Here is a 72089-nt window from a genome sequence, read left to right on the forward strand (position 1 = left end):
GAATTATTGAAATATTTAATATATTTTGTTTTTAAAAAACGGCAAACAAAGACATATAAAGTCATATGTAAGATAACATACATATGTAAGAAATATTTGTAACTTTACCTTAAGTTGTTTTTACGATTTAATTTAGTTATACCATGTCAATTGTAATTGGATCGAAAGCATGGCAGTATTTTTGTAAAGAAAAATCTAGCGAATCTGCAGTTTGCATGAAGTGCAAAGTATAGATAATTTGCAAAGTAATTTCGACAAGTGGGCTCCTTCGTCATTTAAAAAAAGCATATAAAGATTTGAATTTGAATTTGAGGCGTCTACATGAAGATACTGGTTCGGAAAATAAAGTTGTGCATATGAAAATCACATTGTTTGTTAAACAGCAGACTATCGAAGAAGTTGTGTCAAAGCTAGCAACGGTCAATGGCCTCTCAATAAATACCATAACAAAAAGTGAATTCATAAGAAAATCATTGTCTGAAAAAGGCATGTTATTACCAAAAAATCCATACCATATTATGAGTATGTTAAAAAAACAATATGATTTAGCTAAACAAACTGTGGTTTTAGAGATAACAAAAGAAATATCTAGCGGGTCGCGATTTTCTTTATTTTTAACTGAATATATGTTTTCAAAAAATCGACGTTATTTAAATGTAAATTTACACTTATTAACAAACTTTTGGAACTTGCTATTGACTTAATAGCTGGATCACTTCCTGCAGAAAAAATTGTTGATTAATTAAAAAGCACATCATAGCTAGTGTCACTGATGGATCCGTAATGAAAATATTTGGACGACTAAGTGGTATTGAACATCAGCTGTGTTATGCCCACAGACTTCATTTGGCAGTATGTGATGTTCTTTACAAAAAGTAAGACTCTTCAGCAAAATATATTGAACTTGAATTGCAGTTGCAAGATTCCGATGAAAGTTTGAGTGATTACGATGAGTTTGATGATGTATTTGACGGTAATGATGAGTCATACAGCTCAACAGGCGTTACGTTTATTGATGATTTACAAAATACGGTAAATATAGCCTTAACAATTCAGAAGGTTCGAAAAGTGGTTTGAATGTTCCGCAAATCACCTCTTAAAAATGACGTTTTACAAATCTACGTAAAATCTATGTTTCATAAAGAACCGAAGCTGATATTAGATGTCAAAACAAAGTAGAATAGTCTTGTTGAAATGCTAGAAAGATTCCTTAAAGTAAAAACATGTATACTAAAAACAATGATCGATTTAAAAATAGTTCTGAATATCTCCGAAGATGAATATGCGATTATGATCGCCATAACAATATCTCTGCAACCGATAAAAGTTTCCAACTTTTATCGGTTGCAGAGAACTACTTGGCAGTTCTACCATATTTTTACTTGGTAGCATTACTTCTACCAAGTAAAGACTTGGTAGAAGTAATGCTACTCTACTTGACGCAGAAGGTGTAATGATATTCATCTTAGACGATTTGGTGGAGAAAACAAATTTGATAGCTAATAAACTTCTTTAATCTGTGCGGCAGAGAATTGAAGAACGCAGAAATATTAATTTATTTGGACTACTAAAAATTTTAAACAACCCAATTAGTTATAATTAGGAATCAAAAATCAAATCCAAACTAGTCTTACTGTCCAAACATGCATTAAAAGCAACAGCAAAAAAACTTATACCAGGTTGTACATAGAGGATGCTAGCACTAGTTCATCAAATAATGAAATAGTTGTAGTGAGTCGTGATAATGAAAGCATGGATTCTGACCCGTCAATACCTCAACCTGTTGCTCCAAATTTATTAGGAAAAAGTATTTTGAAATTAGAGCAAAAATTGAATGCGACTATTTGTAATGTCAAACAAGTAGAAAAAGCAGCTCCAGAAGACATTAGCAATTTAAAAAACCTCACAAAAGAAATCAAACTTTTTGAGGCAACTGGAAAGCGTAGCGAAATTTCAAAAAAATATACTCCACATTAATGACCATCAAGTCGACATCAATTAAATCAGAAAGAGCTTTTTCTGCCACGGATCTATTTATTTAAAAATTCGTTCACGATTAAGTGACAAACCCATTGATTGTTTATGTTTTTAAAACGATATTTTATTTTAAATATTAATATATACCAGCATGCTAAGACAAATTTATGTCAGAAACCGCTTGTTGATGTATTAAAAATTATTCCGGGAAATCCCGGGATAAATAAGTTACTCACCGGGAATCCCAGGATGCTAAATTTACGGGAAATGAGAAACCCTAGCTGTAGCAAGTTCAATACCACCTTGTAACAAGTTCTATACAACGAGTTCTATTTTTTTATTCAAAAGGTAATAGTTATTTAATAAAGTTTACAATTAGTTGCGGTATTTTAATTCTTATTACTCGTTTAATAAATAGAAGGCATTAGTTATTGATATTTAAAAAAGAAGATTTTATAAATGTTTTCAAATTATTTATAAAAACATTATCAGAGGCGCAAAAATCGAAAAATGAGGAAGGGGGTGGCTACTTGTTTACGACCATGATAAATATAAATATATATATATATATATATATATATATATATATATATATATATATATATATATATATATATATATATATATATATATATATATTTATATATATTTATATATATAGACACATATATATATATAGACATATATATTGCTGTTGTCTGACTGCATGAAAACGAGAATAAAAAACGAAATATATATATTTCATTTTTTAACTGTTTATAATAAACTATTTAAAAACTCCACACTCAACAAAAGCGACTGTTTAGTTATTGCAAATATATTTATAAATAGTTATTTAAAAATAATTAGGGACCAAAAAACTTGTAGAAAGTAACGGTTAACTTGATAAAGTATTGGGATTAATGACTAACCTGATAAGCGAAGAAGTAAAATTTAACGGAAGAATAACTTCATCAGTGAAACTTTTCACTTGCTCCCAAATTGATGAAGATTCACTAGAAAACCAATTAATAAGATCGTCTTCTTCACTGATGTTACTTAAAAAGGGTTTATTTGACAGCTTAATAACTTCGACTATTTTTTGATAAGTTGTAAGACTATCATTGCTAGTTTTTACTTTTGCAGATTCTACGGTTATTGCAAGAATAAAAAATAATAGATTTGAAATTACTTCATTCATTTTTAAACACAATTACTTTTATTTTACAAGTGTATTATTGTTTGCAGCATTTTTTTATCTTTTATATAATTTGGATTATCCACGCTTGATTAGCTTGTGTAAAAACAAAAGTTTTACTATTTTCATTGTCGCCAAAGTTGTTCAACCAGAATACTAAAATTTGAAACTAAAGATTAGGAAATATGAAGAGTAGCACACCTTTTACTCGTATAAATAAAGATATGGCAATATCGGAACAATTCAAATAAATTAAGAGTGATTTAAATTTTTTCTGATATAATGTTACATTACTCATTAATTGATTAAGTTTGAATTGATTAAGGGTGAAGGGGGTAGCTTACTTATGATTTAAACTTAAGTGAAGTTTTGGCGACAGTAAAACGTTTACCAGTCTAAAAAAATATTTAGTTTACAGTCAAGTAATTCAAGCATAAACATGAAATAAAAACAAGAAAATATGTTTACAAATTATTAACAGTATTAAGTTTTACGATTTTTTTACAGATATTTACATTTTTGTGTTCACCTAAGTATACACAAAAATGTAAATATCTCTTTTTTTTTTTAATTATTACAACGACCGTTGTAGAATTTTCAAAATAAAATACCAGCGATAAACTTTAATATTATTTAATAATTATTTATCATTTTTTAACGTTTTACAAAAATAAATACGGGATACCCTTACTATACGTTAAGGTATCCCGTACTTTTCAAAAGACAACTTTTTTCCTAATCAACACTTGACGTTTGGTATTTTTTTGCAAGAAAGTACATAAATTAAAAATCTGTTAAAATAAAGCTGATTTTAAAAGTCTTTATTTGCAAAAATTGGTTTATTGGTATATTTTATTGACTTGAAAATTAACTTAAAAACGTAAATACATTTAATGCATAAGCAATAAAAAAGCAAAAAGCAATAAAAAAAACAAAGTTCTTGATAAAACTAAATTTTTCACATAAAACAGCTTTTTATGAAAAATTTTAACCTGTAAAATTTTAAAAGTTCGGTGTTTTTTTATATTGTATTTTTTATATTATGCTTTTATCTTTTTATTTATTTCAAGCCACCAATATTATTTAGTGTAATTAAAAGAGATAGCTTACAATGAGTCGTATAAAAACAAGAAAAAAGAATTAATTAATTAAGGCGGGTGAATAAAAACCCTTAGTAAAAGCAATTGTTTTTTTTATTCACCCAGCCTAATAGGTGTAAAAGATTTTTTTCTTGATTACAATCTTTATACAAATCTAAGTAAAATTAAAAAGTCATCGTACATTAATTTAAATTGATAACAAATAAAGATATCGTTAGAAAAAAAAAAAAAAATAGCAGAATTAAGAAACGGAAAACTCGCAGAAGACCATGGTCTCTTAAGAAATTGTCACCGAAAAACCGCTCAAGCTGACTGAAATAATTTTGTTGGTTTGATATATAGCTTTAATGTTTTCTTGTTTTGTTTTGTTTATTTAATGTTTTTTTTGTCTTTTTTTGTTTTATATCAACCAGTTTTATCAGTAATCCTTCGTTAAACTTGTAGAACTGATAAATTTTCTTGGTTTAGAAGGTTCACGAAGTTTACGTCGTTTGTAGCAATCAATCCAATAACTTTCCCAAAAAAGAGTTTGTTTTATTTACTTTTGTATTGTGAGCTTGGTTATTTATATCTTGGCTATTAAAAATATTATTATCCAATTTTTGAAAAAAACACATTTTAATATTTTATATAATATACTTTGATAACATTTTGCTCGTTTTAGGAAAACCATTATGCGATAAGTAGCTAAAATTAGAGTTATTCATACTCAAGAGTATACTTGGTGTCTCATAAATAATTATTTTCGTCTGTACTTTTTTTAACGACTTTAGAAGAATGCACGTCCTTCGAAAAATAAGCTGCTGATGAATATTTATAGACTACCAGCACATACACACCCATACTAGCGCATACACACAACATAATAACATCACATATACACCCATATACATAAAAACATTCAAACATAAATATATACATACACAGATACACACACATATATACATACATATATATATATACATATACATATATAAACACATGCATATACATACACTTATACATATATACATATACGTATATACATACCCATACACACATACATGTATACACATAAACACATACACACATAAACATACATACACACATACATACATACATACATACATACATACATACATACATACATACATACATACATACATACATACATACATACATACATACATACATACATACATACATACATACATACATACATACATACATACATACATACATACATACATACATACATATATACACACATGTACATACGCATACACAAAATGCATACACATACACATATACTTACACAACACACATACATACATATGTATATACATGCATATTTATGTATATATTATACATATTTTTTTTTTTTTTACGAAGCCGTGTTTTAAAAACCATAATTAATTTTTTTCAAACACTAAATAAAAAATAAAATAAACTTGACAAATTATACATACTAGCAATATACAATACAAAGCAATATACAATACGAACTCAAATAACAAATATTTATATATCCATCCATAACTATCAGTTTAAGTAATAAAAAAAAAGATATATCAGTACAATCTCGATGCAACTAAATATTTAGATAAACTCAGTTTTAACAATAGGTAGACAAACCCAAAATACTTTTAGTAGTATAGCAAAACGTTCTCCATAAAAAGAGTTAGATTCTTAAGCTTAGTTTTAAATACGGAGAACGAGGAAGACAGATCAAAATTTTGCAAAATCACTTTATTCCAAAGATTAGGTGCACGATAATCAATACAAAACTGATTAAACTTAGTTCAATATAAAAATTGATTCAGCAAATTATTATTTCTCAGTGCATACTTATTGTCCGGACTAAAAGTAAAAATATTTTTAAAAACGTCAGGAGACAAGTAATTTTTCCACATATATACAAAACATAGAACTAAACAAATTTACTTCATAAATATTAAGTATCCTCATTTCCTTAAATAATGGTTTTGAATGAGTAAAACGATCGGAGAAATTAGTAATACAAATTGCGTGTTTCTAACGAGAAAAAAGACGTTTCAACTTAGTCTTTCCATTACTTCCCCTAGTAATATTTGCATAATTTATATAATTATGGATAAACGAGTAATAGAGTTGGGACAAGCTTTTTTTATTTAGATAATCTCTAGGTTTTTATAAAATTCCAATACTTTTAGAAATCTTGGTACATAAGTAATCAATATGCTGTTTCCATGTAATGTGCTCATCAAGATAAACTCAAATTTTTTTTTTTCTTTTTTAATTTTTTTTTTATTTTGCTGTTTATATAAATTACAATTCCCTTTCACAAAAAATAAAAATAATTACTAATGTATAAATAATAAACAGACAAGGGCTCAAAGAAGGTATGGATGACGAGATACCAACCTAATCTTTTCATAGAGCCCCTACAGATCATAACAATAATAGTAATATATGTTTAATAAATCAAGTAGAAATTTTAGGAGGAAAAAAAAAAATAGTAAAAAGAAGATATAATATTTAAGAATAAAAATAGAGAAAAAAGAAGATGTATCAATTAAAAGTACAAACACCCTCAATTAGTCAAAAAAGAAGATATAATTTTGAAAAAGTGAAAATTTTTTATTTAATATATATATATATATATATATTTTGATACAAATAGTTAAGAAGAAGATATGATATTAATAGATACTAATAGTCACAAAAGGTCATAAAAAGAAGATATTTAAATACAAATTTCCAATTAAATATATGATACCATATTCAACATATAATATATAAAGATTACATTTAATATTTAAAAATACAAACAGTTAAATAATCAGATATAATGCTTAAAAAACAATTTTTTGTAAACAAAAATAAAAATTAATCCGTAAGATTTAAAACGTAAGTTTTTGTTTGACACATATTTAAATTACCTTTCAGAAAAGAGTTCCATAGCTTGGGACCTCTATAAGTTATACTATACTCTGTGTATTTGTTTACTTTTTTAGGTAATTTATTTGTGTTACTTTGATTTATTCTTAAGAAATACTTCTCATTTAGATTTTTATTAAATTTACTTATGAAGATTTCAGGTGTTAGATTATTGGTATATTTATACATAAAGATTAGGTGTTGGTAAATATTTATTTGATATATGTTTATCATTTTCATATCCATCATTAAAGGTTTAGTGTGGTCCCCCCTTTTTTTGTTGTATATAATTCTACAAGCATGTTTTTGTAAGGAGAGAATTTTTTTAAGTTTTGTTGGTTGACAACTTGCCCACGTAATATTTGCATAAGTAATGTAACAATGGATTAAGCTGAAGTATATGAGCTTTAGATTATGAGAACTTATGTATGGGCGAGCTCGATACATAATATTAATGATCCTACTAATTTTTGACTGTATATATTTTATATGTGGGAGCCATGATAAATGATCATTCACAATAACTCCTAAAAACTTTATAGTATCTTGTTTTTTAATTTGTTTATAATTTATAATAAGTTTTGGCAGTTTTAGAGGAAAGTTTTCTTCATGTGTTTTTTTATGAAACAAGGTATATTGTGTTTTTTCAACGTTAAGAGAAAGTTTATTTGACCTGAACCAATCATTTACTTTTTCTAATTCAATGTTCATGTCAGCATAAAGTTGATTAATATTGCAGTTAAATAAAAATAGATTTGTGTCGTCTGCAAACATGATAGTATTTAGTTGTACTGATGCATTATTAAAATCATTAACATAAATTAAAAATAAGAGCGGTCCTAGGGTTGATCCTTGAGGCACTCCACACAGAATATTCAGTATTCCGGATTACTTGTTTTGAACATATTGTTTTCTATTAGATAGATAACTTTTTATCCAATGATATAGTTTATTGCATACCCGTACCATTTTAGCTTTTCTAACAGAATAAAGTGATCAACAGTGTCGAATGCCTTGGATAAATCTATGAAAACTCCGAGAGTAAACTTATCATTTTTAAAACCATTAGTTATTTGGTCAACTAATTTAATGTTCTGATGAATATTTTTTTTTGAAATCCGAATTGTTTTGGATTAAAAAGATTATTTTTTTGTAAAATAATCAAATATTCTATTATAAACTACATGTTCGAAGATTTTTTGAGAAAACAGAAAGTACCGATAGTTTGATACGTCGGCGCGATCATTATTTTTATAAATTGGGTATACTCTTGCAAGCATAAGTATATCAAGAAATAATCCTTGATCTAAAGATAGGTTGACTATGTGGAACAAAGGTTTTGTAATGCATTTTTTGGTAGATATAAGGATATTACTGGGAATTTCATCAAATCCTGGAGATTTATTTTTTTTTAAAGAAAAATAAGCTGCGTCAAATTCAAGAAAAGTTTAAGCACTATCATACATTAATTCATCTGTTGATTTTTTTAGATACAACTTAAATGACGTAGAAATTGGTATAATTTTGTTTGCGAGACTAATCCCAACATTTGTAAAGTATTTATTAAACTCGTTAGATATTTTATAAGGACAAAATATATCTGATTTATTAATATTAATTCTTTGAGTTAATACTGAACTTTTTGTTTGACTTCGGCCAATTATGTCGTTAATTAATGACCATGTTTTTTTAACATCAAACTTTTATTAAATTAAAAACTAAATAAGTATGACGTATGTGGATTTGAAAATTAACAGCAGCTCAGCTGTTTGGAAATATTTTCTACTAGGAAAGAGGCGTGAATTTCCTTTCAAATGTTCAACCGCGGTGCTTTGTGATAAGAGCGTAAGGACTTTTTAGAGCACCTAAAAATAAATTAAAAAAAAAAAAAGCACATCTGATCACAAAAGCACAAAAGCTCATCACCACCAAAAAAGAAATATGAACCACTAAAAGAATACTTTTCAATTTATGAAAGAGAAGATAAAACACTTCATGCTACAATTGCTCGTCTAACGGCGTCTGACGGGCTTTCATTTAATGAGATTTGTTCTTCAACAGACTTGTAGCTCTTGTGATATTCAAAAACCTACGTCAGTAAACACAATTCGCAATCATGTAGTAGAGTACATCAAAAAAATAAGATTAGGTTTAGTTAATCAAATTAAAGCACGCAAGAAATCGGAATTTGGGGTTAGATAGCGAATTTCTTTGTCTTTTGACGAATGGACGTTACCTCGAAATCGTCGCTATATAAATATTAACGTTCGTGGAAAAAGTTCTCACTTTTGGAGTTTAGGTTTAGTGCTAATGAAAGTTTCAATGCCAGCAGAAAATTGCATTGAACTATTAGAAAAAACTTGAAGACCTTAGTCTTGATCTACACAGTAACATTGTGGCTGTAATGGCTGATTGAGCAATTGTTAAGAAAAAAGTTGAAAGGTTGCTCGCTGCTAATAAACAATTATGTTTTGCGCACGGCATATAATTTGCTTTAATTGATGTTCTTTATAAAAAGAGAGGATTCTATGCAAGTCAGTCAGAACTTGAAAATGAATACTTTAACAGTGATTCATCCGAAAATCCATCATGAAGGTATAAGACCTAAAATTAAACTAAATGAATTTCATTATGGGCAAGTCATAAAAAAAGTACGCAAATTGAAACTAATATTTAGACAATCACCTACCAAAAAGGACATCTTAACTGTCTTTAATAATAGACTTCAAGAACTGTCTTTAATAATGGACTTTAACAACTGTCTTTAATAATGGACTTCAAGAAACGGTGGAGTAGCCTTCTGTTACTGCATACACGATTTTAAAAAGTAAAAAATTGTATGCAAAAATCATTTATTGATATTTACCCAGTTCAAGATAATATAGTGCTGTCACATGGTGAAGTGTATCATTTGAAATTAATAATATTGACAAAAAATATTAATAGAACAATGCTATTATTATTATTATTATTATTATTATTATTATTATTATGCATTTTGCCATAAAGAAAATGTTCACAAAATTAGACTTAAATAAAATGTATATACACGGCTAGGGTAAGAAGAAGACAAATTTAGTCTTATCACCATGCCCCTTTAAAACAAGAGTATAAATAACAAAAAAAATCACAATGTAATATATGCATAAGGTACATATATAAATGCAAATATAATAGGACTTTCTAAACTCTTACTTATTAAGATTTCGAATTTAAATAAATTAAAATGCGATAAAACATGAACATTAAAGAGAGGTAAAGATTCCGATTAAAATCAAAGATAAATATGATCAAAAATAAAATAAATAACAAGTGACAAAAAAGTAATTAAAAGTTTCAGAAGATTTCCAGTTCGTTGTCAATTATCAAAAGTTTATTTTTTTATTTAATTTTTATATTGATAGTTTTGTAATTGATAGTTTTAAATTGAAGTTTTAGATGAAAATGTAACGTGGAAGGAGCACAAACGAATAATCTAAAATCAAATCTCGAAAAATATAGGCCTTTTATACAAAGCCAAACAGTTGTTAAAAATTATTTAAAATTCATTAACTTTTTGTTTTTTTATTGCTATCTAAATTACGCCAATGGTGTTACGCTTGGTACTTAGGCTTGGTACTTACGCTTGGTGCAGCACTTTATCTAAAAATAAAAAGCTTCAAAGTTAACAAAAAAACACTATAAGAATTATTAGAAAGGTGGATCGATTCTCACACACTAAAAAATCTTTTTAATAAATTCAAAATACTCAACGTATTTCAACTTAATCAATATCATATTCTTATATATATGTTCAAAGCAGATAATAAAATGGCACTCATTTTATTTAACTCGTTTTTTGAAAAAATAAATCATTTATACCCAACAAGAATTTCAATTGAATTGGCTAATGCTAAAAGGAAAGTAGTCAACAACACATTGTTTTGAGAAAACTTAATAAAACTGCAAATTATCTTAATTTTTATTCAAAAAAATGTAATTTTTAGTATATAAATTCTTTATTACCCCACACTCTAAGAAAAAATCCGTTATATACAACAAACTGCATCTGTCGCTATTGCACCGACGGATTTTTTGTTATGTTAACGAAATAAAATTTAAACGGATTGAAGTTCGTCGATATTAGTCAATTGAAATTGTGGATTTCAATTTAGTTCGTTAAAATAAAGGAATTATTAAACTAGGTGGCTTTTTTCTGTTTTGGTAAAATAAAGAATTTAATACGTCATTGTATTGAATAATTTATTATTACCTTTATAAGAAAGGAATTAGGTATAATAGAACCAAGTTTTCATTACAAAATAGTCCTTATTTTTAATATTTAGATTATTTTATTATGATATTCAACATCTGATACAAGCAGTACTTCTTATAAAAACTAATATGATTGGGAGAGATTTTCTAGCAAGCTTTAAAAACGCTTTAACTTTGAAATTGAAAACTAATTATTAATAATTTAATTCAATATAGAAACTTTCAAAAACAATAAAAACTAAAAAATTTAAATAAAAATATAAAAAAATTTTTAATTTATATTTTATTAATACAGTTATTAATTATATTCAAGGTCAAAATACATTTATATAAAAAACACAGATATGTATACAATTGTTACTATACTTATATAATTGTTTCAATTTTTATTACTGTTGCAAATTCGTGTGTGTGCACATTTTAATTCCAGCAACCTGTTGTCGATTATTTAAAGATAATAGATTGGCGGAAAAATTCTCGCGTATTGGTCTGTAACTTTTTTAATGACATATTTTTTTTTAATCATCTGATAGCCCTATTTCTTGCACATCTATTGATATATAATTTGCCTTTTGTTCTCTCGAGATGGAACTTAGTCGAAAAGAAAAACGTTTGCTGCTCAATTTTCAATTCAAGTTGAATTTGAACGCTTCTGAAGCCGCCCGAAATATTTGTGAGGCCTATGGAGACGGAACAATGCCAATTTGTACAGCACAATACTGGTTCAAGATATTCCGTGAAGAAGAAGACCGATTAACCGACATGCCGAGGTCTGGGGGTCGAAACGAAATCAATCGCCAAGCAGCCATCAACAGAGTTGAAGAAGATCCGTCAATGAGTTGCCGATTGTTGGCCAACGAGTTTGAATGTCATCACTCTACAATTGAAGACATTTTTCACAAGGCCGGAAGGAAATGCTTGAAGTCCAAGTGTGTTCCGTACGAGTTGACCGATGCTCAAAAGAAGAAACGCTTCGATGCTTGCAATCGAGTGTTTGAACGTTACAGCAATGACCAGCTGGACTTGGAACAAATTGTGACTTGTGATGAGAAATGGGTAGCCTTTGACAATCCACATCGGGGCAATGAATGGCGATCACTGGGTCAACCGTCTTCCTCCACCCAGTCAAAGATTTTTGAAAAGAGAAGCGAATGATGATCACTTTTTGGCATTGCCGAGGCATCGCTCACTGGGAGTTACTTGAGGTGGGGCAATCAATGACGGCCGCTCTCTATTGCCAGACCTTGGATCGAGTCAAGCAGAAGTTGCAAATCGTCGAATTCCGGTCTTTTTTTTGCACGACAACGCAAAGCCTCACACAGCACAGATCATAAAGAATTGATTGGAAGACGTCGGTTGGGAGGTTTTGGAGCACCTGCCGTACAGTCCGGACTTGGCACCGAATGACTATCACTTATTCCAATCAATGGAGCATTTTTTGAGAGGCAAGAAATTCCGAAATGTTGATAAAATTGAGGAAAATCTACAAAATTTCTTTGATTCGAAGCGCCGCGTGTTTTACCGTTATGGAATCTACATGTTGCCAGATATGTGGTTGAATTGCATCAATTTGGAAGGCGACTACTTCGACTACTAGTTGCTTTTTTTTTTTTTGTTTGAATAAATTTTATGCATAAATTAATAAGTTAGCCTTATGAAAAAAAATGCGCGAGAACTTTTCCGCCAACCTAAACAAACCTTAAAACACAATAAAGAAAATATTGAATATACTAAAACAAACCTTAAAACACAATAAAGAAAATATTGAATATACTAAAACAAACCTTAAAACACAAAAATACAATTAAACAAACCTTAAAACACAATAAAGAAAATATTGAATATACTAAAACAAACCTTAAAACACAAAAATACAATTAAACAAACCTTAAAACACAATAAAAAAAATATTGAATATAAATGTTATACTATAATATATAAATTAGAACTATATAAATTTTTACTAATAACCCTGTAAGAAATATTTGTTTTTAATTCTTTATTTCTAAATTGCTAATAAAAATTATTATTTTATTAGTTCTACATACCTCATGCCTGATTGCCACATGTCTAAAGTAGCAAATATACTATTTAATACAAATATAAACAAGCATTATATAAAATTAGTTGTAACTAACATAAAAATATTGCAAGTAAAAAAAAAAATAGTTTTAGATTTAATATAAACTTACAGTGTGATACAGCATGACGCAATTCTAAAATAGCAAACTATAAAAGCCTATACAAAGTTAAATATACAAATTATAACAATTTATATATAAACTTAGCTGTAACTAGCCTAAATAAATACCATTAAAAAAAAATGCAAATAAAGATTTTTCAACTGATTTATTTTACAACTGATGAAACTTACAGTGTGGTATTGCATGCTATATGCCTAAAATGGTCAATTATAAAAGCATACAAACAAGTTATATGTAAGTTATACTCATTAAAAGAATGCAAGTAAACATTTAAATTTGATACCTCATACCTGAATGCGAGATGTCTAAAGTAGCAAGTTCTATACAAATATAAACGAGCAATATATAAACTTAGTTGCAACAAATATAAAAAAATTGCAAGTAAAATAAAAAATAGTTTTACAGCTAATTTAAACTTACGGTGTGATATAGCATGATACGTCTCTAAAATAGCAAATTATAAAAGCATATACAGAATTAAATATACAAATTATGACAATCCATACATAAACTTAGCTGTACCTAGCCTAAATAAATACAGATAAAAAAAAATGCTTGTAAATATTTTACTATTGATTTTTTTTTCAACTGATGAAGCTTAGCTACAACTAACCTAAATAATGATACCCATCAAAAGAAATATTAACATTTTTACAACTGATTTAAATTTGTATCGTAAGTTACTACATGTCACATCTAAAATAGAAAATTATAGAAGAATATATACAAGTCATACAGTCTATAGTATAGAAATAGTTATTCAACTAAACCTTTGGTTTATCATATAAAAAAATTATATATATATTCAATGCTTTATAAAGAAAATTTAAAGTAAGTTTAATAACCTAGAATTACAAATAACAGAGTGTAATTTAAATTGTGTTAATTTGCCATTAACATGGCAAATTAAACTTACTGCAACAAACCTTTCATCTACGATTTTAATGTGGTTTAAGAAAAACATTAAGTCTGTCATTAGGAGGGAGTGGAAGTTTACAAGCAGGAGGTTCTGTAAACTCACATCCTGGAGCTGCAGTAAATCTTCAAGCAGAAAAAACAGTAAATCCATCAATAGGAGTAACATTAAATTCACAAACAGGAGGAGTTGTAAATTTACAAACAGAAGGCTCACAATCTGGAGGAACAATAAGTTTACCAGTTGGAGGAAAAGTAAATTCATCAATAGGATTAACGTTAAGTTCTTCAGTAGGAGGAGCAGTAAATTCACAAGCTGAAAAAGCAATAAATCTCCAAGCAGGAGAAACAGTAAATTCACAAACGGAAGGTTCAGTAAGTTTGCAATCTGGAGGAACAATTAATCTGCAGGCTGAGGGAAAAGTAAACCCATTGATAGTATTAACATTAGATTCATCAGCAGGAGGAATAGCAACTTCACAATCAGAAGGAGCAATAAATCTCCAAGCAGAAAAAACAGTAAACTCACAAACAGTAGGTTCGCAATCTGGCGGAGCAGTTAATCTGCAGGTTGAAGGAAAATTAAACCCATCAATAGGATTAAAGTTAAGTTCACCAACTGGAGAAGCAATAACTTCACAAGTTGGAGGAGCAATAAATGAACAAACAGGACAAGTCGTCTCTGACCAATTTTAAGATTTTTTTATGAGTTTCCTTCTCGGTACCATCTTCAAATAGGTCGTAAAAGGCTGGAGGACAGTCTCTAGTTTTTATTTGCTATTGTTTTGTTCTTTTAATTACATTTTAAATAAGCATTATAAATAAGCATATACATATATATATATACATATATATATATATACATACATATATATATATATATATATATATATATATATATATATATATATATATATATATATATATATATATATATATATATATATATATATATATATATATATATATACATACATGTATATATATATATATATATATATTATATATATATATATATATATATATATATATATATATATATATATATATATATATATATATATATATATATATATATATATATGATCGTTATTAAATAATAAAAAAACTTAGTTATAATAGAACGAACAAGTTCAGCTACATGCTTTTCTCTTCTATCTTTTACTGAGTCCAGTTTTAATTTAGCAAAGTGAAGCAATTTCGTAAGGAATTAACGAAATTTCGAAAAATCCGTAAATAATTAATTTTACTCTGTTAATTTTGTAATTTTTGATTACAAATTACTTCGTTAATTTATCGGAAAAAAGAAATCCGTCGCTTTTTTTAACGGATTGTTTTTAGAGTGCAGTTATCATGAAACAAACGCATAATTTGAAAAAAGACAGATAAATGTGTTTAAGAAATAATGTTATTTACTAAAAACACCAACAAATCAGTATTTACATAAACTTCTATATATAAAGAACTAATTTTAGAAGTATATACTATCTTCAAAGAAATCTTTTTAGTCTGAGATAAGCAATAAGACCAACGAAAACTTAGTTATCATTTTCAACTTTAACAACTTCTGCTACTGGCCACATAAATTTCAGCATAAAAGTCTCCAAACTCCACTCGAATGTAGAGTTATAGTTTTTTATGTTTGCTATATTTTTAATCTTTATTGGTACATTTTCTTCTGGGTAAGCTTCTTAACTTGGAAAACATAAGTTTGGACAATCAGTTGCTCTAAAGGAAAAGTTATGATTCATTATAAAATCGATGAAAGGTTGGCCAATAACCTTAGATGGAAATTTTATATTATATGTGCAGTGCATGAACTTGCTTATTAAAAAGTACTGCTTTTTGTTCTTTTCAACTTGCTTACCTTTGGTTTCATTGAAAACACAACTTTTTTAAAAAAGTTGCGGCTACCACGTCTTGAATTTTTTGTACCACAAATTTATTATTTTTAGAGGATGTCTCATTAAGGACACATACTTGGTCTACTGTGTACAGCCTATTGTGTCGGTTTAGTTTGTACTTTATTATATTAAAATCCGTATCACACGGTGGAAAGGAGTGCCTCTTATTGGGTGGAATTGCTCAATCTTTTCAAATTTTTTTTAATCAGTCACGGCTAAAAGTAGTCTAGATACTGAATGGTTTTTATTTTGGCCTCAACAATTATCTGAGAATAAGTGGAATTCGGTAAACTGCTTCTCTGCCTTCATTAAATAGAAAGAAACACACTACATCTGGACCTTTGCCTGCTGTGCCTTAGTAGTAAACAAAAATGTATGCTTTGTTACTTTTATTGTTATGAACACAAAAAACCTTAATTGAAAGTTGCCTCAGAAGGTTTCTTGTACTGGTATTTTTGGGATTTGTATGTTCAGCATACAAACCCCAAGTCAAAACATAATGATAAAACTTGACTATTGTCTTTGTCATTGACGTCTTTTTGAATTCGGTCATTAAACTTTTTTGATATGCATTTATGCACATCAAATTCAGATTCAGCACATTTTGTTGCTGCCTCATTAAGACGATGACTTCTTAACTTTGAATTGAATTCTTTACAAAAGCAGCATATTGTCAAGTGCAGCATAATGCAAGTGCAGCATATGGTCAGTCAACTTGCGGCCTTCCAAAGGAAAGATTATAGTTTACTTTTAAGTAGTTTTAACTTTGTTTCGCCAACTTTAATTCAAAAGTATTTTTCTTTAAACAGCTTATACATAGTTTTAACATTTAAAGTGGCATCTAGATAGCATATAGGCTTTCCAAGATAATGGCTTTCCTTATTTGAAAACATTATTTATGTCATTTTCGTTCGGAAAATAATTTTAGTTCTAGCTTTTATTTAGTTCAGTAAATAAATTTTATTCTAGTTTTTATTCAGCTCATGTAAAAATAATTTTAGTATTTGTTTTTATTTAGTTCAATTTTCGTTTGCGTTTAAATTTTTTATCTCATCTAATTATAATTTATAAATAATATAGGCATATATAATTAAAAGAAGTAGGTCTTAGTGCTATAAACAAATAAAAAAAATGAGAAAACTTAATTAAATGTAATATTATACACCAAGTGCCATGGCTAGGAGTTCAGAGCTCCTCCCCCCCCACCCCCCGCGGCTAAAATAAAAAACAGCAACAACCTGTCCTTATGGCTATAAAATTTTAAAAAACGCTGACACTCGATTTCTCCATCCATTTCTTTCAACATATGCTGGAGTTGCAGGAGCTACAATGATGTCTTCAGCTAATGGTGCAATATGTAGGTAAACGGCACGTCTCGTCTTTCAGAAATTTAAAGCATTTTGGCACATAGAGCTGTTTATTTCAATAAAATGAGATTGCTCCAGAATTTTTATTGAAAGTTCATTTCTGAAGCAATCTCAGCAGAAAGAGTAGATCCTTTTGTTGAAGGTAAATAATGTTGCACCAATTTTTTAGCCTCTAAAAGAGCTATTGCGCACGTGGGGTCAAGTAGACATGCGGCACTTCGGATCGTTTGGCTACAAAAAAACGGTAAAACGACGGTGTAGATCTGCAAGCATTTTACCTGCTACATCTTTGACATCTCCGAATTGCTCAAGGTGACATTCTAAATTAAGTATCGAAGGTATAACACTGGATAGAGAAAATGCATTCATCTGAAGAATATAAGTTTCATTGGCTAAAGGTTTTAAAAAATTGACAAAATCCTGAAGCTTTATCCTTTTGCTATTGGCAAGTGAATGCAAGTTTTACAACTAGCTGTATAGCATATGCAAAGCATCCCAATCTTCTAAATGCTACATTTTCAACTATCAAGTCAACTTGTTCCCACTTTTCACTATCTGTCATATTCTCATGATCTTCCGGATCTGATATGTGCGCTTCATTAACCTAATTTTCTAATTCAATAAGTATAATACGTTCAGCTTGAGCTTTCATTCTCAACAACTTTATGCTTTTGACCATGTTTGCTCTATTGTCCGAAATAACAAGCAATATTAGGCATTTTTCTTTTCCTTTCTTAGAATATATGAAAATATATATATATAAATTTTTTTTCTATATAATTAACATAGCATGATGTTTGAAAAGAAGGTTGTAATATGACATGAAATTTTAAAATGTTTAAACATTACACGAAATATTAATATATATTAATATTTTAAATCGGACTATTGGGATAACAATATATTACGCAGTTGTATAGTTTTTTTTATTTTATTTTAGGTGCCCAAAGAAGTCTTTACGGTCTTATCACAGAGCACCGCGGAATAGAATTTAAAGGAAGTTCACGCCTCCTTCCTTACTGTTGTTAAACTTGCCCAGAGGTGGCGTCGGACCAGGGTTTTCTCGCTTCTAAGGCAAGCGCGTTAACTACTGCACTACGGCTACTACATAGTAACTTGGTAACACGTTATAAGAATGATATTTAAATAAAAATTTTCTAAAATTAAATTATAGTACTTGCATGCCCACAAATAATTAAATTTAAATACTGCATTCGTTGATTAAAATTCTAGCAACTAATTCAGGTAGAATGCAGTTTGCATTATTAACTCTGCTTTTAATTTTAGATCTGATTGTTTTTATCGGGTAGCATTGGACTGTTAATTTTAGTGAATAAAATTAGATTTAATTAAGCTGATGAATTTTTAATAACTATTTTCAAACGAGCATGACAAGAACCATTGTCTGCTGTGATAAATAAATCTTATATTTGATTTCAGGATACAACTCATTGGTGAAAAATACACTCTCTACAAGAAACTGCAATAAATGATTTTCTGCGAATTTTTATCATGACGACAATTGTTGTTAATATAGCTGCATTCAAATGTATTATTGAACCTTTTTAAGCAGGTATTTTCATTATTGCTCTTCCCCAGTAGGCACGCAACGTATTATTCACGTTTCAATCACGTGTATTTTAGGTGACTTCGTCCAGGTTACTATTTTACGTGAAATTTAAGTGAAAGTTTCGTGCCAAAATATCGCGTCTAACTGAACTTTTTTTATTCCTAATAAAAACCTGTGATAAGAAATATAAAATTATATTTTTTATTATATTATTTATTTTTTTATAGTATAGTTTTTGTATTCATTATATTAGTTATAATTATTTTACTTTTATGATGATATAATTAATTTTTATTGTAGTTTAATCATAATTAAAAAAAAAAAATTGGTCTATGTTATATCTTATAACGCATTTAAAACAAAACTAAATAGTCCAATATATTTTAAACCTTGGTTTCCAATGGTTGTAGAAATGTCGTACAACAGTTGTACAACAATAATGCTTTATAATGGAAACATTTTCTTGCGTAAGTTGCCCAACTTAACGTCGGTTGCGCAACAAAATTTATGTTGTAAAACAAATGTTGCGGAAATAGAATCAAACCAATCTCGCCAACAATTGTTGTACAACAAAAACGCACAATTGTAGCACAACATATCTACAACTATTAGAAACCAAGCTTAAGTTGTAATATCTAATATCTAAATTACATCAATTTAAGTTAAATAAATTAGTACCAAGCGTCCCTATTTGCCACACAAATAAGATTAAACTCAAATGCAAGGTATGCTTTTTTTCTACTTTATGATATAATATTTTAGACTGGCGAATTTGTCCATTTTGCTTACTTAATTTAGTACAAAATAAGTTATGTTATAACGAATTTAATATCAAATTAAGTAAGCTACATGGACAAATTATAAGTTCTAGCAGAACTTTTTCTAGATTCTTGAGCAATAATAATGTCTGTAGAACTTCTGCATACATTATTGCTCAAGAGTCGATTAGATAAAAACCAAAAATAGATTTTCTTCTATTATTTGTTTTTATCAACAAGGTTAAAGAATTTATCCAAGAAAATATCAATAAACAAATGTGTTATGTTATTTATTATTGATATATGTATATATTATTATTATATTCTTTATCTTTTTGTAATATATGACATCTTGATCTTGTGCTTTACTTGTTAAAAAAGATTAATACTTATTTATTTTATTTTTTTATATTATTTAAATATTATATGATTAATACGTATATTTGAATTGTATTTATGAAATTATTATTGTATATATTATATGACTTTTATTGCTATTGTTATTATGTACAATATAAAACAGGTTATTAACGCGGATTTGTTCAATGTTTTCCCCCACAAAAAGATGATTATGATGCTATTGTATTTGAAACTGCATTATACTTATCTTTTAATGTTGACAACCTTCCAATATGTAAAGCAAGTTTCTCTCAAATATAGCATTGTTTTTTTTTTAAATTGTTTCATGATTTAGGTCAAAGAAATAGCAACACCAGAAAATCTTGTTGCCAAAACAGTTGGCGACTCACCATGTAAGACTTGTGTTAAAAGTATGTGATTTAAGATAATTATTTAATAATCATATTATTATTTAAGTTTTTATTTGTTTCTTTTTAGCTAAATTTGGTGTCGCTAGTTATTATTGGAGAAAATATTGACTAATTCATTAGATAAAGTTTGATGCATGCTCTTACCTGGTTTCCTTCTTCACGTTTCAATCATATATATTTTAGGTGACCTCGTCCAGGTTACAATTTTACTTGATTGAAGCATGAAAGTTACGTTGCCAAAATATTGTGTATTTTGGATCTTTTTTTATTCTCAATAAAAACCTATGATTAGACACTTGGAAAGATATTCTTTATTTTATTTACTATTTTTTTATAATTGAGTTTCAGAGATTATTTTTTTGGGAATATTCCCGGAATACCGAATATTTTTATGAAATTTATCTTTTTCCAAATATCCGAAAAGTTTTCCAGACATGCAAGTTAAAGTATGTATTATTGTCATCAACTTGGCTGAATGCAAAATTAAGGGAAAAATTAGGGGGAAAATATTCTGAATTTTTTCAGAACATTTTCCGCAAACAATTTTCAAAATTTTTTAAATAAAATGATTATATGAAATATGTAGTTTACATATTCATTATTGTAATTACTTTTTATTATACTTTTATAATAATATAATTATTTTGCATTGTAGTTTTATAATAATAAAAAAAGTATCAGGGTATAAGATATCTTATAACATCGCAATGCATTTTTGACAAAAATAAAATGTCACATATATAATATTTTATCTAAACATATTATATTATTTTATATCTAAGTTTTATCAATTTAGGTTTAATAAATATATTACAAAGCTTAGTTAAAAATCGTGTAACGTTATGGCAGATAATTCTCATATTGCAACGTGCAAAAGATCAAACCCTAATACAAGGTATACTTTTTTTTTCTACCCTATTATATAATATTTTAGACTGTCAAATTTGTCGATGTAATTAATTTTATAATAAATAAGTTATTATAACTTATTTAATATTAAATTTATTAAACTACATGACAAATGATAAGTTCTGTATAAAATATTATTGACTAGGAAGATCCAATGGTATTGTTATGTTATTGCCTAGGAATATCATTCTGTAGTAAGACACAAAAACCTTTTAACTTTTAAAGTTTGAGAAAATTCACTTTTCCCTCACTTCCCCGTAAACACACGACGTCTTAAAGACGTCTAAAAAACGTCTTTTAGACGTCTAGACGTCTTCAAAACGTTTTTTAGACGTCTTTAAGACGTCGTGTGTTTACTGGGTTTGTCTTCTGTTGTGACGCACCCTGTAGCAAGAATTTAATTTAGTTCATATCTTGTTGGAGAATGCAACTTGATTCTTGTTGGAGAATGCAACTTAAGTTGAATTTTCAGCACTCGATCTTTATTGGTGACCTAATTTGACAATACTTTATTATACATACTTTTAGTTTTATACTTAATATATTATATATAATTAGGGGAAGATGAGGCTCCTTAGCCGTGGTGAATGTTTCCACAGCAAGGGAGCCTCAAGGTGAAAATCTCACCATGGGTAGGAAAATCATGATATAAAATCCCCACTATAATGTTGTGTGGTTATGTGGTAACTATTACATTTTTAAAAATTGTTATAATTTTTCTGTGTGCATTCTAAAATTACATTTAATGTTCAAAACTTTGTAGATTACTCATTTAAAGCAACTTCGTGGGCGGTCACCTTTGCATCTAGTGAGTTAATGCAGAAACAAGTGCAAATATAAGAAGATGGAAAACAAAGAAAACAAATTATTTAATCAGATGTTATCACATAAGGTGAGTACAGGTCTTTTTCTAATCACGCACATCAGTTATTAACTTTATAAAAAGATATATATTTATCTATAGACAGATATTAGATATAGATATATATAGATAAACAATATTTTTTTAAACTTGTATTTATTATTTTGTACTTCTTTTTTTTATTAATCTGTCGACTTTTTTGTTATGTCTTTTTTTATTAAATCCTTATTTATTTTTTAACAATAAGAGTATAAAATTAGAAGGCAAATGACTTTTTTTATTTTTCTTCATTGTATGTTGTGTTGTTTTCTTAAAATTATTTAATGATTTAGATAAAAGAAAACAACTAGAAAATCTTGTTGCCAAAATGGTTGGCAACTTACCAAGTAAGATTTGTTTTAAAAGTTTGTGAATTAAGATAATTATGAAATAATCATATTATTATTTAAGATTTTATTCGTTTCTTTTCAGCTAAATCTGATTCATTAGATAAAGTTTGATGCGTACTTTTATAGGAGAAAATATCGACTGATTCGTTAGATTATGTTTGAAGCGTGCTTTTATGGGAGAATATATCGACTGGTTCGTTAGATTAAGTTTGAAGTGCGCTCTTTGTGGATCGAAGCGTGCTCTTCGTAAGTTGCAGATCTATGACTTTGTACTTATTACTTATTGGATATAAGGAGGATATTTTAACAAAAGTGCAGCTTTTATTACAAATTCAAAATGTATATGCCAAGAACTAATATACTGACTAATAAAACCATGTAATTTAATACGTATTAAATATTTCCTCGACGATGAGTTTTTTTTCTTTACACGAATCCAAACACTTCGTTTTTATAAGGCATAGTTATTGCTTAAATATTACGTGCCGAAATTAACGTAAAAAGCACGTCTTTTAGACAGTTCATGGGGACCAAAAAGTCACCTAAATATCACGTGCCAAAAGTAACGTGAAAAACACGTCCATAAATCACGTGAATTGGTCATTTCATGGGGATCAAAAAGTCACCTAAATGTCACGTGCCAAAATAACGTGAAATTCACGTTTTTGTCACGTCGCTGTGCCTACTGGGTCTTCTTCTTTGTGTAACGCATCCTTACGTTTTTCTTCAAAAACGGTTAAAATTTGCTTCATTCAACTAGACTATTTGACGACCATTTGTGTGATTTGCAGATTGCTAATTTGTTGACGCTTATATTAAATTGTCTTCTTATTTTTGTTTTGATGGTCACCAATGTTAATATACAGTCACTTTCAATCCTGATAGTCACTTTCAATTTATGTTAAAGTTTCTTTTGTTTAATCTTTTGTCAATTTTTTTGACTTAAAGTTACTTTTTTTTGATAAAACTTGAATTTTTTTCTGCGAACCCGATTTTAAGATGTCTTATATTTGACACCTATAGCTTTTACCAGAGTCAGACAATTAAATTTATTCAACCCACTCAAAAACTCTTCTTCTGCCACTTGATAAAGATTAAACGTAATGTTTTCTTTCAACTTTTTAGCTGTATGGATTTTATGTCGTAACTTTTAGCTGTATGGATTTCATGCCGTCGAATTGGATAAGTTTGATCTGGTCGTTTCAGAAGTGGAAGTAAAAAAAGTTGATGAAATAAATGTTGATACGGATTTAATTTAATAACAAAATTTTGGGGTTGTAGTGAATAGACATGTAACACAACAATCTTTCAATTTAATTTATATTACTGCGATATACAAATGTTAAATTCGATATTATCAACTTATTAAATTCATGTTTTAGTAGACCTTTCATAATAGCTTATAAGTTTATATCGTGCATTCATAATTACAAATTATGAATTCTCAATTACATATTACGATTTCTTAATTAAATCATGTTATTAAAAATCGTAATTTGTGAATGAGAAAATACAGTATTTGTAGTTACTAATGCACAATAAATATTATATATGCATGAATATATACATATATGACACATACGATCAGGGGCAATTCTACGAATATTATGAGAGGAGGGGTAAATTCTTAAAAACTACCGACCTTAAAAAAAGGTCCTCAAAACTAAAATTTACCTAACTAAATTGTGTCAAATACCCGACTATCCGACTAAACTTGTAAAAAAAAACGATTATAACTTGAAATCAACTTCTTTGGTGGGAGGGGGGAGAGGAGTGAACACACACCCTTCCCCCGTAAAAAAGCCTCTGTATACAATATTTGTAATATATGTTATGTGAATGCACGATATATGTCATAATATGCCATTGAGAATTATATATATATATATATATATATATATATATATATATATATATATATATATATATATATATATATATATCATATATATATATATATATATATATATATATATATATATATATATATATATATATATATATATATATATATATATATATATATATATATTTTCGCGAATTTAGTTGGCTCGTCGGGTATTTGACAAAATTCAGTCAGGTGATTTTTAGTTTTTAAGAAACCTCTTTTATTTTTATTTTTAAGAAACGGAACTTTTTACGGATTCCAAACCCCCGTCCTCCCCAATTTTTAATATATTGACTTTTTAAAGTCAAAAGTCTCCTAACTAAGACATAAAATTTTACCCATTAATTATAAAATAATCTTTTTTTGAATATTTCCAAAATTTCCAAAATTTTGCGAGTTGAAAATTTCCGGAAATTTTACAACTCAAGTTTGTTTACATTTTTATCCTTATTGGCTTCTTTTTGAAGCTGAGAAATCATTTGCGGAATCGAATTAAAGAAATGTCATCGAAAACAGCTGTTACAACTTTAACAGAAGTATCTACTTTTTCGTCTGGTCGATCTATTGCATGTAACTTAATTTTTTTTGTTTTTTAATAAAAAAAGTAATACCTTTTATTTATTTGGCTTTTTTAATTAAGAATCTCACTATCAGATAAAGGACACAGAAGAGTTAACGAAAAAAGCTTAACGTATTTGAAGCATCCGTTTGTTTTTTATCAACAGAATGCCTTTTTTGGCGTTAATCTGTTGAGAATCATCAACATCACTTACTAGACCAATTTTTTTTTGCTATTTAAGATTTATGAGCTTCTCATCTTTTTACCACAATTAAATTTTTATACCTATGTTTTTTCGCCCAGGTAAACTGTATTTACTACGAGCTAGAAACCTCACTAATGTGAACGCGCTCAGATTACTATTATTATTTAATATAGTTGTTCCCGTACATTTACATATAATGTGTACACACAGCGGGCAGGGAAAACACTCCACTATAAACAACCAGAAGGTCCAGTGGAGTGGAAAGTTATTTGCTCAAGTAGTTCGTTCCAAAACTTTGCTGATCTATTATACAAATGATTGTGTCTTGGAAGACGGTTTGGAAAATAATCACGCCTTGTTTTAGAATAGCTACCATGAGACAAGAAGTTAATAAACTTTGGCGGATATATATCATTAATAATATCAAAGCGATGTATTAATTTAAAGGTTTGGATTAAATTGCATCAAAGGCGCTGAAGCTCAAATGATGGTAGATTTATTCTTCTTAGCAGTATTAAAGATACCTCAAGCTGGAAGCCCGTTTTTTTTTGCCTTGCGTTAAACAGATTCGACCAAGGCCATATCATTTTTAAAATAAAGAGCCGAAATAAACACTCCATATTCAAGATGCGGTCTTATAAACACTTTATAAAACTCGAAAGTCATACTTTCATCAATGAAAATGAAAGTCTTTTTTAGCATGTCAAGAACTTGTAAGGATTAAGAGACAATTGTTTGAATACATGTGCTTCACTCGAGGTTTTGATGTAAAAAATGTTCTTTAGTGAAGCTTCTTAGGCATTAATTGATTCTGTGTTTATTTTGCAGAAACTAGTTCTAATGATATTTGGTTTGACCGTAATGTATGACACAGCATTTTGAAATACAAATAGAATTACTGTTGTCGGAAAATAACAAGTCCATATGATTTGAAAAACCGTAGAATGTCTGCAAAGTAGAAAATATATGTTCTTTAAAGTGGGTGTTTTAGTATATATCACCGATAATTGTGTCGGTGATTTCAACCTCCGACAATTAACGTTATCGTAGGGGCTTCCTAATTAAGCTATGAGCTAAAATTCAGGATTCAGAGACATATTTTATTAAATCAGCATCATTTGGTCTATATATACACCAATATACATTAGTACTGTAGATAAATCTACATTATTGACGTACAAAGAGGTGTTGCATTAGTATAATAGTAAATAACGTTGTAGTTTGTTTTTTTGTCATAAAGATTTTTTCTTTCGTATTTCAATTTTGTTGGTAAGAGTGTGAGTTGTCTAATAAATTTTCTGTGCTAATGTATAGGTTTCTATTAATTGTTATATATTATATAGCAACATGAAAACAGCATTATTTTTGTTAGAAAAGTTTAGGATTGAGAGTTTCAAGTGCAAATCTGTAAATGTAAAAGTCCAATTGAGTAAACTTTAAACTTCAAAGCGACAAACGGTAGTCGGTAAAATGCGAACTGCGAACTGGTAAAACCCAAACTTTTTTGCGAACAAAACATTATATTTTAATGACCACTACAGTTATGATATTTAAAAAAATGTTTGCTCATAAATTTTTTAAAATTTAAATTAAATATAGTGGAATTTTATATGTTTTATTTAAATTTAATTGTATTTCTTTTAATATAAATAAAATTTGCTTCTATTTGTAGTCCATAAAATATAAAGTATAAGTAAAAAAATAAACAATTTAACGGCAAACGTAAAATATTACATCATTAACAATCAATAGAACTATGGCTCGCAAAAAATTTTTCATTTTACCGACTACCGCAACAAACCTTTAATCATCATTGAAGTATACGCAAGACCGTTTTCACATTTAGAGAGCTTTCTCAACAAACGAAAAAACTGTTTTTAAAAAAGGTTAAAACTTTGCTTTAGCCAAATAAACCTTGAAAAACATGACGCCTATTGGTAGACTAAGTACTCAAGGAACTTCAAGCAAAAATGTAAGTTTTAATCTAAGGTTAGTATTAAAGAAAATTCATATCATAAAAATTATCCTTGCGGTCCGTAAAATATGCTTTGGTTCGCAATTGGCATTTTACAGACTAAACTAAAATTGAACTACACTAAATAGGTTTTTGTTTTAATTTAAAAGGGGCGTCAATCTTGAGTTTTTTTTTCAAAACCTCATAGATAACTGTAGGACTTTGAGACCATACTGCTCCCTTTTGAACTGTTTTTTCAAAGAAAAAAAAATCGCAAAAGGGTGTAGAATTAACTGTAATAACAGTTTCAATCTTCAAAATAATTTTACAATGAGACATAATTCTTAGATTATTACATAGTTTGAATAACTATTATAAAAGGATTTATTTTCCACCACCGACAAGAGATTCTAAAGCAGCTGAACTAATGCGTGATTTCGGAGGAGGTTTCTTTTGCGATTTTGGATAAACCTTTTTCTGTTTATCGGCTGATTTTTCACTTAGCACTAACACATTTTTGTTTAGACTTTGAACATTCATACATTGATCCCAATCATTTTGATTTGGAGGATTGCAATAAGCACGGTTGCTATAGCGATCAGGATTTTCTTCTCTTATAGATTCGTTCACTTCTTCTACGTACCACGAACCAGTTTCAAGAGCGGAACCAAAAACACAAATATATTTGTTTGTTTCATCATAATCTAAGCAAGGCAATTTGCATTTGATAGCTCTATTTTGAACTTCACCATAACAATCATCAGAATAAGCAAATCGAACTTCTTCACTTAAAATCATTTTTGGACACTGGCATCCAATCTCAGCCGTTATCTAATAAAAGTAAAACAATAACAAAACTCCCAACTAAACTGAACACTAAAATATGAACACTAAAGAGAAAATATAATTTAAACTAAAGAACAGTGAAATTCAGATTTACGATGCTATATAGTATTGAAGTATTTTAGGTATATGAATTAATTTAGGTTTAAAATTATATTTAAACATTAAATTAAATTAGTCATTTTAAACATTAAATTTTTATTGCTGTTATTTTTTAGCAAAGAAAATAAGAAACGATAAAATAAATATATAATACTTTTTATTATAATTGTTATTTTTATAACAAATAACAAATGATAAATAACTATCAAATGTTAGCAACTGTATTACTTTTATTATAATATATTAAATTATTTTAACTGTATTTCATTATTACTTGTCTTCGCCTCAGCAATATTTTTTTTACTTGTATTCAAAAGTAAATGGCTTTTTTTTCGTATACTTCTTTTTCAGTACAAAAACCTTTATAAACTCAGCAGCTTCTGCTGTTGCAAGTTTCTCTAATTGTTTATATGATTGGCAGGTATCAGATCGAGGGTTTCCAAATGAATAAAGCGTGTTATAGTCACAATAAAAATAATCATACACAACTATTGGCTTTGTATATCTGGCTTTTTTTTCAAACTGTTAAAAATAGCAGGCTCGTATTTTTCCAGAAAGAGTTTTTTTGCATACTTAACTTGGGAGATAATTTTTCGCATATTTAACTCGGGAGACAAATACCATTTCCTTTTTTTTTTTAATTTTTAGTTCTGCCGTAAGGAAAATTCGCTTTGGAAAAGAATTTATTTGAACATCATTTGGGTTTAAAAAACCTTCTGTCATCATGTTGGAACAGTTTTTGTGTTTGCGTTACCTCTTGGAGCAGAAATATTTTCTTGCAACAATTTCACAAAACGTTAAACACTTTTTCCACCCACACCAAATAATACAAAAAAAGCTATTTTACATACTTCGTTGCTTTCCCTTCCTCCCTTTCATTGTATACACACAAGAAAACGAACGTTTTGGGCCAACTAGGGATGGCAATACCGGGATTCTGTACAAATTGTCCATCCCGAAATTCCGGGATTAGTATCCAAAATATCCCGGGATTTCAGGGTTTTCATAAAAAAAATAAATGATAAAAAGGTTTAAGCTTAATTTTTAATAAAGTAATTTGTACATCATAAATTGTAAATATAGTCTTTGGTATAGTAGCTGTTTATTATCTTTGTAATGTTTTCTTTTTATTCTGTCTTTTTATATTTATTGAAAATAAAAACTAAAAACATTATTACTTCTCTGCAAAATATGTATATTAAACATATAATTAAATATATATAGGATAATATTAAAACTAATATACTATTATAAATAAATAAAATTTTAGCGCTTGCTGATGGGAAAATTTTAATAGAAGGTATGCCTATATATATAATTTTATTTTAAGTTTTTAAACTAATTCTAATTCCAAATGTTAACCATGAGCGAGATCTCGTCTCGTTCTCGTTTCTCGTGAGAAATGGGACTTCTCGTAAGAAACAAGAACTAGAAAATTCTCGCGAGAAGTAGAACGAGACTTAAATATTATATTATTTTCCAAATTAAAAACTATTATAATTTACAAAATGCTTAATAATTTGTTTTTTTAATTAATATTTTGACTTTAATAAATCTAATTAAAAATTTAATTTGTTTTTGACAAAAACAAATTAAATTTTTAATTAGATTTTTAATTAGATTTAAAAAAAAAATTTAATTAAAAAATTTTAATTAGATTTTAAATATTTTTAATTAGATTTTAAATACAAAAACTTTATGTATAAAATGGTGCACTTTCGACTTAATTTCATTAGTTTACAAGTGGAATTCAACTTGACACATATTGTTCATATTGAAAAGAAATATTCTTGCCTCATTTCAACAATCAAAAATGTCACCAAGAAAAAACAAAATCTGGAGGTATTTTCAAAAAACAAGTGACGGTGCTGAATGCAAGGCGTGCAAAAAGTCTTTGAAAACAAAAGATGGAAACACAAGCGGACGTCATCGTCACCTCGAAAAAAAACACAACCAAGATTACGTTGAGTATTCTGAAAAAACTGACGACTCTCTTCATCCTCCTCCTAAGAAGAAACAACGAACCATGGTCGAAATGCTTGAAACAAAGTCCAAATATGACAAAGGCAATTCCATTCAAAAACAGTTTGACTCTGCAATGCTGGATTACTTTTGCACTGATCTGGCATCCTTTTCAGCAGTCGAAGGAAGAGGTTTCAAGAAATTGTTTGACATTGCAAACCCTAAACTGAGCCTTCATCACAGAACAACATATTCAAGAAAGCTTTCAATTCGGTCCAGAGAAGTTCAAGCTGGAATGAAGAGCATAATAACGGAGATTACGCCAAATCTAAAAAGTGCTGCATTTACTTCTGACCTTTGGACTTCTAGAGCTCAGGACAGCTACATCTCTTGGACTTTTCATGCTATTGACGAAAATTGGAGACTACATCACTGGACACCCCATGTCCAACAGTTCCCAGGCAGACACACAAGTATCTTAATTGAAGGAAAGCTGGATTCTTTCTTAGAAGAACTAAATTTGCCTGGTGATTTGCCAATGTACTGCGTGAACGACCAGGCAAGAAACATGAAACTTGCAGTCAAATTGTCAAAGCGCCTTGACCAATACTTGTGCAACAATCATATTTTGCAATGTGCAGTTCGAGAGTCATTTGGAATGACTGCTGGAATGGATGATGCGTTGCAAACATGCAAAGATTTGGCTTCTTTAACTCACTAGTCAACAGTTGCAGCTGAGTTGCTTGAATCAGAATCAGACGCTCAAGAAATCAATTTTAGACAGTTATGCCAATCTGTTGACACAAGATGGAATACTGAACTGGATTGTATGACTTCTGTCCTAAATCTAAAGAGTGCAATTATCAGCTCATGTGCAAATGAAGATATTTTTTCTTCAAAGAACATCAGTGCATCACAGTGGAAATCAATTGAGGGAGCAGTAGAAATTTTGGCACCACTTAAAGAAGCTACAGAAACATGGTCGGCTGAGTCTATTCCAACAATTAACACTGTCGCCGATTCTCTTTATTTAATCCACGACAAAATTGATCAATTTATTGAGACGAATGGAAAAATGGCTACGGTGTCTTGTATGCAAAAAACTTGAAAAGCTGCATTGAGAAAAGATTTCCTCTTTGTCACACTGGAAACTTATTGAGTGCTGCAGCAAACTACTTAAATCCTGCTTTAAAGGGACTTCACTTGAAGCTCTTCAAAAAATTTCAAACAACAAAAGAATGGTTAGCCTCACAGGTTAAGGATAATGTTGAGTGCCAACCTGTTGCCAGAGTCCTTTCAGCAGATTTGTCCCCTAATTCAAAACTGAAGCGCAAGTTAAACGTCAGATTGAAACACAAGAGCCAACATCTGAACTGAATCCTATTTTGAGCAAAATGTGCCAGTATGAATATCTCCCTGATGCCAAAAAAGACTTTCCGATTCTTGATTGGTGGAAATTGCATTCAAATACATTGCCAGAACTCTCTTCATTAGCTAGACAAATTTTAGCTATTTCAGCAAGTTCAACTAAATCAGAGAGAGTTTTTAGCTCAGGTGGAAATGTCGTCCAATCATCCAGACACAACTTACACCCAGAAAAAGTAGAACAAATCATCTTAATCAGAGAAAACATTGTCTTGTTGGAAAAGTTTGGCAAAAAAATTCTGAATTAATATTTGAAAAAGTTGTTTACATTTAACAAATGTCATTTGTGTCTATTTGTCAAAACCATGTTTACATTTTTTTACTTGGATTTTAATAAATTTGTTTTCAAAAATTGTTAAATTTCTCGTCTCGTCTCGTTTTCGGTCTCACAAGAAGTACTAACTTCTCATCTCGGTCTCGTCTCGGTTTGAAAAAACCTAGTCTCGCTCACGATTATCAAATGTGTGTGTGAATTTAATCCACTATAATAATAATTTATGTCCAATCAACCTAATTACTAATGCTAAAATAACAAGTTTTTTCAACATTGTTCAATTTTTTCAACACGTTTGATTAATGAATTTATAAAAATACAGAAGTTTTATTAAATTACAAAAGTTTATTTAACTTCCGTTTAATTAATGAAGTTATTAAAAAAAATAAGGTTTATTAAACAAATTTTAGTTATCGTTATTCAAAGTAGAAATTGTTTTATTAAGAGAAGGCTATATTCCAGATTTAAATGGTTAATAATTAATAAAACATCTGAAGTTAAAGTACCAATTTATTGGAACCGTTATAACAAAAGTCAGGAAAATTGTAAAAATGTTTAAAAGTTGCCCAAACAAAAATGAAAATTATTTACAAAACTGAGTTTGGAAAGGTCATCTATTTAATCATGGATTGCGATGGAGCAGCTTGTTGCTTTTGCTAGACCAATTTGTTAAGTTAAAATTAAAAAAGTTATGGTGTTAAAAAGGTTCTGGATTTAGAGTTAGATTCCAACATCGATGATTTAATTAAGATAAATGAAAAGGAATGTAGAATAATATCTGATTTAGTAGTACTTTTGACACCGGTAAAAACAACTGTAGTAGCACTTTGTTCAATAAGACGCGACTTTAATATCCATTGGCATTGCATTAGAGTTTATGTTGGCAAAAATAAAAGAACAACAATCTGAAATCGGAAAACAATTGTATGATGAGTTGAGTCATCAAATTAAAGAGAGAACATTGTTAAGGAGCTTAGTACATCTCCATCGCCAGGTTACTTGTTTTTGTGCCAAAACACATAAGCCCAAAACAAAAAAATATGATAAATCTGATAAAGTGTTTAAACTCGGTAGATTTAATAACAGCAGCAGACTTAATTAGTGGTAGTTGTGTTCAGTTGAACAAGGCTTTTTCAAGCCACAAATGTGATAATAATGTCAAAACAATTAGTGAATAATTAAAGGAAGTCACGGAAAAAGGATTGGCAGCAACACGACACAACCTATAAGGGTAAAAAGTATAACTTTTAAGATTAAAAAAGAAATGCTGTTATTTGAAAGTGGTAGCTTAAGATATGATCACCTTTAAAAAACATATGATTATATACTATCTATACGGCCAACAAGTGTGGAGTCTAAACAAGCATTTTCAGTTCTGGTTTATGTTCAAAAAATCAAATACGATTACGCAATGAAATGATTGATGCTTTGATATTTTAGGGTGGTACTTTCAAAAATAAATAAAACTCATGTATATTCATGCATATTTACATTATTTCTAATTTATTTTTTTTTACTTATCATTGTGTAACCATTTTAAGGTATTGTTATATCTATAAGAAATTCAATTGTATTTTATTAAATAAATCATTTTTAAGTGTTTGATGAGTACTTAAAAAGTTAGTTCTTCTTAAGTTTCACTTTCTACTATTTCGCTTTTTTCTATTCACTCCTGGATTTCCCAAGGACGAATTTCTCAATCCTGAATCCCGGGATTGAAAATGTCCGGTATTTTTGCCATCCCTAGGGCAAACCCCAAAGTTAGACCTATGTCTTTAAATTGATTTGACTTAAACTTGCTTTCCAATAAAAAAAATGTTTTTTTTTTATCCTAATGCTGTTAAAAGCTGCAACTTCATATTATCTGATATTTTATCAAAGCATATTGCTCTACAGGTGCATGATTATTCTTAATTGCCTAATGTATTTTTTACTATTATTAAGCATAATTCTTTCCTTCAACTTTCCTTTTCTTTAGCAATGTTTTGTTTTCAAGCATTATGATTTTTGCCTGTTTCAAAGTTAATATGATTCCAATAATTTTCTATATAATGTTCTTGATTTGAAAAATTGAAAGAAAGTAAACTTCTTGAAGACAAGCAAATTTATAGCATGCATTAAAAAACATTATTGTGCATTTCAAACTATTGGAACTTTTTTCTATTATATTAATGAACTAATTTCTATTGATGAAAAACTAAATTTAAAAAATTTCATTAAAGTTTTATAAATTATTAAAACCTTTTGCACACCCATAAACATTACCTTCTCAAAAAACTTTTTTTTTTAAACTAATTAATCAACATCTACACCAAGCTCTAAATGTATAGCCATATAGAGTGCTATAAACATCAAAATTATAAAGGTCAACTATCTGTCTATATGTATATATATATATATATATATATATATATATATATACATATATATATATATATATATATATATATATATGTATATATATTTATAAATAAACATATATATATATATATATATATATATATATATATATATATATATATATATATTCAGACAAACATGTACATAAACAAATACAAACTGTAAACCTCATCACAGTTGCTCCCAATTAAGCTGTTGTAAAATATAACCATTCGTTCAATCATAGAAGTCATGCTTTCTCTCACAATGAGATCAAAGTAAAAATGCTTGATATGAGGCAAGGAAATTGAAACTTTATCATTTGAAAAAGTGTCACTGAAGCTAAATAATAATATAAGTGTATAAATTTACATGAATAAATATACTTTATATATGTATCTATGCATGTAATTAATGCATATATATATATACATATATATATATATATATATATATATATATATATATATATATATATATATATTATATATATATATATATATATATATTTATATATATATATATATTTATATATATATATATATATATATATATATATATATATATATATATATATATATATATATTTATATATATATATATATTTATATATATATGTATATATTGCATGCAACTATAATTATAATGCAAGATGGGATTCTGAGCAATACTAGCTCTTTTGGCATTTATTATTCTACCAAAAAGAAGAGATTCTCTACTCTACATTTGCAATTCATTTCTTACAGATGGGTGGAATATTAGTTTTCTGACCAAATGTGCAATGAAAGTTATTATTGGAAGCTATGTAGCAACTGCACATTCACGAAAAAACTTTAAATTTAGTGAAAAAGATAATAAATCAGGAACCATTGACACTGGAAACTCCCAGAACAAATTAGTGTAGAGAACAAGCAATCAAGTGTTTTCAATATCTTTTTGACTTATGTAAAAAGAATGAGAACCTCCAAATTAGATTTATTTTATTTAAAAATTTAGTAATTAGTGAGTAATATTTCTTATACATTTCTTATATATTTTGTCATAAACTATATAGTGAAAAAATGAAAGTTGTAAAACTTCAAAATATTTTTATCAGAATCAAAACTTTGGATTAGTCTAAAATCAATGTATGAATTCATTGAACAAAGCATAAATTCAACTGAATTTAACTTTGATGTATCTTACTTAATGTTCCTTAAAACATTTACTTTTGTAATGCTCTTGTTATTTTTTATAGTTCCAGGTATTTGATATAGTTCCTGATGTTTTGTGTTGTTCCTGATATTTTATGTAGACCCTGGTGTTATGTAGAGTTCCTTATGATTTGTATATTTCCTAATACTTTTTGCAGTTTAAAATTTTATGCAAACCCTAGTATTTCATATAGTTCCTAATTTATGAAATAGTTTTTGATATCTAGTTCCCAGTATTATATATGGTTTATATATAAGTAGACATATAAATAGATAAATCATTTTTTTGATATCAAGTTTTTCTAGTTTTGATATCTAGTTAATCTAGTTTTGATATCTAGTTTTTCTAGTTTTGATATCTAGTTCTCAGTGTTTTAAGTAGTTTTTTATATCTAGTTCCCAGTGTTTTAGATGGTTACGGGTGGTGATATTTTAAATTTATCAAATATAAATATATAATAAATTTACTAAATTTACATAAGAATAAAAATTATTATACATAAAAAAAAAAACTTTTGAGGAAAAACGGAAGCTTAAAGTGTAAAAAATAATGTATGTATATATGATTATATATATTTTGTTTAAAAATTATATGAATATGCATAATGAATCTTATGAATAAATGAATTTAAATGAATTTTAACTTAGTTACAATCAAAAAATAAGCTTTAAAACAAAAAAACTGTTTTTATTTGTATAAAATTTCAGTGTTTTAGTTAAAGATGTTCCATTGTATTCTGGTTTCATTTGAGAATATATAAGAAACTATATACTAGCAAATTAAAATGACTGAAAAACTGATATTTACGATAAGTATCCTTGTGCGTCACTTGATTTTTTATATTTAGGAATCATTGAAGTATCAAGCAATATGCCTTCAGGCACATCTTTCAAGTTTCCAATACCTGCACCTAAAAATAAACATTAATTTGAATATAAAATACAGTATAATAAAAATTTTGTAGATTCAAAGGTAAAACCTAAGCAATGACATTCAGCTAGAAAAATAAGAAATCAAAAGCAAGCGGCTGACAAATCAAAATGACAGTTTAACCGGCTGACATATCAAAATGACAGTTATTTGTTTTTTTCGGACAAAAATTTTTTTTTTTCTTAGGTTGACTTTTTTTTTTGGTAATAGTTCTTCATGACTAAACACAATATAAAACATAAATATAAAATTAACTTATTGCTTAAAAATCAAGGCGAACGGTAATTGCCGAAGTGGTGGAATGTAATTCCAAGAATAATTATTGGCACCGCAAGTTAATTATTAATTAAAATGTAATAAATATATCCCGACAGTGATTGGTTTTAAATTATGTATAGTAATACTTAATTATTTATTTTTATAAACTATTTTCTGGTAGAGTTAAAAAAAGACTTTTTTTTAATTAATAGATTGCCTGCCTAAACATAAATGCTTAGTCAACGTATGTACACTTTATACGCTTCTATTCCAATCAAACTCAGTCTATTTATGTACACTTAACCGTGCCCATTCCTATTTATGTCTGTCTATGTATGTAGACTCAGCTAAGCCTATTCCTAAATCAATGCATGCATACTTTGCTTTGACTACTACTATATCAGTTGATGAATGCAGCTTGAAACTTAAATTTTAAAAATAATAAGTAATAATAAATAAAAATTAATAATATTTATTAGTAAACAATAATAATGGGCAAGCAGATCTTTTTGGTGTTTTGTTTTAAATAAAAAATGCTTAACACATTAGTTAAATGTGAAACTGATTTTATAATGTTTTCTTTCTTTATTATTTTTTCAAGGACATAAACTACTGCAATATAATAAATTACCACAAAACAAGTTCAATTGTGAAATTAACTCTTAAAAAAAAAATTAACCAAATTAAACTGAATGTTTTTTTTAATTTTAAATAACTAAATTAAATATTACACTTAATCAATAATATTTAATATAAACTTATTTTATTCTTTCTCAACATTCTCAGAAAAAATTTTATTACATTTTTTGTTAATTTTTATTTTTAACTTTTAAAATGTAATTGCAGCTTTATAACAAATGATTTTTTATTTTTAAAAAAAGAGTAACAAATAAAAAAATTACTTATTGCAAAAATAAAATCTGTATTAATTTACCAGCAATTATTTTAGGTTTCCAACTACCATTTATTAAAAAAGTAAGGTACACACAATATAGTAAAATACACATTTAAGTTAACATACACTATAAAGAAACATACCCAGTATAGTAAACATACACAGTAAAATATTGTACTATTATTAAACATATTGTAAACCCTTTTTTTTAAATCTAAATGATTTAATGAAATTTTAGTATATGCATTTGTTTATTATATTAGTATTATGAAATTTTAGTATATACTTTTCTAAATTACATTCTGTTTATTTTTCAAATCTCGCTTTTTAAAACCATGTCCAGCAAGAATTCATTTTCGGAGATTAAAATAGCAGTTTTGATGATTTTGAGCAGTCATTGACCATTGGTTGGACGTTATTTTTCCACAGTGGACATTACATTAAATGTATAATAACAGTTTTCATATGTTATGATTAATAAAGCCCCATAGCGCAACCATCACAGGTTGCACTATTTGGAACAAACTGTAATGATTGCACCAGCCATCAAAGTATATTTAAATGATTTTGCTTTCATTATTTAAATAAAAGATTTTGTGTGTTAACCACATAATGTCAAAATTTCATATCAAAAAGTACTCGGGTATAAAAAAATAGCATAACACATTAAATTAAAAAATATGATATTATTTAGCAGCAATATTGAATGTTATTAATAAAAAGCTATTTTAAAGTCATATAATGTATTTATTATAATAAATGTAAGTTATATTATATATTTATATACAATACTTATGAAAATATAATGCAAATTTATTGTGTATAATCATTTTTATTTAAGTTTATCTCCAATAGTTCAACAGTTGTGTGGTTAGACTGGATTTCGATAAAGATATTTTTTCATTTAAAAATGACATTCTGGAAGTATTGAAGCAATTTTTTACAACTAAACACCCTTTCTAAATTAACCTATTTTACAGATCAGGACTTCTTGTTTTCATTGTTAGGATTACTACCAAAATTTAAGAAGCTCCTCCTACACATGCCTAAAATTAAATTATATACAACAAAAAATAATATTATTGCTAACCTTTTATGGTGTGTTGATATCTTAACTTATACAGATGTTTAGCTGCTCCAATAACATCATCTCTCAGTAGTTCTAATTCACGATGAAGAGCACATTTATTTAATCTCTAAAAAGAAAAAAAATTCTTATAAAAACAATTTGAATTAAAAAAACATGGCTTATTAGTCAAGATTAATTTTTAGATCAGGTTTTTAGATTTTAGAAAAATGAAATAAATACTTTTTTTAGATAACACAGGTCAACAAAAAAAAAACGTTTTTCTGGTTCCGAGCAAACAATTTGTTTTTTGTATAGCATTTCTCATTTTGATTTCAAATATACAACTCATTTTTTACCATCACGTCAAGTTGTAAAGATATTTAGGTTCAAATCTTTAGTATTTGGGGTAAAGTCCCTAATATTGTTGAAAAAAATGTTATTCAAAAGTATGTCAACCTGGGTCTCAAAAGAAGCGTATTTTCATAGAGATTTTAGAAATTATAAATATTTTTCCTAAAAATTTATTGACAAAAAATTTATGTGAAAAAATGCTAAAGACTCTTAAAAAGATTTTAACAGAATGTTATTTAGCAATAATACAAAAAATACTTATTTTTATTACGAGTGAATAATATTTTTAAAATCTCTATGAAAATACGCTTCTTTTGAGACCCAGGTTGACATACTTTTGAATAACTTTTTTTTCGACAATATTAGGGACTTTACCCTAAATACTTAAGATTTGAACCTCTTTACAATCTTTACAACTTGACATTATGGTAAAAAAAGAGTTGCATATTTGAAATCAAAATGAGAAATGCTATACAAAAAACAAATTGTTTGCTAGGAACCAGAAAAAAAAATTTTTTGTTGACCTGTGTAATTGAAACTAATTTTTGTTTGAAACCAACAAAATGCATTTATTAATTTTAAAATTTTTTAACTTCGTAACTAAATTTTACTTATAAAACAAAAATCACAAACATTAATATGTTTAGAAACAACTATATAACTCTTACACCTAAATTAAACAAATTGACTATAAAAAATACTTTCTATACTTTATACAAGTATTATATAAAATATAAACAATTAAAAGGTAATTTAACTGCAAATATAATCATTTACATTTACACAACATTAATTATAAACTATTAAAATTAGCTGGTATTAAAAATTAAAAAATAATTGGTTTTTCATGACTTATTACAATTTAGGTAAATATAAATCATAAAAACAACCATTATCTCCATAGGCATCAAAATCAATTCTAACCACATCACTAGTAGTGCTACATTAATCTCAGCACAGCCGCCTTGCTCATCTTTTAGAGTTTTTTATTTTATTTCATGTTACAAGCATACAAATAAAAATCAAAACAAGAATCCTTCTTAACTGTAGATCCCTTTTGCTTATTCTATACAGAGTAAAAAGTCAACTTGCCTCAAATTTTTTAAAAATATTTTAATATACAGCATGATTTTATAAATTGATTTTTATAAATATAAATATTATAAGTTTAAGTAAGTAATATAAAAAAATATTATAAGTATAAGTAATATAAAATAAATATTATAAGTAAGTAATATAAATAAAATATTATAAAGATAAAAATGATTTTATAAATTGGTTTATAATTTCTTTATTTTTATTTTTTATTTTTTTTGTTATTTCAGTTTAAATATATGAATTGATCAACATATAGTTTTATCAGCAAAATCATCATGGGAATCTTTTATTGTAGTAAATGTGCTATTCATTGCATAGCACTCTGTTTTTTCACTCAACTTCAATTCATTCTAGCAAATTTTAATTAACTTTTTACACTTATAACTTAATTATTAATTTTTTATAATTTCTCAACCCTCTTTTAAGTAGTCATGTTCATTTTTACATTTTCTATAAAAAAAAAACTTACTAAAAATTGAAGCAAAAAAATTATTTACTTTTTGATTCAGTCAAGAGTTTCATTTTAATTTTACTTAATTACATAAATACCTTTGTTTTAGAACGATTAGGATCCATAAGTGCCAAATGAATTAATGAAGAGGCTCGCATATAATAAATAACTAAGACGACCCAGTTTGGATCAAAAACCAAATCATTGCTTGATATGGTTTGTGGAAAGAACTTGTCCTATAATTGTAAATGAGTATAACTTAAAACACACTTTTCTTGAAATAAAAAAAAATTAATAGACATTATTTTACATTTAATGAACTAATATATTTACTGTATTTTATTTTATTATATAAAATATATAAACCTTTTTTGAAAGAAAATTTGAAAAATCATTTTTTATTTTTAAGTCTTTTCCTTTTTCTAAAAATCCTGAAATTGCTTCCACCTCATCTTGTATATCACTAAAAAAATGCAGAGTATTTTAAGCAGATACAAACAAAAATAAAAATAGTCAATAAACAACATGTGACTGTAGGAAACAATCAACTTATTTTGAAAAATGTAAGAGTTATCAACAGATATGTCTACTTATAAACATATGGGAGTGTTTGATCCCCCCTCCCTCCCATCACTACTCTTGCAACCGAAAAAAACAAAACAATTTTTTTAAATCCAAGAAAGTTTTAAAATTAAAAATTGTATTACTAAATAAAAAGCTATCAAATGAAAATTTGAATTTGGTTTTTGATCTTCGAACAAAATCAAAAACCAAATTCAAATTTTTCAAGATAATCTAAAGTTCAAAATAGAAATTGTTAGAACTTTAGATTATCTTTAAAGATAATCTATATTAAATATAATCATCTTTGCTAAATTCGTGTAAATCATTTTTGTCAAATTGAACCCAGAAGGTGGAAAATATATTTCAAGTAGAAAGATGGTTATTAGTGGAGTACTGCAAAATTCAGTACTCGGACCACTTATATTTGTAATCTTCATTAATGATGTATTGCCATCGTCAAAGGCTAATTGAGGCTATTTATAGGGTTTAATGTATGTATATAAAGGTAATATCTTAATATTAGGTATGCATCAGACTATGCCAATTAATCAACCAATGCCATCAACTGATTAATTGGCCAATAGTTAAGCCAATTAATTGGTTGCTGGTTACCAATAGCATAGGCTAGTAGGTCGAATCACTTCTGATGAATAGGTACATGTTAAATAAGTAATTTAAATCCTTAATATTATTATAATAACCTTAAATAAATACATTAAACCTATTATTAGCCACAATCGGCATTAGCCGATGGCACATCACTATTGGTTAATTAAACTTAATGAATCAAAATGTAAAGTCATGTATATTGGTAAAAAGAATCCTAAATATGAATATAAATTAAACAACTCTGTTTTAACAGAAACAACAATAGAAAAAGTTCTTTGGATTTTTATTTCAAATAATCTAGAGTGGAAATATCATATTGATTCAGCTATAGAGAAAGCAATCAGAAAATTAGGCATGGTCAAAAACTCTTTTAAATATTTAGATGAACTTTCATTAAAGTTATTATACAAATAATTAGTAAGTCCTCATTTGGAATATGGAGCAACAGTTTGGAGAAAATTTTGCAAGAAGGACAATGAGAATCTTGAACTCGTGCAACACAGGACAACAAGAATCAAATCTTTAAGGGGCAAATCGTATGAAGAAAAATTAAAGATACAGATAAAGTGATCAGATTCAAATGTATAAGATCTGTAAAGGGAAAAATATTGTTAATTTTTACTTCTTCAATGGATAATAGAAAAAGATAACTTAAACCTTTTTAAAAACAGCATCAATAAATATTTTGGTTTCTGAACACTATTTTTTGTAATCGGCTGTCATAGTCTTAATTTTACGTAATTAAGACTCAACACACCTCAAGTGTGTACAGCATCTTTTCTATTATATATATATATATACATATATGTATATTTATATATATATATATATATATATATATATATATATATATATATATATATATATATATATATATATATATATACATATATATATATATATATATATATATATGTATATATATATATATATATATATATATATATATATATATATATATATATATATATATATATATATATATATATATATATATATATATATATATACATATATAGGACTCTACATATGATCCTGGACTCTACAGTATATTATAGAGTCCAAGATGATCTTGGATTCTCCAATATCTGTAGAGTCCAAGATCATTTGTACACTTTTGTCCAAGATCATCTGTATTTTTTTTACTCCCACATTTGTCTAATATCATCTGAAAATACAATGACCCCTAATAACATCTTTAAAAAGATGTAGCTACATCTGGTAATTTTTCTCCAATTACATCTAGAAGTATTTCCTCCAGATGTAATTATATCGAAAAAATCTTATATGTAACTACATCTGGTTAAAATAACGCATTTATATTTATTATTTTTTCCAGATGTAATTACATCTGAAATAAAACCATATATGTAACTAAATCTGGTTAAAATAATGCAATGTTATTTAATAATTTCATAAAAAACTGTAGTTGTATTGAAATAAAATTGTAAAGATGTTACTGTATCTGTATAATTCACAGATATAACTGTACAGATGTAGTTATTTATAACATAATTGAAAAGATGTAACCACATTTGTAAAATTTCCAGATGTAATTGCAAAGATGTTGTTATACTTAAATAATAAAAAAGATGTAACTACATCTGCTGTAATCATATACTTTTTACACAGATGTTATTAGACATCAATGAAATTGCAGATATTTTTGGGCAGATGTTATTATATTTCCGTGTATTTACAGATATTGTTGGACAGAGGTAGCTATACATCATTATAATTATAGATGTTGCTGGACAGATGTTTTTAAAATGATATTATAGTATGGTTTAACTCAGTCGCGGCACTTAGGTTGGTGTCTGAGATTACCCGAAAGCGCAACCTCGTCTTGAATTTTCAATTGGTGAGGTGATAGTTCAAGCGGAGATAATAATCACATCAAATGCATAAACTTTTGATGTCACCCCTCTAACTTTCACTAACAGGGCCGACGACACGGGTTTCAAATTTCGATAAAAAAACAAAAGAAAAAAAAAGTCCTTTAGAAATGTTGGAGCATACATAATACAATCTTTTGTATTTTGTATGCCCCAACAATTTAATAATATAATATAATTGTGTTTTAATGATGTGTTTTTACAATACTAAGCATTTAAGATTTTTTTGTTGCATTTTATTTTTAAGCGTATATTTCGGCTTTAGCAGGAAGGCTAAGGTCACCCCCACGGGCCAAGAATCAAGCAAAAGTTGGCGGAATGTTTTATACTGATGAATCTTTCGCGATCACATGTGAGTGACTAACTAGAATCAAATAAAGCACACCCTAAATTAAAAAAGTAAATCCGAAAAAAATGTACCAATGCATCAAATGACAACTGATTTATAAAACGAGTTAAAATCCACATCAAATACTGTAGCACAATACTGGCGAGAACAAAACATCAGAACCTGATGATTTAAAAAACTATCTTGTTGTTTCAGAAATTAAACGCAACACCAAAATGTCTGCAGCAAAAAAAATCCAGCAAAAATTTTCAACGCTGCGAGATTTCGTCGGAGTCAGATATTTAGTCATTGTAATTGTAGAGCTTAATAGTCTGACAGTTCTTGGAAAAAAAAATTTTAACCATAAATTAACAGACTTTTTTATATTTTCAAGTAGACGCTATCAGAACTAAAGCTAATTGACATCTTTCAAACAATAAAATTTCATTTTACTTCCATTGCAACTTTACAACTTTTTAATGCTGCTAATATTTAAAACGAAAAAGTAGGTTGGTGCTAGTATATATTCAAAATGTTTCCTCTGTTTTGTTCACCAAATTAACAACAATAATTCCACCTCTTGCAATGTATATGAACATTTGTGGCACAAAATATACTAATGTCAAATTTAACCCATATAGAGGATAACCTTGGCAGTTGCACACCAACAACAATTATCAATCAATAATATTACATGGCTCATTAATTTTCTTTTATCAGTTTATAGTTGCACTATCATTGGTAAACAAATATTTTACATTGAAATAATTTTGTCAGATAAAGAGAAAAAATATATAATTTTTAAAGATGTGTCAATGCTACACCACTTTAGCTTATATATTTTTTTACCCTTGGTTATGTCTTTAAAAGAACACACGTTGACGGGCGCTACTCGTGTGATATAAAAAACTTATGCATTCAAGCAAAACTTGCTCTTTCTAGATAAAGTTGTTTGAGTTTTGTGGTTATAACAACCGCCTTAGCAACGACTATTTTTGATGTATCTCATGATTGATACCTAATCTAGACATCTAGTTTTCATCTTAAGGCTTCTTTTTGTTTTTTTAAACATTTTTTAAATTCAGTCTATAAGCTATATACTAAAGCCCCTAAAACCGTTCTAAATTCAGTTCTGCTAAATAAAGATTGTACTATTACTTCTTATTTCCTTTAGTTTAAAAAACCAGAATATTTTTAATTATAAAGCTATCATTACTTGAAATAGGTTCTGAAAAAAGATATAATAAAATTACGATCAAGGAAAAAAAAAAGGTTTGCTACAAAAACTTTAAACGTCAATACATCAACAATAATATACAATGAGTTGAGTCAAAACAAATCAGCTTCTGGAAAAAAATTAAATATTTCATTTTCTAAATGTGACTCTCCCATTGTCACCCGTGGATCCAAATTTTTATAGACAGTGATCGTTTTTTATCTCTTATAAATATAGTTGGACGATACCTTGCTTGTATTCGAGCGATAAACATTGAAGCTCTCTTATCAAAGAAGATTGATCTTGCCAGTTTTTCAATGTTTCATGCACTGAAAGTGATTGAAAAATAATATTTTATTCTTCAAAAGAATGCAGTTGGTTGCATCCTAGTTAAAGGAGAAAGAGTTTTGAAATAAATATTCAAACAATTGCTGTATTTAGAAAAATTGATCAAGATTTTAGTGCAATAAAAATATTTTGTTCTTGCAAGAATATGCCACTACCAATGGCCAAAACAACATATTATGAAATTATTAGTGTGTTGCACAATGCTTATGTGCAAACAACACAAGATTCAATTTAAAGAAGCTGCCAAACAAATACATTATAATAAAACTGTAGATAACTCTGCTGTTATTATTGATGCTAAAGTTAGTGGTGATGGTGCGTGGCAAAAAAGAGGATACTTTTCCTTGAATGGTGTTGTTACACTGATTTCAGAAAGGAAATGCATTGACACAGAAGTTTTATCTAAAAAAATGTAAACAGTGTGAAACGTAGGAGCTGAAAAAAGGTAATTTAGATGCATATAACAGCTGGAAAGAAACTCACGTATGTTCAATAAATCATGTTGGAAGTGCTGAATATATGGAAGTTGTTGGAATGAAAAAAAAGTTTGCTCGATCTGTACGTCTTCATTGCCTAAGATACACATTCTTTATTGGAGATGGATCTGATTTACAAATTTCATCAAAATCTTTTGATGAAATTTGTAAATCAGATCCATATCCAGGTCATACCATCACCAAAGGAGAATGTAGAAGACATGTCCAAAAGCGTTTTTTTTTTCGAACACGTCTTTGTAAACTTAAAGCCGATTACAAGGGTAAAAAATTGACCGATAGTAAAAGCGTTGGGGGAGGGAAAGGTCGTTTAACTAATAAAGTGATGAACACTCTTCAAAACTATGGTGGAATGGCAATACAGCAAAATAATGGCAATCTTAATGGGATGAAAAAAGGCTGTTGCTGCAGTTTTACACCATACAACAGATGAACTAAATTTAGAAATCCGACATCAATTCTGTCCACGTTGCTCTGATTCTTGGTGCAAATACCAAAGTGATAAAATTTCTCACAGAGGTCTTAGTCGTGAACTTTTGACAAAATGTTTACAAAGTGAGACACAGAATGTCAATGAGTCTTGAACAATTTGATATGGACACGGTGCCCAAAAAGATTATACATTGGGAATGATGTTTTTAAAACTGCAGTTGCATCTGCTGTTATTGCATACAATGGTGGTGCTCAAAGATTTTTCCCAGTTTTTAAAAAATTAGGCATAGAAAATGGGTATTTGACTAGTTTTAATGTTTTATTTTTTTTAATTTGATTTTTCGATTAGGTTTTTCTTGATTATAACTTTTTATAATGTTTGTGGTCTCTCAAGGATAACTTTTGATTGGACAAAGCTAATGAGCAGAAATTTTTTATGGTGTTACCTAGTTCTATTTAGAGTGTTCTGAGCGAAGCACTTTTTAAAATTTTTTATAAAATAGGCTAGCAATATGACTTTTACATAAAAACAATTTTCTTTTTTATGAAATTAAAACTTTGACAGTGAGTCTGGTGCGTTTGAAAACTATTTATTTTTTTATGGCTCGCTCAGAACATAGTATTACTAGTAAAGAATGCAATTTTAAAATTTCAAGGGATTCTGATCATTTTTCACAAAATTATCCTTGTTGGGAATAACATATCAAAATAGGTCAAGAATCTTTTTATGACGTGTACATTTAATGATCTCATTATTAAGTTTTAATGCAATAAGTGTTAATTTTTTTCTTTTCATCGTTTATACTATTAAAATAAAATACTTTTATTTATTTTAATATTTTGAAAAAAAGCATGTTTTTCCCCTGCTACCACCTTAATAAAAATAGCGATTTATTTATTTAACTTATAATAAATTTACCACAATACTAAACAGTAACAATAACCTCAAAAACTGTAGATATCAAATCTCTTACTCACAGCAGTCAAAGGGGACCAAAACAAGGGAGTGCCTAGCGGGTGCAGACGTACATGGGATATCAATACAACGTCTTATGGACGTTAAAATTCCTTAGGATATCCAAAAGACGTCTAGCAGGAGTTCTATGCCCGCTGGGTGAATATGTAAGATATCTATACTACTACGTATGAGAACGAACTAAGATGAATGCAAAGCGGAAAGCCGCCATTTAATTTCTTTTAAAGGGTTTTGCAATAAACAAAATTTCAACACAAAATGCAACCTATTGAAAAGGTTAAAAGTTTATGTGTTTCTGTTAAAAACATTATGACTAAAGTTGGCTGTTAATAATCTATGAAAATAAAGTTTAAAAAAAAAATGCTAATCGACGGATTTCTGAAATAAACGATTCAATAATTAGATTTTTTTGAAATACTTCCAGCATTCAGAATTTTTATTTTGAAAAATTACTTAGTTTTTTTTTGTTCCAAACTTAAATAAGTTTAACAATTTTACCATATTTGCAAAAGTTTTTTTTACAAGTAATATCCTAACGTAGGTCCTAAAATGCCAGTAAATACCCAGTTTACTTATTTATTTATTTTTGGAAATTGGAAATAATTTTATTGATTTGTTCGTAGAAAATACTTTTTATTAATTTTTTTTTAAATTTAAAAATAAAATTAGATGGAGTGAGGACGTTTATACATAAAAATTAGGTGTTGATAAGTATTTAATTTATAAAAAGTTTCTCATTTCTATCTCTCTCATTAGGGTTTTAGTATGCTCCCCTTACTTTTTCCTGTAGATAATTCTACATGCATGCTTTGTTCACAAAGTTTTGTTGGTTGTATACTATACCGTATAATATTGGCTAATTAATAAAACAATGAATTAAAGAAAGGAATAAAAAATAATAAAACAATAAATCAAAGAATTAAAAAAAATAAGTTTTCAAACAAAGTAAAAATACTAAATAATGGTGAGTAATTACAAATAATGATTTAGGAATAATGAGTAACCAGGAAACTATTAAAAGTAACGGCTAACCTAATTAAGTATTGGGATTATTTGCTAACCTGATAAGCGTAGAAGTAAAATTTAACGGAGCAATGACTTCTTCTGTAAAACTTTTCACTTGCTCCCATATTGATGAAGATTCACTTGAAAACCAATTAACAAGATCGTCTTTTTCACCGATGTCACTCAAGAAAGGTTTGTTTGACAGCTTAATAACTTCGACTATTTTTTGATAAGTCTTTAAGTTATCATCGCTATTTTGTGCAGATTCTACGTTTGCAGCAAGTATAAAATAAAACAAGTTTAAAATTATAAAATTCATTTTGTAACACTCTTCTGTCCTTTTTTGTAATTGTATAACTGTTTGCAGCATTTTCTTTAACTTTTATAACTTAACTTATCCACGCTTGATCAGTTTGTGTACATACAAATCTAGTTTCCAACACGTGATTAGAACACGTTTGGCTGTAACCCGACGTGGCGTTTAACCCGTGGAAATCTCGTAATTAGTTTCGTTTCTAGTCCGTGTTGTATTTCATTAGTAACACTTGTTCGATTCCATTGCTCTAATTCAAATAACTAGGTGTGCAACAAAGCATGAATAAATTGCTCCAGCATTTGTTCAAATAAATGTAGAGAGTTAAAAAACTTATGAAATTTGATTGAGTTTTTTCAATATTTTAATTTTGTGCTAAGCTCTAGAAGATTTTGTGTGTTCAAAAGAGAAAAAATTGCGTGAGATAAATGTTAATGGGTTATTATTGCAAAAAAGTACATACAGTAATAATTGCATTAGTTATACGGTCTATTACAATATGACAACATTGAAATAAAGATACAGTACAATATACAAAACGAATTACTATCACACAATATATTGATAATGTATAGTTAGATATTTGCTATTACTCGATAAAAAACACTTTTTTTATTGATTACAAAATTTATGTAAAACGCGTTTTTTTACAAATATAGACAAAATAACGCATAAAAATTGAGTAAACGAATTCGTTAATTTATCAGTACAGATATGCATAATAAACACATTTATCGTAAGTATTTAATTAACTAATTTAACGTGATCTCATCCAATGGTCAACAAAAGTTCTGTTAGAAACGACGCCTCGCAGCTGAACGCTTCTCTACACGGTTATCCTGACAAAAGAAATTCCAACTAAATATTAAAGTCTAATTTTTTTAAATAAGTGTTAATTTTTGAGTGGAAGAAATAATTGACTATTTTTACAATGCTGCATAATTATGATATTTTTTATTTGTTAATAGTTTTTCTTTTAAAAATAAAAACTAACTATAGCTTTCTTGACATTTTATTTATTTTTTGATTATCGTACTATTTATTTTTTGATTATCGTTTATTTTTTGATTATTTTTTGATTATTTATTTTTTGATTATTTTTTGATTATTTATTTTTTGATTATCGCGCTATTTATTTTTTAATTATCGTACGCTGTACTTTGTAACATTTTATTACTTAATGTTGTAGTTATTTATTTTTTTAAATTATTTTTTGCAAACAAAAATGCAAATAAACATTTAAAGAGAAACATTGAAACAATTTTAATTTTAAACAATAAATTGCTGAAAACTGAAAATTTTCAAAATATTAAATTGGAAGGTGTCGTTGAAATACTGGAGAGAATGTCTTTAATCAAAATCTTCGGCACATACCACATGTATGAAATTCTTTTGTCTAAGCCTACAGGGCATTTATTTTTAAAAGTTACATTCTTAATTTTAAATTCAATATATGCTTTTTCAAACAGTTTCTAACCTTTAATTAGCGACGAGTTAACTCAAAAGCATTTACAAAATAATTATTTGAAATTTCTACACTCGGTTGGCTACATGATATTGCTTAAACTTTAACAACTACCAGGAGACCAGGTGTCATATATAGGGCCAGATATATGGCTAAGACGCTGTGCGCGTCTTGGCTTAGTCTTGAATGGCTCAGACTTTGTTACGCTACAATCAAACAACTATAAATAAAAAAACATCTACAACGCGATGTTTTACGTGGAATATTTCATAAAAAAGTTGCAATCCGGTGTTTCTGAGCTTTAAGCATTATGCGTGTTTTTTTAAAACAACTAGATGTGATAATGGTTTTCTAAGTGTGTGTTTTCTAGATGTGACAATAGTTTTCTAAGCGCAACAGTGAAGGAATGACTCAGTATGTTTTTATTTTTCACCAGATTATGCTGTGTTGAACTTAGTGTAACACTTAAAGGCATTGTTTTAAAGCGTTACGCATATTGCGTACTAAGTTTCCAATTAAGCGTAAACTTGCATTATTTAAACAGTTTACAAAAATAATTTTTTTGAGTAATGTAGGTAACGCTAAAATATGCGTAATTGTGTAAATGCGTAGTTGCGTAACGTAGTTACGTAGGTTAAGCGTAAACAATTTAAATAATTTACAAAAATAATTTTTTGCGTAACCTATTACGCAAAAAAGTAATTTTTCAGAAATCAAATCTATGCAACAGCCTAATGTAAACAGCCAACCAAATAGGAGCGCTTGATGTTATTATTTAACCAAATAGGGGCGCTTGATTTATTTTATTATCTTTAAAAATTTTGTCAGGCATTTTTTTTTTAATTTTTTTTCACATTATCAGAATTAATCTTAAATTTGTTTGAGCTTTCTAATACTTTTTTTATGATTAGTTAAAATAAACAGCGATAGGTATCGGTACGATACGTAGTAGAAAGTACTAGTTTCTGTTATTATTTTTACATTGTATTTTTGCTTTTTATTAAACCAATAAATTAACATAAACAACACATAATTAGTATTTACTAAGGGTGGGATATTTTTAGCATGCCGATAGCGATAGTGATATAAATCGAAAAATCATATCGCACTTGTTTTAACGATGCCGATAAATTGAAAATGGCATCTCGCATTGTCATGTTAAAATTGTTGAGTTACATTTTGATATAAAAATATTTATAATTTTTTTGAAATTTGAAAGTGGAAATATTTAGTTGATAAATTTGTTAACATTTTGCGATCACATTAATATCAGATATAGTTTTTTTTATTTTAATTTTTATCTATAAAGGAGAGACAGATGTTTTAGCGTTTTTACGAAACATTTTTTTTTTTTTTTTGTAAATGTTAAGTTATTTAGGTATTCCTAAAAGTCCTTACTGCCTTATCACAGAGCTCTGCGGATGACCATTTAATTATGAAGTTCACACCTCTATCCTTACTAATGTCGTTTATTAGGCTAGAGCTGGCATTCTCTTATTTCTCAAACAATTGCATTGTTGCAATGCAACACTGCATTTGACGAAAAAAATGATTTCTTGAAGCAAAAAATTGCACACTTATTTTACATTTCTTCAAAATTAAATAATGAAGAGTCTCGGAAACTTGTGGAGGGAGAAGAAAGAACTAAACACTTAAATGATAATTCCCACCAACCTCCTTTCCAAACCTTTTTTTATTTATTTGGCAGGTGTAAGTAGTTGCAAATGCTTTTAAATCAACTAATTTTAAAAAGACTTAAAAATTATTGTAAAATTGACTGAAATTATATATACTATAATTTTAGTAGCTATAAATTTAAGGTCAAATCTTTGATTGTTTCGGCTTTTGTTATTTGTTAAGAACTTTATCAACTTAACTAGAATGAAATATGCAAATTCATGTTATTTAAATGATTTACTAAATTAGTTTCCAACAAAAGTTTCATTTTTATGTGAGGAAAAACTTAACTTGGCTTGGTTCAAAGTTAGGTGAGCTAATGCAAATTAGGGTGACAACAAAATTTATTTTTTTTAGTTATTTAGGTCCTCAAAGAAGTCTCTACGGTATAGTCTTAGAGCAACGCGAAATAGCATTAATCAAGAATGTTCACGCCGTTTTCCTTAATATTGTTGTATATATGTTCAGAGCCAGTTTAGAACCACGGACCTCCAGCTCTGAAGCCATAACTCTAACCAATATTGCGGCACTACATGCATATATTTTGTGTCTTTTTAAAATAGAAAGTGTTATATAAAGGTATCATGTTTTGTTTGTGTAAATGATTTTCACAGGATAATTAGTTCTTTTAATTTTTAAGTTTCAGAAAAACAAAGAGCTAAAAATAAGATTCAATAGTTTTATTATTTTTTCTTTGGCAATCATAAACAATGTTGCCGAATCTGTCAGTTGATTGGTCAGTTCTGGAGACTGGAGATATGGTCATTTGTCCAATTTCTTAAACAGTTCGCTTTTCCAGTGTATGTAGATTAACCATTACACGCTAAACACTTTAGATCACATTTTTGCTATCAGAGGTAATATGGCTTTTTATCTTCCAAGTAATGGAAGCTTTATGAAACTTTCTACTTATTTCAAATTTTGTATCAAGTATCCTTACATTTAAATAAACCTGTAATTTTTTAACAATGATACAGATTAAAATTGGGCATAAGTAAGTTCTCAACAAGTTTAATGGCTGTTCGTAACTTATTACTGAATGCATATTTAAAAAACCTATTTTACTCTCTAATTAGATGCACTGTAAAAAGTAAAACGCTATCATAGCGGTTGCATAACGGTTAATAGAAAATTTAGCGTTATATTTACAGTAATGTTAGTAAAAAATATGTCTTTAGCGTTGTGTTTCCCAAAATGACTTTCACATTCTCTTGTCTAAGAAATTATTATTATCTAATTATTATAATAATAATTAAACACATATATAAATTACATATTTATATATGTGTGAGTAAGTATGTTTGTATATGTGTTTGTGTACATATGAGGATGTAGGGGAACCTGTTGTACCTTTGACCACTTTTTGCTTTAAGGCGTTTTTTGCGTAGCCTATTGAATAAATCCAAACCATTCAAACTTTATAATATTCTCTTATATTTTGCCCAAAAATTATACTTAGAACTTTTTTTTCATTTGACCAAGAAGTATCTTTTTCCCGCGTTTTAAAAAAAGAAGTCTATTGGTCAAAGGTACAACACGTACGTTGTACCTTTGACCGATGCGCGTTGTTCCTTTGACCAAAATGTTATTATTAAAAAATCATGCAATGTTTGAACCCTTTTTAATATTTTAGCTTGTTATATATTATATAGAAACTTTTGGTCCATCTTATATCAATAAAAAAAATCTAATTATTTTGTAATCAATCCTAATTGTCTAAAAAAAAACTAGAAAAATCAATCCTTACAATCTTGCAAAGACTTGTGTATTAAAGTTACGATACTCAGTATTACTAATTTTTTTCAATAAAATCAGTTATTATAACTATTTAGATAAAGTCACATATTTTCTTTAGTTAGATGCTACTTACATGAAATAATTAGGATTAAGGTCCAAAACTTTAAACGCGATTTAATTGTACAAAACATATTTTCTAATATATACAGTTATTTTTATTATTTTAGATAAGAAAAGAGCAAAAATATATTTTTATAACTTATGTTAGCTGGCGGTCTATATTCATTTACATATGATCATAATGCTTTTTATAGAAAATATCTTAATGATGACAACAAAAAATACAATGATAAAAGAGTAAAATATATTAACTATTGCAAATAGTCAGATCAACATCAAACATACGATACTGACGCTTAGATGAACCATGACCAATACTTGGTGGTGGAAGTTTTATAATAATATCCTTAAGTTCCAAATCATAAAGATTGTCATCTTCTCTTATAAACTTGTTACCAAAGTCTCCTGATTTCTTAAGATACTTAATTTTGTAAACTATACCAACAACTTCTAAAACTTCTGCTACATAAAATCTAGAGCATTTCTTTCCAGCCAACTTGACAATTAAAAAATCTCCAGAAACAATTTCACTTTCATTATCAAGTATATTTACTCCAAAATCAATTTCATTAGAGCTTTCATCATTTAAACATATGTCAGACTGACTAAAAATAATCTGCTTTGCCATTTTTTTTCTTTTGCTTGAAGAGGTCTTTTTAAATTGTTGGTTATTAGATTTTGAATCTAGAATAACTTTAATTTCAGGGGTATCAGTTAAAATACACAATTTTCTATTACGTCTTTTTGAAGTATTTGTTTTTCTTAATTTGGCTTTAGGATGAGGTCGTATTATCTCAGGTGAAACAATTGATCTTGATAGTAAACTCACAGTAGGGATTTCACCTAAAACAATAGATGACGTTGATGGTACACTGGATGGAGCAGTTTTAACATCAATAATCTCATTAGAAAGGCAAGCTTCAGTATTCACTATTGGCCTATCAGTAACATTTGCAGCTAAAAAGTCAATATCAGTAAAAATATTTTCATTAAATGGATAAAATCCAGTACATTTAAAACTGTTTATAATATTATTTGGTACAAAAGCATGAAGATAAGCTTGACCAACAAGGTAAGATATATCATAAATTGTGACTGGTTTACCAGCATTGCCTGGTGATATCATCCAGTTATTCATGGCATTGTTATAAAAAGTTTTAAATGGTCCAAAAACACCACGATCAAGAGGTTGCATTTTATGGGTTGTGTGAGGGTGAAATGTCATTAAAACTATGCCTGATTTTTTTGCTAACTCAATAACAGAAATGTTTACATGACTCTCATGATTATCCATTAATAAAAGAACAGGTTTTTTAATTGACGGTCGCACATTACTAATAAAATGTTCAAGAAATTGCACAAAAATGACTTCATTTGACCATCCAGACTTATTAGCTGCTCCTACACTTCCAGGAGGACAATTATTTAACATGTAGTCTTTGAATTTAGCACGTGGAAATACAAGTAATGGTGGGATGCTATTTCCAGTAGCATTAATAGCTGCAATCATTGTTACATTGTTGCCTTGTTCAGCACTAGTTATGCTCCCTATTTGTTTTTTACCTTTTGGAGCTAGAATTTTTGGTGGTACGTGGACTGTGGTAATTCCTGTTTCATCACAGTTCCAAATATTTGATGGGTCAAAATGATAACGTTCTAAAACATTTTTGTAATTTTTATATACAATTCTTACAGTTTCTCTATTGAATGCAGAAGATCTACCAAGACTTGTAGGTTGTGGTTTACGTAGAGATAGCTTGTTATTATATCTTTTGCGAAAATCTCGCAGCCATTGTTCACCTGCACATTTATTTTTCATCCATGAAGTTTCAATTTTTTTATGATTTGCTAAAGCATACTCATATGCAAAGGATCTTATCTGCTTTAATGTAAGTCCATAATGCATATTTGCAGCATCTGCCAAGTAGTTTACCAAAATTAATTCTTCTTCAGTTGAGAATACTTTTTTTGGTTTGGTATGTGAATATAAATATTCGCAACTACCAGATTTTTTAAACTGCTTCAACTGATATATTAAAGTTGACTTTTTAATGTTGCAATGTCTTGCAGCTTCACTTAAACTCATTTTTTGTTGAAGCACAAAATTCACAGCATTTAGCATATCCATTTCGGAAATCTTTTTGCGAAAAACACCAATCTTGCTCCTTGGCATTTTAAAACTAAAATATATTAACAAAATTAATTAACTATTTCGATACATTTAATTCCCTATAGCTGAGCAGAAACTAGGTAATAAAATGAACTTGACAATAATATTGCTTCAGCTGTCCAACTAACTAAATTAACAAAATTGATTATTCTAAGTGTAGTAGTGGTTCAAGAATAAATAGTGAATTGCATTAAAATTCAATGGAATTATTTCATCATCATAATACTAGAAACAATTTTGCATTAAAAAGCAATAAAGCACAGACGACGCCTAATCCTTCAAGTCGGAAAATCACGTGATCAAAATTCGCGATTGGAAGGCATTATGATTTAGGGGAAAACAAACTTTGTGGCTAGCGCTTTCTTCTATATAAATATTGCATTTATTAGTTTATTTTTGGCATTATGGAATCTATTTATGAATATTTTGAAAATCTAGATACAACATCTAAAGAAAGATATAATGAAAAGTTGACATTACTTGGTAGCACTTTTTAAATAATCTGAAATTATAATTTTTTATTATGCATCATTTTTTGTTATTGTTTAAAAGATTATGAACAATAAGAGATTATGTTTGAAAATAATAAGCATAATTAGTATTTTATCTTTTATAACTTATAATCATAAGTAATAATCATATATGTTATGTATGATTTATACTAAATCATACATAACATATTCGATTTTGTCAAATTATTGTTGAAAGGTTAATTAAAGGTTAAACTATAACAATTGTCAAATGTTTATTGGTATTATTAATTTAATATTAAAACTTTTAATATTAAATTAATATTAATTTTAAAGAAAAGTAAAGTTCTCTAAACTATAAGTTCTGAATAAACATTTAGTTTACTTTTTTAACTTAATATTTAATATTATAATAGATTATTCAAGCCTAATTTTTTTATAAGATTTAGTGTTTAATGTATTATAAATCTTATAAGAAAATTAAAAAAAAACTTTTTATTTTTCAAAGCATGCTTGACTACTTGATTTTACTATTTACTCTTACTGTTTTTTCAGTTTTAAGTTTACTCTTACTGTTTTTTTAGGATTAAGTTTACTCTTACTGTTTTTTCAGGTTTAAGTCAATGTCCTTACAAGTTTCCAGCAGACAATTGGATTGACAACCCTAATGAATGGCCACAACTGACTTATCATCATTTGTATCACTACCTTATCAAGACTCCGTGTAAGTTGGTCTTAATATTTTTTTAAGTTTAATCAATTCTTAAGGTTTCATGATTTTATTTAGTTTTTATTTTTTAAATTATAGGTGTTTATTCCCCAGAGGCGATGGAAAATTTTAAATCACTGGATGCGTGCAAATTTTTTATATCAGGCTGGGTTCAAACAACTGTTCATTTCAAATTAAAAAGTGGTGTATATATTATGCGTGCTGATGTGAGACCATCTTATCGGACTACTGATGAATGTCACAAGCCATGGGTAGCTCTTAAATCGGATGGGACTGTCCTGGCAGGTCATTGCAATTGTATGGCTGGGTAAGTAGTTCATATTTTATACAGGGGCAGATCTAGGGGGTATCCTATGATGCCCAGAATTCACCTATAATATTTTAACAAATTCTGAATAAATTTGTTTCGTAATATGAAAAACTCTAAATTTAAATTTATAGTATAATATAGTATATTTATTGTCGGCAACAGTCCACCCCCTCCCTTTATCTTCTTCCCCCTCCGTCTTCCCCCTCCCCACAGGCTAGAGGATTTTGCAAATAAATAAATAATCATCACCCATAAAAAATCCTGCATCCGCCCCTGTTATATATATTTTAGTTCACACATACACACACATATATATACATATATATACACACACATACACACACATACATATATATATATATATATATATATATATATATATATATATATATATATATATATATATATATATATTTATATATATATATATATATATATATATATATATATATATATATATATATATATATATATATATATATATATAAAATATTTCTGATATTTCAAAATTTTTAAAGTCTAGGTGAAACATGCTCTCATGTTGGGGCTGTGTTATATAAGATTGAAGCTGCAGTATGCATTGGTTTAACATCATCCACTCCTACTGAGTTAACATGTGTATGGAATCAAACATTTGTAAGAAATATTGCAGGTTGTCCTGTTGCCAAAATTAATATTTATTCAGATGCAGCAAAACAAAAGTTTAACAAAGTTTTATTGCCAACAGTAAATAGTAACATTCCAACACATAATTCTAAAATGAACTTTTTGAAAGAAATTGAATCTGTGCAACCAAAAAGTGTTGGCTTGAGTCTTTTTAGCAATTTCAATAGAAAATTTATTTGCAAAGTAGTAAAACTGCAGACACTACCACCATCGTTAAGAAATTTGTATGGTGCTGACACCAATTTATTGTTAGAAGAATACCATGAAGTGTTAACCACCCAGTTGACTCTTAGTCATGCGGATGTTGTTTACATTGAGGAAGCAACAAGAACACAATATTATTCTTCTACGTGGTTTGACCAACAAGCAGGGAGAATAACTGGATCTGTAATTGGTCAAGTATACCATGCCTCATTTGACAACTCTAATGCCAATTTAGTGAAAAAAATTTGTCAAATTGCTAAGAGTGAAGTTAAAACTCCAGCTTTAATGTGGGGAAGAAAATATGAAAAAGAAGCTATTGAATTCTTCAGAAATATCTGCTCTGGATACCCTTGTCAAGAAAAAGTACTAAATGATACCATTCCCATTCATGAAGATTTTCAAGTGGAATCTATAGGTTTTTGTGTGTTCAAAAACAAACCTTGGTATGGAGCTTCACCAGATGGTGTAGTGTTTTGCTCTTGCTGTGGCTATAGTTTACTTGAGGATAAGTCGCTTCGCGAAGAAATCGAAGGTGGTAAGTTTTATATTGGAAGAGACGAAAATGGTTACTTTCTAAGAAAGAGTAATAATTATTACTTTCAAGTGCAACATGAAATGATGTCCACTGAAACATTTTTTTGTCATTTTGTGGTATGGACACCTTCTGAATCTGTAATTATTAATGTTGAAAAGGATGACATTTTCCTTAACATTATTTATGAAAAATGTGATTCTTTTTGGAAAAAATATGTTTTGCCCGAATTGATAACTCGGAAGCTAGAATGTTCCACACCGTCGGCTCCGGAAAGCCATATCCCTAACGAAGTTGAAAAAGTGATATACTGTATTGAAAATTGTGAGTTTCCTGGAGAATTAAACTGTATGGTGGGGTGCGATAAATGTGATAACTGGTATCACCCGATTTGTATTGGTTTGAAACGACTGCCGAAAGGTAAAACATGGTACTGCAAACAATGTATAAACTTGAATAAACAAAAAGAAACAATATCGTTTTAAATTTGTCTTAGTTTATGAGAAAAAATATTACTTTTACCAATGCTATTTACCCAGTGACAAAAAATCTTTTCCAAAAACGAAAAAATTATAATATTTTAATAGTCCTAATATCATAAATGTATAAACACTCTTTGTGCGATTAAATTTTTATTAGGATTATTTTGGAGCGTTACGGTTTACGACTCTTTGTTACCGGTAAACTAAATGTAAAGAGACTCTGGTTTTTTTAATTTATTTTTATTTTTCAATAGCCAAAAAAAAAAAAATATAAAATATCATGTGTAAAAAATATTTCAAAATATTCGATGATGCTCGGATTATTAGCCTATTTCCTTTATTATTAGAAGTGCGACGCATAGTGCAATGATTCCTTCAAGTCAAAAAAAAAAAGCATAAGAAACAGTTGAGAGCCTTGGCGGTCGAGCTTTGACTAAAAAAAATATTTTTCTGCTATTTTCTTATTAGGCAAGGATTGACAAAACACGTTCAAAGGAAATAATCTTAAATTCAATATCTCAGGTTAAGGCAGACGAAACAGGTCTGCCTCTTTTTTTGTTCATAACACGGATTCTAATCTATAAATATAGTTTAATGTTATTTTTGCAGTTTGTGCATTTTTATTCTAAATACTAAATTTAAACCTCAAATACAAAAAATAAGCAGATTTCACATTTACATTCATTAGTATTTGTTCGATTTATTGTAAAAAAAATATAAAATTAACCGGTCGGCAGGCGCCCCTTCAATCTTGGTGCCCTGGTTAAATTGCCTTCTTTACCCCTCCCTCTCAAAGACACTGATTGCAGTAGCATACAATGAGTTATAATTTTTTAAAATAACATGATTTTGACATGTAAATGTTATTTGCTTTTTTTAAAAAAATTATTTAACAATAAAAAACTCTCGAAGACTCTCTTGTAATGATTGTATATATATATATATATATACAATCATTACAAAGTAAATCTTAGATTTTCATATCATTAAATACAATGCTTTCTCCCAAATTTGTCAGAGCAGCACATACAGTAACTATTTTATCACAGTTTGCCAAAATACTATTTGCAGACTCATCCTTAATATTTTTTATAATCTTTAATGGTATGATACCTTTTAATATAGTGTATCTGTTTTTCATCAATCCAATTACTCGTTCAATATGAATTCTAACAGATGCAATTTTTCTAGATGTTTCAATTTCTTTGGCCAATAACTGTTTTTTACCCCTTGTAAATGCAGGAATTAACAACTCAGCAGAACTCCCAGCAGCAAAGTCTTCTTGTAGAGTGAATCCACGATCTGCTAAGATTTGGTCTCCTGGCATATGTTTACTAGAAAATCCAGATTCACGTGTAATTAGTATATCCGAAGCTCTGCCTCCATAACATTTTGACAAAAAATTTATTGCCCCAAGAGGAGTACAGGAAATAAACACTTTAATTGTGCAATGCCTTTTGTACTGGCTGTAAAATTGAGCCCTTGCTAAGAGCGAAGACGGTGCTTCAACAAATATCTCGAAACAATCAATAATAGATGTTAAACGTGGAAACTTAGCTTTGAAAATGCCAGGAATAGTGTCGAATATGTGATCTCGATCTTGCATTTTTATTAAAAAGTTAAGTTTCCAATACATTATATCAAGCCACTTGTAAAAATATTCAATAGCAGTTGTTTTGCTAATGTTAGATATATATGCAATTAAGTCAAAATTTAAATTTTGCTTTAACTTGATTATGGTTATAATAACCTGATCATAACTACTTAATTTTGTTGGTCTTCTGCTGTCAAATAAATCTTCACATACATAAATTATTGTCTTTTCTAACACTTTAAAGTCTAAGCCAGTCAACATCATGCAAACAGACGGATTTTGCTTCAAAGCTTCTAAAGAAAATGGAGATGCAGCTAACTTTAACTCAATATTTTTTATTTTTAACCAATCCCTTTCATTTCTAAGTTCATCCATTTCATTATAAAGTCCCTCTCTTTCTGAAGTAAAAATAGGTGACTGTAAAGAAAAAGTTAATTCTGATGGAGAAGATACCACAGGTAATTGCAAATTCATATCATCAGTAAAAGTTTCCATTTCTACATCATTAACAGAAAAATCAACTCCTTCTTTAAAATCATATAATTCACCAGATAATTCTTTTTTCATTGATTTAGGATTGCTGATCAATTTTCTTTCAACTAAAATAAAAAGTTTTAATTATCCTTATAACTTTCCTATTATTTGTTAAATATTTATACTTAAGACTTTATTATATTTCAAAACACTATTAACAAATCATTAGCTTGCAAAACCCTGTATCATATCTATATACTTATATATAACTTTATATAAATACCAGAAGCCCTTTTTATTTTTCTTTGACATCTTTTGATCCTACCAGATATTTCAGGTAAATTTAATTGGAGATGAGGTGAAACTATATCATTGCATGAATTTATTTTTGAGATTTTAGATGAAGATCTTATATTTGTCCATGGAAATTTAGAAGGTATAGCATCAGGGTGTTTTTCAAAATTTTCTTTCCGTCCTAAAAGTAGGAAAATAATTTGTTTAATATCTGAAAATTATTTTTAAACAATCAAACGAGCTTCAAATGTATTAATAATATTTATTTACCTGATATAAAATGCAAAGAACAAACATAGGTTGATTTTGATTTAGGAGACCAATTTTTGTTGTGTTTTACTCTACCAGAATCATCAACTTTAGCTCGGTGAATAGCACTTATCCACTTTATTCTTAAACTTTCTTTTGCTGGAAAACAATAATATCTAAGCTCTGGATTTTTTAATTTATTTGTTTGACAACCAGGAACGCAACAGCTTTTTGGCATGGTTGTCTTTTGTGCTTTGTCAATCGTTTAGCAGTAGCTTAACTTAAAAACTCAGTTTGTTTTCCCCCGAACCATAATGGTTGCTATTTCCGTGTTTTCGCGTGACGTCAAGCCGACTTGAAGGATAAGGTAGATTATAAATTTTATAATCTTGCCCTCTTAAAGTCCGCAAATTACCGAGGAAGCAGTTTTTATTGGTCAAAGGTACAACGTCCTTGACTGGTCAAAGGTACACGAGATGAATTTCTTTAACAGTTATTGTCTTAATCCCCATTTACGGTCAGACATAATCATCCAAAATTTTCCATAACAAAAAAAAGATGTTGGGTAATGTTTATAATGTCGTAGATGAATCAAACAACAATTTATCACAGTTTTAAAATCAGAATAAGATTAACACAAATATTTACTTTTTAAGAGTCAAAACTTATAATTGCTTGTGGATCAATACCATCTATCCCAAGTATAATGTTTTACGATAAGAAGAGTTGTCATGGACTACTATTTCAAATGACACTTCCCGTTTTTTTTAAATAATAATAGTAAGCCAACAGAGTAGAGTGACCAAAGGTACAACGTGGTCAAAGGTACAACAGGTTCCCCTATATATGAGTTTTTATTCTTCACCTAGTATTTTTCAGAAAAAATATTTTATTGCAAATTTACTAAAGTCATGTGGGCTTTAAATGTTATTAAATGTTATTGTAAATTATGTTATTGAGTTTTATTCTTCACGTAGTATTTTTCAGAAAAAATATTTTATTGTAAATTTACTAAAGCCATGTGGGCTTTAAATGTTATTGTAAAGGGGCTCTATGAAAAGATTGTGGTGACACCAGTCATCCGTATCTTCTTTGAGCCCCTGTCTGTTTTATATATATTCTTTGTGTAACGTAAAAGTTTCATTGTAATTTTATTATTTTATTTTTATATAAACAGCGAAAAAAAAAAAAAAAAAAAAATCGTTATGTTTTACCGTTATGTTAATCGTTATGTTAGCTTAACTACGTATAGTATGACATCACAGAAATGTTTGGGTTTTTATACAAATTGTGTTTACCCATTCATTACCAGTCACCCGCTATTTATTTATTTATTCTTTTTATCACCCAAATTACAGGTAAAACGAACAAAGTGTATAAAACTAATAGTTTATACTTTTATTCTACAGTCTAATTTAAATTCTTCTTGGAATATTTTCCTTCACCAAATTCGTATATATTAGTCTTTGTTCTTTGATATTTCAGTATTCAAAAGAATGGTTCAAAATTACCGCATTATTGTCTCCTACGTCATCACAGAGTTGTTAACAAGGCCAAAAGTAGCTTGACCAAGGCCAAGGCCAAAAGTTACAAGACCAAGAGTTTTAAGATCAAGGCCAAGATTAGGAGTTTTAAGGCCAAGGCCTACGCAAAAATTTTCCAAAACCACATTTTGTAAAAATAGACCGAGGTTATGCGCAGAATTCAACGAAATCAATAAGAAAATATGTATTTTTTTTAAGGCCGAGGCCAAAATTTTGAAGGCCTTGATTATTTTTATTTTTCAAAATTTCTTCATACAATTCCACGCAATTCATATCACAGGATTCATCATCTTTAAATTCATTATGAAGATCGAAACAAATTTTTTTTATTTCTTCATCTTCCGTATCAATAAATTTGTAAAGAAATCCAAAACATTGTTCGAAATTTGACAAAGTTTCGAAACGGGTAGTAGGAGATAAAATAGCTGTATCTACTTTTACATAATAAAAATTAATTTGAAATATTTCTTTCGGAGTAAGTTGAATATCTCCTTCATAGCTAAATTGTTTTCGGTGACGTCGGCGACGTACATTAATTTTAGCAGGAAAATCCGGTTCTATTTTAACTGCTTTACAAATTTCATTAGAAATATTTAAATAATTTTTGAAGTATTTATCATTTCTAATGCTTTTGAAAAACTTCAAAACTTCCATATATGATTCAGCACATGGACTGATATTCCAAGAAACTTTCTGCATCATTTCAGTAATGACATCTACTTTTTCCAAGGTTTCGTACCATATTATTGTTGAACAAACAACTTTATAAGATTTAATTTTCATAGCCAAACATTCAGCTTTATGTCGAACTGTTGGCGTTGAACATTCTTCAGCTATTTTTATAGGGCTATCGTTAGTTCCACCTAATTCATGTGGCAGTGCACAGTGGGCCAGAATGCACTTTTACTGGACAAAATTCATAACTAATTTAATATTAGAGCTATATTCACTAAAATTAGTATGAGTACTAATATGATGTCTGCGCTTTTTATGAAGGTAATATTTTTTTATTTCGTTGCTATGGATACCTTTATTTTGCTTAGCAACAACCTACTTTTGTTATCTGCAGATATTTTATAAGTGCTATATTCACTAAATTTGGCATGAGTACCAATATGAGATCACACTTCTTACAAAAGTGATAATTTTTTAAATTTAGTTGTTATGGATACTTATATTGCTTAGTTACCGGATACTTTCCTTAGTTACAAAGTGGTAAATTGATATTTGAATATCTTATCGGATTTTTGACCCACCTATATTGAATAAAAATTGAGTATTTAGGTAAATAATGTTTTAGGAATAATAAAAGCAAAAAATAGTGCAAGAAAACGTTATCAATTTTAAATTACATCAAAAAATTATAAAACAATAATATCGTTTGAAGATTGTTTAAGTAATTGTAAAACATCTGAAGGAAATGCTTTATGATTTGTTTGGTGTGATGTTGATTTACGCAATGATGAAATAACAGGATCACTGGAAACTAGGAGTCTATTGATAAGATCAGTATTTGTTGCTTTTCTGGATGTTTTTCGGCTGAAATTTTCGCGATAAGATTTAAAGTCTTTATTTCTAGCCTCTTGAGCTTCCTCTGACATAAGTCCGATGGGTAATGTAAGGCTTTTAATTATGTCATGTCCATGTATCAATACTTTGTGAACTGATTGAGCCATGTAATACCATGGATAAAGGGACACATATAGTCTAAAAGTGTCAAAACAATAATCCTTGAACTTTAAGCAGTCTATTTCATATCCTGAAGAGCAGAGGCGTAGAAATAATTTTTTGGTGTTCCAGATAGGTAAATTCCAGACATGGAGCAAACTCCAAACATTTATATGTTTATACTTATGTCAAATAATGAGTGTTTGCAAAAAATTGCGATGATCGGAGGCTGGGAACAAAAATGCCCCCAAATTTTCGCCCCCCCCTCTGCCCCAAACGTGAGAGCAACAAGTTGATGAAGTATTATTTGTACTATTCTTAACTAGACTTATATTCATTGATAAATTTTAGATTTCATTTAAAAATATTTTAGCGTTCAAAAATTATGACCATATAAAGTTTAAACTCCCCTCAATTTGAGGGGGTTGCACATTTTATATAGTAATAATTTTTAAACGCTAATAGATAATAATAAACGCTAGTAGGGCTTTTTTGTTCCCAGCCTCCAATCATCGCAATTTTTTGCAAACCCTCATTATTTGACATAAGTATAAACATATAAATGTTTGGAGTTTGCTCCATGTCTGGAAGTTACCTATCTCGAACACCAAAAAATTCTTTCTACGCCTCTGCTGAAGAGAGCGTTACCAAGATAATGTAAAATCTGAATATAAGGTTTTGGTCAATACCCAGAATTTCAGCTGTTTGTTCATATGCTGCAAAAGCACGCCTTGAGGTATTGCCATCATTACTTGTTCCAGAACCACCACTTTTAGGGAAATCAACAACAAGTCCCATTTTGTTCATAAAATCAGTCTGAATCTTTTGTTTAGCTACAGATGCCTTTTCTTTGTGTTCTTTAGATCTTGCTTGCCACTTTCTTGTTTCTTTTTTATATGCAATGTGCAATAACATCTCAAAAAATCGAATCCATGCATGAAGACTGGAAAGACCATATTTGAACTCTCTGTTAGTATAATCTATATTAAGGATATCAAGACTATTCATATTTTTTGGAGAGACACCACACACTGAACAGCATTGGTATGAGTTATTTTTTTCAGATAATATTGTTTGAACCTTCCCATCAATCATTGTAAGTTCAATAATACAATTCACTTCAATAGAAGATCCGCAAACCTCTAATAAAATCATACCCAAGCTTTCTATCTCACTTTTAATGTACTGATCTTCTTCAATCACAGATTCCTTGGATTCCATTTTGTATGCAAATCTTATGGGTCTACAATAGGCTGTGGAGGACGACTTTTGATTTCTCCAAATAGGCACCTTTTCGTTGCTGTTGTTAAATCCAGTCAAATCCAATGGGACAAGACAAGTAATAAATAATGATTCTTCACGCTTTAAATCTCTGTTAATGTCGGGTTCTGATAAAACTTGTTTATAAATGCTTTGGCCAGTAGCACCATCAAAACCAGCCTTACACGTTAGTGTCATTGTTTTTATTGCTTTGTCGTTCAATATCAAGTGCCTTAGCACAGGTTCCTGAACTGCACAGATTCTTTGCAAAGTATGAGTCATTAAATCTTTTAAAGGAACTGAAGCTGAATAGTCCTCCACTGTTATGTTTGCAGGATAACATTTCAATTTTGCATCTGTGACATCATTGTAAGCGGGCTAGATGTTATATTCTTTCTCCAAGGCTCCGCTTCTAATCAATTGATAGGAAGCTTTTGTCAGACTTGCATCAATTATTAAAGCCAGTGCTTCGTCTGCTGAATATTTAGTTGCTTTATCTGTATTTGATATATTTAAAACATTCTTGGCAGCAATAACAACAGATTCATCTTTAAATTTTTTATTAGCAGCAAAAAATAATTCATTGGATGAATGAGATTCAATTAAACAAGATACACGCCGTTTTTTAGTTTTATTAGAACTATTATCAAATGCAACTGGTTTTCGACCACGTCTACTTGCAGTTGGTTCATTGTCTTTTTTTCTGACAATTAAATATTCATTAAGCCAGTTCACAAACTTCTTTTCAAAATTTTTCACAGTATAGTTTGCAGATTTCCACTTTTTTTTATACAAGTAAACAAATCGTTGAACAGCATGTCTAAAATCAACGTCTTTAAAATCAGCAAATTTTGGCTGAATAAATTTTAATATATCTTCAGTAATATTTTGTTTTGAAATACTAAGATTGTTTTTTTGGAGAAAATTATGAATGTCTAAGTTTAACAAAACCATATCTAAATAATTATTGTAACAAGTATTTTGTATTTAAAAGTAAAATGTTATAATATATATGCCGCCTGGACTACTAATACTTGTTAGTAATTAAGTTACTACAAGTGTTAGTAATTAAAATTAAAAGTAATTAAATTACTGTCAGTGTTAGTAATTAAATTACTAACAACTACCGAAAATATGTTGTTGCTATGTTATGCAAAGTAAGGTATCCATAGTAACCAAAAAAAAGTTAACCTCATAAGAATTCTGAATCTCATTTTAATACATACCCCCAATATTGTGTATTTAGCGCAAGTAAAATACTGTTAAAACAACGTTAATGTAAAAATGAGTTGTTGCTATGCAAAATTTAGTACCATAGCAACCAAGTTAAAACATACATAAAATCTGAACGGGGATTTAAGGGGACGAGCAATCAATTAAAACTCGATTGAAGCATCATATAGCTCAAATAAATATAAGACAGCGCATGGCAAATTGTGGTAATTATTAGTTATTGTGCGGCAAAAAATAAGTTTCTTAAGAAATTTTTTTTTTTAATCTGTGATTTTCAAAGTATAACTGAGATAACATGCTATGACAAATTTATTTCGCACATTGGTTTTTCTTATCTCTAAATACTCTAGAATAACATGTACTAATTTTTTGTTTCAAAAACGTAGATGTAATTGAAATATAACACAACGTTGATGTCACCGTTAATTACTTATTTATAATTTTTTTATTTTTTTATTTTATCTCAATATTCAAATGCTTAGAGTCCTGGTAACTAAGGGATTTGATATAAATAAATTATCAATAGATTTCTCCTAATATATGTAGATTCTAAAATTAAATAGGTTTTCAAGATTAGACAACTAAAGTTTTTCCCATTTTGTCCACCTACTGGCCCACTGTGCAGTGGTCTAATTGCTTTAATTCTTGCTTCCCACCGAGTTTCTCTAACCTGATTCAATGTTAAAGGTTTTAAATCAAGAAATCATAAAAAGACTCTCCACTACTTTTTTCAGGTTGATAAAAGCCAATGAAACTTTCGCTTATTTCAATTTTATTATTTTTATGGGTGGGAGTTAAGGTTAGTTTTAGTCTAACTAAATTTAGTCGACTAACTTTTTTGTCTAACTAAAATTAGTCGACTAACTTATTAGTCTAACAAAATTTAGTCGACTAACTTTTTAGTCTAACAAAATTTAGTCGACTAACTTTTTAGTCTAACTAAAACTAGTCGACTAACTTTTTAGTGTAACTAAATTTAGTCGACTAACTTTTTAGCGTAAATAAATTAGTCTACTAACTTTTTAGTCTAACTAAATTTAGTGGACTAAATTTTTAGTCTAACTAAAACTAGACTAAAATTTTTAGTCTAACTAAATTTAGTGGACTAACTTTTTAGTCTAACTAAATTTAGTCGACTAACTTTTTAGTCTAACTAAAACTAGTCAACTAACTTTTTAGCGTAAATAAATTAGTCGACTAACTTTTTAGTCTAACTAAATTTAGTGGACTAACTTTTTAGTCTAACTAAATTTAGTCGACTAACTTTTTAGTCTAACTAAAACTAGTCGACTAACTTTTTAGCGTAAATAAATTAGTCGACTAACTTTTTAGTCTAACTAAATTTAGTGGACTAACTTTTTAGTCTAACTAAAACTAGTCGACTAACTTTTTAGCGTAAATAAATTAGTCGACTAACTTTTTAGTCTAACTAAATTTAGTGGACTAACTTTTTAGTCTAACTAAATTTAGTGGACTAAATTTTTAGTCTAACTAAAACTAGACTAAAATTTTTAGTCTAACTAAATTTAGTGGACTAACTTTTTAGTCTAACTAAATTTAGTCGACTAACTTTTTAGTCTAACTAAAACTAGTCAACTAACTTTTTAGCGTAAATAAATTAGTCGACTAACTTTTTAGTCTAACTAAATTTAGTGGACTAACTTTTTAGTCTAACTAAATTTAGTCGACTAACTTTTTAGTCGACTAACTTTTTAGTCGACTAACTTTTTAGTCTAACTAAATTAATCGGCTAACTTTTTAGCGTAACTAAAATTAGTTGACTAACTTTTTAGCGTAAATAAAATAGTCGACTAACTTTTTAGCGTAACAAAATTTAGTCGACTAACTTTTTAGTCTAACTAAATTTAGTCAACTAACTTTTTAGCGTAACTAAATTTAGTCGACTAACATTTTAGCGTAACTAAAATTAGTCGATTAAAGCAAGCTTTAGTACTAAAAACTGAATAACCTATGCCATGAAATTTTCACACACGATGGCACATTATTGTGGCGGTTGAATGTCCCAATTATGGTTCAGAGGGGCCAATCAAATCAAATTCGTAACGTATTAAATCAAATTTGATTATTAGAATTTTTTCCCAGCTCTGAGACAACTACCAATGCGGTTGTTGCAACTGTTTATAAACACCCAATGGGCACGGAATCTAAAAAAGGCACCCTTTGAACGTTTAATTAACATTCTGCAGTTTAACTTAACGTCTAATTCGGGGTTGGGAAAGCGAACTTGTTGGGGTATTTTTGTTCTCACGCTCCAATCACCGCGATTTTTTTGAGAAACATTTTCATTTGACTTAACAACATTCTTGAGTTATGAGTTCGCACGATGCCTAAAAGTGTCATATCTGAAACATCAAAAAAATCCTGCCCACGCCGCTGGTAAAGCAACATACGAAAAATAAAATTTTCGCAAGAATCACTAGCGAAAAGAAACTTGCTAATCGATTCATTTCGAAAGAAGATTTTTGGAACCTACCGAAAAGACTCAGTTAAAAAACAATATCAGATTTTTACTTCATAAAAATTTGCCTGCGCGATAATTGACACTTATGAGTAATGACTCATTACTCATAAGTGTCAATTATCGCGCATGCAAATTTTTTTGAGGTAAAAAACTGATATTATTTTTTTAACTGAGTTAAAAAATAATATCATGCTCATTACTAATGAGCATGATATTATTTATCAAACTGTTCAGGATGAGTAACTACTTCACGTGTTGACAAATTACTAAGCAAATTACACCAAGGAAAAGGAAATCAGTTGTCTTCACGAACAGATTTTCATCATTTTTCCAAGATAAACATTTGTAAATTTAAGAACTTTTTTCGTGTAAACAAAGTTCCATCAATAATAAAATAGATCTGTAAGGATAATTTTAAAATGACTAAAAAAAGTAAAGCGAAAAGTAAAAATGCTTAAATAAAATTTTTAGTCAAGGTCTGGTTTCATGCAACTCCTTGGTCCTTCATTCACCAGCCTTAGTTTTGTGTATTTTTTGAGTATTATTTCCGATATGTCGCCATTTTTTGCCTCGACTACTCTATAAGCTCCATAATATTTATTCCACTGAGCATTGTTTTTTAGTAGGTGTGTTTTCTAATGGGCTTTTTTATAACTCGTTTGATAATGCAAAACCTTTTAAAAAATTATCCAAGTTTATAATCATCTTGCAAAATGTAGCCAGATATTTCATGTTTTCGTTTTTCATATTTCATATACTATTTCATTTGTCATAAAAGGCACATAATAACCCATTTGTTTTTGCCAAATAAAAATTAGTTTATATATAGCTGGTAAATCATGCTATGTTAATATTAAATACTTAGTTATTCTTGCGGTTTGCCATAAATTGGCTTTGCTAAATTCTTAAAAACTGTGACAAATCATTTTTTTTAAATTGTATTTACATTCATTTTATGTATTAGTTATTTATCCTTAACTGTATATATTTCTGTTGTTAAACGTAAAAATAGAAAATTCTATAATATTCATGAACAATAAGTCTACAGCAATATAGTAGATGGTGTAGTTCCCTGGACATGAAACCAATATTCTCTAAGTAGCTACAAAACTAGTTGATATTTTGTATTATTTGTTATATCTCTAGTTATACATGTACTAAAGTAGTTAAGTAAATGATCTCAATTTCTATATTATTATCTGTGTTATTTCTTAAAATATTAAGAATATCTAACTATATAAAATTAAGCTTAAAACCTGATTCTATTGTAGCCATTCCAGACGATTTTTTTATAATTCAAATAAACATATGTAACTTATATCATTGTATAGAGCTTGACTTGACTTAAAAAATGAGGGGTCATTCGGCCTTTGAAGTTAAGCGGATCTAAAGTTATTGAATTTTTTGTAGTGCAATAATTGATGATTTTTTGACGAAAGGTATAGGGCTTAAGTATGCAAAATTTGCATTGTTATGGCACCGAAAATTTGCATTATGTCACGCAAAATCAAAACAAAAAACGTCATAAAATATGCGAAGGAATATAGTTATATATATATATATATATATATATATATATATATATATATATATATATATATATATATATATATATATATATATATATATATATATATATAATTTCAATATACAAATC

General features: G+C 28.2%; 6 protein-coding genes and 1 long non-coding RNA gene across 7 annotated transcripts in view; 3 read left to right on the forward strand and 4 right to left on the reverse strand.

The window, feature by feature from the left end:
* Nucleotides 1-3282, reverse strand: part of LOC136077039 (uncharacterized) — a 73671-nt gene extending 70389 nt beyond the window's left edge. The window contains exon 1 of the mRNA XM_065791413.1: nt 2889-3282. Coding sequence (XP_065647485.1) covers nt 2889-3157 — 269 coding nt within the window. The 5' untranslated portion in view covers nt 3158-3282. The remainder of the gene's footprint in view (nt 1-2888) is intronic.
* Nucleotides 3283-11991: 8709 nt separating this feature from the next.
* Nucleotides 11992-12561, forward strand: LOC136076150 (histone-lysine N-methyltransferase SETMAR-like). The gene has a single exon (XM_065789623.1). The coding sequence runs from the start codon at nt 11992-11994 to the stop codon at nt 12559-12561; it is 570 nt and encodes a 189-aa protein (XP_065645695.1).
* A 10052-nt stretch (nt 12562-22613) lies between these two features.
* Nucleotides 22614-23392, forward strand: LOC136076553 (uncharacterized). The gene is made up of 3 exons (XR_010636364.1): nt 22614-22695; nt 22998-23051; nt 23137-23392. It is a non-coding gene; the product is annotated as an uncharacterized LOC136076553 (long non-coding RNA).
* A 4550-nt stretch (nt 23393-27942) lies between these two features.
* LOC100203081 (uncharacterized) lies at nt 27943-49259 on the reverse strand. The gene is made up of 7 exons (XM_065791414.1): nt 48815-49259; nt 41258-41354; nt 40990-41127; nt 39013-39118; nt 36647-36749; nt 34834-34987; nt 27943-28491 (listed from the first exon to the last, which is right to left on the reverse strand). The coding sequence occupies exons 1-7, from the start codon at nt 49126-49128 to the stop codon at nt 28045-28047; spliced, it is 1359 nt and encodes a 452-aa protein (XP_065647486.1). The 5' UTR covers nt 49129-49259; the 3' UTR covers nt 27943-28044.
* Nucleotides 49260-56548: 7289 nt separating this feature from the next.
* Nucleotides 56549-59638, forward strand: LOC136077040 (uncharacterized). Its single transcript, XM_065791415.1, has 4 exons — nt 56549-56723; nt 57324-57434; nt 57519-57747; nt 58269-59638. Exons 1-4 carry the CDS (start codon nt 56645-56647, stop codon nt 59635-59637), a joined length of 1788 nt encoding a protein of 595 aa, XP_065647487.1. The 5' UTR covers nt 56549-56644; the 3' UTR covers nt 59638.
* Nucleotides 59639-60604: 966 nt separating this feature from the next.
* LOC136076151 (uncharacterized) lies at nt 60605-62568 on the reverse strand. The gene is made up of 2 exons (XM_065789624.1): nt 62267-62568; nt 60605-62177 (listed from the first exon to the last, which is right to left on the reverse strand). The coding sequence occupies exon 2, from the start codon at nt 61793-61795 to the stop codon at nt 60605-60607; it is 1191 nt and encodes a 396-aa protein (XP_065645696.1). The 5' UTR covers nt 61796-62177; nt 62267-62568.
* Nucleotides 61853-62483, reverse strand: LOC136076152 (THAP domain-containing protein 11-like). The gene is made up of 3 exons (XM_065789625.1): nt 62267-62483; nt 62028-62177; nt 61853-61863 (listed from the first exon to the last, which is right to left on the reverse strand). Exons 1-3 carry the CDS (start codon nt 62481-62483, stop codon nt 61853-61855), a joined length of 378 nt encoding a protein of 125 aa, XP_065645697.1.
* Nucleotides 62569-72089: the final 9521 nt, after the last annotated feature.

The sequence above is a fragment of the Hydra vulgaris genome, chromosome 02 (assembly GCF_038396675.1).
Source record: "Hydra vulgaris chromosome 02, alternate assembly HydraT2T_AEP".
Lineage (NCBI taxonomy): Eukaryota > Metazoa > Cnidaria > Hydrozoa > Anthoathecata > Hydridae > Hydra > Hydra vulgaris.

Coding starts and splice junctions, on each gene's coding strand:
- LOC136077040 (XM_065791415.1), top strand. CDS start 56,645: ATGGAATCTATTTATGAATATTTTGAAAATCTAGATACAACATCTAAA. Junction 56,724..57,323: donor TGAAAAGTTGACATTACTTG/GTAGCACTTTTT, acceptor CTGTTTTTTCAG/GTTTAAGTCAATGTCCTTAC. Junction 57,435..57,518: donor CTACCTTATCAAGACTCCGT/GTAAGTTGGTCT, acceptor TTTAAATTATAG/GTGTTTATTCCCCAGAGGCG.
- LOC136076151 (XM_065789624.1), bottom strand. CDS start 61,795: ATGAAAAAAGAATTATCTGGTGAATTATATGATTTTAAAGAAGGAGTT.
- LOC136076152 (XM_065789625.1), bottom strand. CDS start 62,483: ATGCCAAAAAGCTGTTGCGTTCCTGGTTGTCAAACAAATAAATTAAAA. Junction 62,178..62,266: donor TTCTTTGCATTTTATATCAG/GTAAATAAATAT, acceptor TCCTACTTTTAG/GACGGAAAGAAAATTTTGAA.
- LOC136076150 (XM_065789623.1), top strand. CDS start 11,992: ATGGAACTTAGTCGAAAAGAAAAACGTTTGCTGCTCAATTTTCAATTC.
- LOC100203081 (XM_065791414.1), bottom strand. CDS start 49,128: ATGCTGCAAACAGTTATACAATTACAAAAAAGGACAGAAGAGTGTTAC. Junction 39,119..40,989: donor CTAATCGTTCTAAAACAAAG/GTATTTATGTAA, acceptor TTTTCTTTTTAG/AGATTAAATAAATGTGCTCT. Junction 34,988..36,646: donor GACGCACAAGGATACTTATC/GTAAATATCAGT, acceptor ATTATTATTTAG/CTTCAGTGACACTTTTTCAA.